Source organism: Argiope bruennichi, chromosome 8, assembly GCF_947563725.1.
Source record: "Argiope bruennichi chromosome 8, qqArgBrue1.1, whole genome shotgun sequence".
NCBI classification, from domain to species: Eukaryota; Metazoa; Arthropoda; class Arachnida; order Araneae; family Araneidae; genus Argiope; species Argiope bruennichi.
The window spans coordinates 108,884,967-108,945,914 of NC_079158.1; the positions used below are offsets into that span (position 1 = coordinate 108,884,967).

Here is a 60,948-nt window from a genome sequence, read left to right on the forward strand (position 1 = left end):
TGAAAGAAGTACCAAAAACTTCTTCTCCGAGATAAAAATTCCATATTATTAAATTTATCAGTGAAAATAGGTATCTCTTCTTGCCACAGTAGCTTCCAAGATTAAGTATCATGCACTCAAAGAACAAGGGGGAAAACACTGCGCCACACAGCGTTTCTTCACACTTGTGTGGGTCAATAAATGTTTTTTTTTCAGATTTTCTTTCTAACCATTAATCAAATTACTTTATATTAGATTTTTTTAACTCCATCTTCAGCTACTAAATATTCATCATCCCTAGGTAAGAAATGAAGTTCTATTCTTTCAGCACACATAGCTTCAAATGTTTTTAGCTTTAAGATCAATATTTTCGCATTTTTTCCCATTTCTTCCTCTTAGCATGGTTTTATGAGTTAAAGAAGAACACATACTTAAAATCTAGGGATGACGAATATTTTACGAATGGTTATTACGTAACCAATATCATAAAGTCACAAATACCAGTGATCAATACTTTTCAAAGAGGGGTGTGATTTAAATCATTGATACGATCTTACTGGTGATATTTCGATTACAGGTTTTGGATCACGATAGAAAGTAACAATCGTTATGATATGTCCAATGGAAGCTCTCGAACAAAACAGATAAGGAGAAATCTGTGAATGGATTAGAGATGCATAATCCAGGATTTTTTGAATAACAAATAATATTGCTATTGTTATTTTTAAATATGCGTTCCAAATATCTGTTATTTCAATCATATTATTAATTAAAAATTATTACTTAATATTAAATATAAAATTTATTAATTGTAATTAATACTTAATTTACTAATTTAAGTAACGTGTGATTGAATTAATTTATCTGTTTCAGCTTACTTCTTAAATTTTTTTTTCTCAAAACTATTTATTTAATTTATTTATTAGAGTGATCCATTTTCTGGAAAAGATGAATTAAAAATATATGTCATTTCTTTAAAATGTTTACTTTAGTCCTATTCTACCAATAGATGGCACCAGCAGTAAACAGAGTACATGTAATGAAAGTCAATCATGTCATGAGCAATTAAAAATGATCTGTTTGGAATAGTGCATTATCAAATACGAATATCGGTCACTCCCGTAAAGTGGAGCGGTGACTTCGCACTTTCCAGTGAAGCCTCACACTTTCCCGTGAAATCACCGCTCCGATAAATTTCAGTGATATGCAATTCAATGATATGATACGATAATTCCAATAACCGGTCCATTCACTTTTCAATCCAATTACAGATTTCTTTCGAGAGCTTCCATTGGACTGATCGTATCGATTTTTACTTTCCAGTGAAGTTACCGCTCCGGCAAATTTCAGTGATATCGTATCGGTTATTACTTTCTATCGTGATCCAAAACCTGTAATCGAAATATCATCAGTAAGATCGTATCAAGGATTTGAATCACACCCCTCTTTGAAAAGTATTGATCACTTGTATTTGTGACTTTTTGATATTGGTTACGTAATAACCGCTCTGAAAATATTCGTCATCCCTAGAATGGATTGAAAAGTGAACGGACCGGTTTTTCTTGGAATTATCGTATCATTGAATTGCATATCACTAAATTTATCGGAGCGGTGATTTCACTGGAAAATTTGAAGTCGCCGCTCCACTTCATGAGAGTGACCTTGACTTTCAGATATTCGTATTTAATGATGCACTATTCCATGCAAATCATTTTTAATGGCTTGTGACATGACTTTGCATATATTCTGTTTACTGCTGGCGTCATCTATTGGTAGAATATAGAACTAAAGTATACATTTTAAAGAAATGACATATATATTTAATTCAAATTTTTCAGAAAATGGTTTACTCCAATAAAAAAAATTAAATTTAAGAAATAAGTTGAAATAGATAAATTAATTCAATCACGTTACTTAAATTAGTAAATTAAGTATTAATTACAATTAACAAATTTTATATTTAATACTAAGTAATATTTTTAATTAATAATATGACAACAGATATTTGGAACAAATACTTAAAAATAACAATATTTGTTATTCAAAAATTTGTCCACAATTGTAATCCAATTTGTGGATGATGCATCTCTATTAAAATCCTGTATTTGGGATCAGTGATCAATGGTATAAGGTATGCTTGTCACCTGTATTTCACAAATGACAGTTTACAGTTCTGACATTGAAACAGTATTTTAGTTCCGACATTGACACTTCTTTTTACTTTTAAACAAAAGTTTTATAGATGAACTTGTAAACCACAGCTTAATAGTAAGCAACAACAGGTTTATACTAAGTCATGGTGTGCATTTCTTGAAATAATCTATTTCAAATTAAATATGATGTGTATACGAGCTAGGGTTTAATGATCTGCAGTACATTATGTCCAAAATATAATAGTAAGAGCTTCTAATGGCGAATCGATCTCAATGATATTAGTTCATTATGCTCTCACCCGGATATTTTATAAGAAAATAATAGTATACATGCAGTTTTTATCAGTATTTGTAAATGGTTTAGAATATGGATAATTTTAAAATGTTGGGGTCTCAATACCAATTTAACACGCTTTGTGTGAATTGAATTGGACACACGGAACAGATGTTCAATAACATGTGCTGAAACATGGCAGTACAATCACTGTGGTAATCATTTAGGCATCACCAAATTAAGTAAGTAATTATTACCTGGCCCTTTAATGTCTTTGTAAATGAATCTTCAATGTAAAGTGGGAGTTCAAAAATATATCTATGGGGTAGAAACTCGTGGAGAATTCATTAACATCTGTGAATACATACCCAAAAACGAATAAATCCAAAAGTGTCCGGACGTGTTTGTTCATATATAATGTGTAGCATTCGTTTAAACATCAATATGAGGCATTACAACTTCAGTTACGAAAATTTCCTATGGTTCCAAAAAGCATTCCATAAGTCAAAAGAGTACCAAGTGAAGTAATAAGAAGAGATTTGTCTATCTTGTAGAAATTCCATAAGGTCATCACAACACGTGGCTTGAATCTTTGGCTTAAATACATTTCGGAATCTCTGTAGGGTTGTGGAATCCAGCTTCCCATAAGTTTGATAGCGTCTTTCGCCATTTCTGCAGCTCTATTTGCAGCAGCTGCTGGCAGTATTAATGACGTCAGTTACAGCAAGTGGTGTATTATTGCAGAGAAAATGTAAATGTTAGAATAATAATCTTCATGCTCAAAAAATGCAAAAACATAAGAGACCCAGAAAAGAGAACAGAGATTAACTAGCACAAAATGAATACAAAAGGAGAGAGTAAATGGTTTGCGAAAGCCATGACTTCTGTTATTTCTTCGTAGTTATTCAATGTGATTTGATATTCATATAATAGGGCTGAATTTCGTTTTTTTAAAATAAGCGTAGACATAAATTTTTTTAAGCAAATACACACAAAAAAATAATAATTATAAAAACATATAGCTGAAAAGTAAAATGATACACTACATAATCTAACATAAATATCGAATATACAAGAAATATAAGATTTGAATCTTTCAGGTATGAGTTTAGAGTTTAACTGGGCAATTACACGAATAAAGTTCAAACCAACAATAATGAGACAGTATATAATGACCCAATACTTTAAATTTTCATCTGAAGGAACTTTTAGCGATATGTGTTTTAGCTTTATAACCAACAACTTCATTTTCTTTCGGAATCGTATCAATGCAACATGCGCTCAGATTTGTAGCATTGTAACAAAAAATACACCTAACTGCGATTTTATATCCCTGAGGCTTCCCAACAATACTGGTGTCATTAGCATTGCAAAGATTAGCGAAAGGATGAACATTGTACTTGGAATAATTCCTACTAGGCGACATAATTTATATCTACGGATATACTGTGAGCACTCCAATGTTTGAAATCCGGTGAGATGTAAAAGTAAAAGAACTGGCCAAGCAGCCTCTTCAAACCAATTTTTCGACATGTTGAAATTTCCCTTTTACCGATTCGACTGAAAACCTGTTAAGTTACAACAAAAGTGTTTGGTCAATAACAACCGGGAAGTTGCTGTTGCCAAAACGTTAGTAATCAATATTTCATTTTATTTTAATTCCAGTGAGATTTAAATGTATTATAAGTATACTATTCAAACCCTTAGCGATTTTTTTTATCAACTGTTATTTCTTATTGCGTAGTTATCTAATATTTTTTATTCAATAATACAAATTCATTTTCAGAATTGAAGAGTTAAAAGGTTTTACAGACATTTGATTTTTATTAGAATTATAGAATACAGATGTTTGTTATCTTTATTTTTCCATTCATAAAGTCAATAATCTTTTGCTTCGTATCACTCAAAGGAATTAAAATCGCTAGTAAAAAAAGCATATATGTTCTTTGATTGATAAACAAATTTATGAAATTGGAGCAGCATTAGAAAATTGACATTTTTTCATTTTTTTTAGGAAAACTATGCAATTGAACAAACAGAAATCCTTTTGGAATTGAATTCGGTAAAGAATTTTCTGCATTCATATCTTCAATACATGATTTTCGAGAATTAGAAATTGTTTGCTTCATCTTATGAAATATCTTAAGTAGCTTTTTTCATTCACATGTTAATTTATCTGTATATATTATTGCAAATTAATATACTTTTTGAAAATGCTTTTCCAGTATTTGCTGCATTAATGTTATTTTTTTTTTTAATTTTTGTGATATTAATATATTTTGACGAATCATGTAAATAAGTACTTTAACACACCGTTTCTCAACCTTTCAGTATTCGTGGCCCAGTTTTCAATCATAATTTTCATCTCCCCCCCCCCGCTTACAATAAAAAGTACACAACAATAATGTATATTGAGTATTTTGTATTCTGTTTTTAAATTATTTTTAACTGACTGCCAAAAAAAGAGTAAAAGCAAGTCAACATTGGAGAGAAACTACATCTGGCATTTTGCAAAGCGGGCAGTGAATGGCCGAAGCGAATGAAAGCGGGTACAATTTAAATATTATATTTGAAATGAAAGCCAAACAGGGAGATAACGTTAAAAGAATAAGAAAGTAATCGAGAATCTTTTCCTCACTTTGTAAAGACATGGGTTCAGTACATTCAGCTTTACTATTTGATTGCGAGTCAAGATGGTTATCACGTGGAAAATTTTTGCAACGTGTTTATGGATTAAGAGAAGAAATCGCCATTTTCCTAGAAGAAGAAAACAGACCGGAGGCCGAGAATTTTCGCGATGGTTTATTTGGGATGAAATTGAGCTACTTGGTCGACATACCAAATAGCTCAATTTTAATAAACTTGAATCTTCAACTCCATAGAGGAAATACACATATGTTGGATAAGAGTGATAAAGTTAATGCTTTTTGTGGAAAATTGGAATTGTGAGCAGAAATTTAAAGCAAAGAAATCTAACAATGTTTGCAAATGTAGATGATTGTACTAAAACTTACAAGGCTGAAGAAGAATATGTAAAAGTTGCTTTTGTAACCACTGAAAATCATTTAGCCATGCTGGCAAAAAATTTTAATAAGTATTTTCTTGCTAACGACAAACTGATAGCAAGTTACGAGTGAGTTAGGAATCCATTTCATAAGACTCCTGAAGGACTCTGAATTGATGAGGAAGAAAAATTCATAGACCTCACGACAAGTGGCGAAACTAGAAGACCATTTAGTAATAAATCACTATTTGAATTTTGGGCAGGAGTAGAGGATGATTTTAATTGCACTAAAAACAAGGGCATTTCGCATTCTATTACCATTTTCAACATCCTACCTTTGTGAAATTGGACTTTCTGCTGTGGCTACGTGAAGACAAAATATAAATTTCGGCAGAACTGAGAGTGGCTATTTCTAATATTAAGCCTTCCTTCGAAAAACTTTGCTCTGAAAGACAGGCCCCAGGAAGTCACTAATAATTATTAAATTTGTTTTAATTTAGTATGTTTTGATTAAGTAAGTTTTGATTTAGTAAGTTGTTTTACTTTCATAAGTTATTATATGTATTTATTATTAAATGCATTTTGTTTTCTATGTGTATGTGTGCTTTCCTTTCAGTCAGTTAATCAATTTTTTTAAATAATATTTTCTCTTGGATATTCTCGCGCTCCCCCTCAAGTGAGCTCGCGCCCCCATAGGGGGGCGCGCCCCATAGGTTGAGAATCGCTGCTTTAACATATTTGTATATCATTTCCTTTCTATAAATAAAATTGAAAATAAAAATATTGTTATAAGCCTGTAATGTTGTTTCCTGGTAGCGTTTGTTCAATCACTGGTAATACCGTTTTACGATCAGCTCTGTTGTGTGCTGATCGGGTGCCGCATCAGTGATTTCAGAGCTTGGCAACTTTGGCAACAAAATATTATTATTGGAAACTTCCAGAATTTTAGCGATTCATCCAATAGGAACCAAGATACGCCTGATTTGTCAAGAACCTTATCTGTCCGCCTCCCGGGAACTATAAAAGGCCGGCAGTCTCAAGCTGCAATCAATCGTAGTCAGTCGTTCGTGTATCGAGTCGTCGAGAGGATAGCGAAGCAACGACGGAAGAGTCCAGTGAAGAGCTCAAGCTGAATTTGATTGCTGAATTGAGCTGTGTGCCGAGTCCTGGTGATTATTGTGGAAGCAGCATCGAGTAGCCAATCGTGTAAAAATGAATAGGTAGTTGGATACAGCTAATGCAAGGAGACAGTGGAGAATTGGAGACATTTGGAGAGATCGTGGAGGGAAACTACGCAGATTCCCCCATTCTGCTGAATTCCGTCTGGCCACTTTGTGTGCTGTTTCTTTTTTAACTACCAATTACTACTTGTGGACTACTGTTTATTTTCCTGTGCTGCTATGCGTTTCCTGCATTTCTCTCGGCTGTATATTTATCGTCTTCGTGTTAATAAAAGTCTTCGTCTGTCACTAAAGGACTGTTTATTTCATCGATCGACAAATCGGAAAAGAACCCCAACGGGTGTAATCCATAACAATATATAATTTATAATATTACTTGAAGTAAAATGATCCAATAATCTAAAAAATCTGTTGAATTGTTCGCTCACATAAGAAAAGTAAGTAGCAGTAATTTTATAGGTTCATGTTCTTGAATTTGAAAACCAAACAAGCCTCTAAATTTGCATATAAATATGTTACAGGATAAAGAGAAGAGGATGGAAAATGAAACACTTGTTTTTCGTGTTTAAATAAAACACTATGAATATCAGGAAAAAAAAATTAAATAGAAAAAGTGTAGGAATTAAAAGAAACTATAAAATAACATAAAAAATGGTTCAATAGCTTAAGTAGTTTAGAGATTTAAAATAATACTCATTCCAAAATTGTTTACATAGTTTTTTTTTTGAAATTGTTAATTTTTTTTTAATATCAATTAATTACGTTAAATAAAAAGAAATAAAAAGTAAAAATTTCATTATTTTTAATTAATTCAATTTTTTTAATAAAGTTATGTCGTTAAGAACACCAATAAGTATTTTCTATGAATCAAAATTTGTAGATAAAGATCATTTCATAAAGATAATAAAGAAAAATAATTCTATATTAAAAGTATTTTCTTTATTTCCAATGATAATATTGTTATCTACTTTTAAAACAAATAGTGAACATACAGATTTTGATAAAAGTGGGTGATTTTACATATTGAATATGAACACATTTCACTGGCGAGGGCTATTGTTTAATGTTTTTTAGAAACCAATAGCAACACAGAATTAATTTTTCTTATTCAAATTTAATTTTCCCTTTTTTTCTGATTTCATTTCAAATAGGGGAGTATTAATTTAAAAAGGGAATTCTTTTTCTGTCTATGAATTGTAATTGAGAAAAAAATATTTATCATCAGGTCTTTTAAATGAATATATAAAAAGAGATCTATTGGAATGTTTTAAATACTTAATCTATACTTAATAAAATCTGTACTGAAATAACATTCTAAAAATTTATCTTAAATAAGAAAATGAAAAATTTGCATTATTTTTAAATTTATTCCTGCTTTTACTAAGCTAATGTAATATTCTATATTTCATTTTATACCATGAGGAATTTCTATCTCTTCTGTTCTTGCTTCGCGATGTAGACTGATGTATCTTTCATGATCGTTTGTCTCTTGTAAAAATTATGCCTCCTAGGAAGAAATAAATCGAAGTTAAATTTCAAAAGTTTCTTCTATTCGACTACTGAGTTGCTAAAATATGTTTACATATATATATATATATATATATATATATATATATATATATATATATATATATATATATATATATATATATATATATATTGGAGCAATCTAATGTAGTACAGATCACAGTAAAATATCGTTGTTATAGACTCTAATTCTGGAGTTATAGACTTTGTTATCGTTGTTATAGACTTTAATTCTGGAGTTAAATAAATACACTTACGTTTTAGTATGTTTTTACTTGTATGATTCTGCTTTAATTACTCTTAAGTTGAAGTATATTACTACGTCCGAGATGAATTATTTGAAAACGTTCAAAAATAATTATATTCTTAAATATTTTCATTAAAAAAATTGAAGAAAACATCTATGAAATTAAAATATTCCAGTTAAGTGGCAAACGCTTTAGAAAAACTAGAAAAAAATTATTTTTTCTTTGACTCAAATGAGGTATGATTCAAAAAAATTTCTAGTTTAGAGGTTTATCAAATGATATGCTTAAAACTTACAGATAATTTAAGAAATATGTTATTTAATTCCTGGACTAAGAAATAAGCTGTGTTTTCAATACATTCTTTAATTATTGTTGTTCTGATAAATAACAAGAAATTTTCATTTTTTTTCACATTGTGAAATACTAAACTATTCAATACTTATAAATGGATCGATTACTTATTCTCTAGTTCAGGAACTGTAAAGCATACAGAGTAATTATTATAACAAATTTGCACAATAAATGTGCTTCAGATTTTAATTTAGAAGGTTTCTTTGTCAGAACATTCTATCAAAGATTAGAATTTTAGAAAATAATACCTAAAGATGCAAAATAACATTAAAACGTGTGTAAAGGCAATGTGAATATAATAATTCATTAAACGTATATAAATGCAATGTAGATATAAAATAGCATTAAACGTATGTAAATGCAATGTACATATAAAATAGCATTAAACGTATGTAAATGCAGTGTAGATATAAAATAGCATTAAAGGTATGTAAATGCAATGTAGATATAAAATAGCATTAAACGTATGTAAATGCAGTGTAGATATAAAATAGCATTAAACGTATGTAAATGCAGTGTAGATATAAAATAGCATTAAACGTATGTAAATGCTTAAAAATTAGTGTAATCCCCCCCAAAAAAAAATAGACTCAGAAACAAAATTTTAACGGTTTTCTAAAGAAACCTGTTGAAACTTTAGGAATATTAAATCAAAGAAATTTCATAATTTGGCAAAAAATCAACTTTTTAACTTGGTCATCTAACTTAAGACTACTTTCTGAAATTTGACCCATGTTTAATGTGATTTGTCTGATGCCCTCCAACTCGGTTTCTTAAAATTTCATCTTTTATTTTAAAAAAATCTGCAAATATTTCTCTATCTGTAGGTACAAAGTTTAACCCGAAACTATTAAAAAGACTTCATCCTTCGAGTAAGGTTTTCTGTTAATTTGGAATTATTAATTGGTTAATTTGTTGGTCTAAATTATTTGGCGACTTTTAAATGCGCAAGGCTATCTTTATTCTCACTATTTTAAAGAATTATCACATTCAATTTTATCTATCATTTTTTATGAAAAATAAGCCTTTAAAATTTTTTCCGATTATCCGGGAACAAGCGACAGGTCACCAGTAATTTAGACCTGCGCCAAGAAAAAAATATCTCTAAGACCTGTGCCAACTTGCATACAAACCTAACGCTACAATTTTTTTTTGTAGCGACCTTTTCTTGGGCACAGATTTAAATTATTTAGGCAACTTTTCACTTCTGCCGGCTAACCCAAAAGTACCTCCTTCAATATTATAAAAGATAGGCATTGTTTTTAAATACTCTGATTGTTGAAAATTTCAGAGAAATGGGTTTTAAAAAATTCTGAAACACCCAAGTTTCCCTTTCAAGGATGAAATAAATTCCTTATATACTTCAAAAACTAAAATGGCAGTTCGTAAACCGTAGATCTTTCTCAATCAGTTAGAAGTTTCTTGATTATATTATCATATTATATCATATAATATATATTATTATATCATATCAGACTCTGCTTTCAACAGCACTATAATGATACGATTTGATAACATTTTACATTTTGATCAGACCGTCAGTTCTCCATCGCCAAATGGTCGTCAAGTTTGTCTCCAAGCTCTATTTTACCTCTTAATATTGTAATTCTTTCATATGTATATACATATTTATATTAATTGTAATTATTTAATAAAAAGTAACTATAATAAAAAATTTTGTTGACCTAAGTAGGAATTGACTTAAAAATTTTTTTCATATATTACTTGTTTATTTATCGATCGATTTTGAGATTGCTACAACAGTATAATACACATAATTTTTAAACTTTTAATTAAAATGAAATATAATTGTCCACAATCATAACACACTGCGCATGCTTGAATTTTCAACGCCAGTTGGTGTAACACAAATGCGTGAATTTTCTACGCCAGTTAGGGTAACGCAATGCAGATTAGAAATATTTTATTTCCTTTATTCTGTTTTATTTTAATTTAAAAGTACTTCAGAATGAATCCGAAAGTTCGGTGAATTAACAATTTTTAATTTTCAATGCATCAAACAATAAGAAAATGAATAGAATCATTTGAAATATTCGGTCGAAAACATATTAAGCTTAACCTGTTTAGCGTGGGAAAGAAACACAACTGAAGCCCTACTCATTTGGTGGTAGGGAAATGACGACTTTTGGCAGGGAAGTTAGTTTTTAATTAATAAAAAAATAACCACTCAATTAACTGTCATAAATTGTAGCCTATATATAAGTAACCAATCTAAAGTAAGAAATAGTTTGAAAACGAAACGAAAATGAAAACGAAACAAAACAGTTTCGAAATCGCAACTAAAATTTATTACCTATTTAAACTAAAACCAAAAAAGAACTTCATAGTATTTAGAGAGCGCAATTGCAGCTACTTCTAAAACACAGATGAATTGATACAAAAGTATTAGAATCAAGTTAATAGGAAAATCAAAAAATCAAATAAAAATTAAACCAAAAAAATTATTAAAAAAAATAAATAAAAAAGAATCCGGATTCTTTTTTATTTTTTTTATAATTTTTTTTCGTTTAATTTTTGTTTGATTTTCCTATTAACTTGATTCTAATACTTTTGTGTATATATATATATATATATATATATATATATATATATATATATATATATATATATATATATATATATATATATATATATATATATAACGAATATAAACCATTCTAACCAACAAAGCAAGTTCCTAAGATTTCAAATAAATGGCATTTTCGCAGCGACATTCGGACGTTCACTATTCTTTGTTTATACGGTTCAATTTTGGCGACTTTGTATTGAAATAATTAAATTAACCATTGATGATCCCTCCAAAGGAATGGTGTAACTTTACTCCATTCCAGGTTGAATCCATTTAGGGTTATCATTCACGATACTCAGTTCTCTTGGTAAAATTTGTTGGAATATATTCCAAATATTTTAACTACATGCCGATTTACAGTAAGTATTCAATCCAAATGGCACAATAAAAATAGATAGATAGGACGTTAACAAGGGTTATATATCCAATCTTTCAGTCTTCTAATTGTGATAGATTTTGAAGAGATGTGACTCTATTATCTTCTATTATCTTGTCGTGAAGAAAAGATAATGAATGTTCAACTTCATTCTGCGATTCACATTCAAAAAAGTATTGATTAAGGAAAAAATTCGTAGCATATAACATTCATAAATATGTTTCGTTAAAAAATTCATCTGTTGTAAAAAAAAATAACTTAAGACATACAGGTCTCTAGATGTATTTTATTTTATTGAGGCAAATGTAGTAACATCACAATGAATTATTTAATACAGACTGTAAAATAATGAAATAAGAGCCTTCTATCTTTGGGATATACAAATGAAATATAACAAAATATAGTAACATCACAATGAATTATTTAATACAGACGGTAAGATAATTAAATAAGAACCATCTATCTTTGGGATATACAAATGAAATATAGCATTCTTCTACGAACGAAAGCTCTTGAATGAAATGTTTGGAATAAACATTGATGCCCAATGGATATGAATCCAACATGAAAAATATTTCCTTATTTTGGTTGCATAAGGATTCATAAATGCTGAAGTGGCTGCATTTATTGATATGTCGCATTGTTCCTCTCTAAAGCCTGAGTTTTCCTGTCATAATGTCGGAATACAGTTCTTTTGTAAGAGGGATGTATGTTTTCTGTTTAGCATCCAAAAAGAACAGCGAATCATGAATTTCTTCTGGATTGAATCCTTCCTTTTGATAAGTTACCTTTTTCAACTTGTAAGTTCCTGTTACAAAGAAAAATAAATATATAATGTACAATAAAGCATTAACAGGGCGAAAAACTTTATACATGCCTACAGTGATGTAATGGTGACATGTACACTGACTTTGTGACTGTTATGAATGGCTTGAATACAGACATGATTATATTCAATTCTTATTTAAAATGTGAGGTTTTCTATTAAGTATTGCTACCTGCAATCAAGTCCTGATAAACTGAAAAACATTATTGACTGGTAATAATATTATCAGTTAATTAAATCAGTTTTTCACCCTTTTACGCTTGCTTAGAGAATAGATTCTATGCAAGAAATTTCTAAAATCATCTAGCAAGTTTTTTAAGTTGGCCAAACATAAAAAAAAATGTTCATCTACTTCTTTTTCTTAAACCACTAGAAAGGAGCATTATTTAAGGCGTTAACACACACCCTCTACGAAAGTGAAAGGATATGCTACAACCTCCTTTTACTTTGTATTAGCATGTTCTTTGTGAAAATGGACTGCTTCTTAAAAACATGATTTGCAACATAATTTCCATGTTACAACATTACAATTAACATTGATTTCCACGATTTAAGTAGCAACCTGTATTTCAACTATTGCTTGCATATATCTACAGTAGACTCCCGATTATCCACGCCTACCGCACTAAGTTTTTTTTTTTTTTTTGCTTCCAAGCAAAGAAAAAATGCTTTCAAAGCAAGAAGCAAACACAAATGACTGATTTCTTCAAAAAGGTGTAGTTTTACAGCCATGCTTTTGTAATTACATAATACATTACGGTATTAAAACAATACATATGTATTAATTTTTCTGTGTATCCTTGACGCCTCTCGTAAGTACAAAGCACTTTTCTGTTTTCATTAACAAAATGCATTTTAGGTTGGTTTTGAGTGATATACTAAAATATTAAGCATTAGTTAAACATTTCCTGCTGTTTATTTTACGTTTCATTGTACATAAAACGATTTTACAAAGTTGCAATGACTGTTTTCTCTTTTGCTATACCCGTTTTTAGCTTTTTTCGGATTATCCGCGATTTTTGTTATCCGCAGCGGCCACGCCACCCAATTCCGCGGATAATCGGGAGTATACTGTATTTTATTACTTTTACCGATGACTTCTTTTGAACTGGAAGATCAAAGAATCAAATCGATAGGCGGTAGTGTCAATCCATCTTTTTTTCACTTTTTGTCTAATGACGAAAGAAAAAAAAGATATCAATTGCACTTATCTCTTTCTGAAACTCGTCGGATTCGCTAAAATTAAATACTTCAAATCGATTTTTATATGTTTAGTACAAATATTCGGCTAATAATACTTACAGTTCATAAATTCGTTCAGATTCTTTCGGTCTCCCGTAGAGTTTATTGTTATTAAAGTCTATGCCACTCTTTTTCAATGTTTGCATCAGGTCTTTTTTCAAAATTTTTGACATAAAATTTCACACTCTTACATATACTTTTGTACGAATTAAAACTGCATAAATCTTGTACTTGTATATTTTGATACAAAATCATTATTTTTAAAGGCTTTAAAAGTTAAAGTATAATAATATCTTGACTTACGCAATCCTCAGAATTATTTTGGACTAGAATTTGTGCTGCTGTTTCAAATATTTCCCAATTTTTAAATGAGACATAAAGGCAAAATTCTGAAATGAAAGCAACTAAAACAAATTTTTAAAAATCCCGCTCCTTTCGAAAGTGAACAGAGAATAACAATTGAAACTGATCAAGATATGAGATCTTAACTAGGATCAACTGTATTAGAGATGAGATCTTACTAGGATCAACTGTATTAGAGATGAGATCTTTCTAGGATCAACTGTATTAGACATGAGATCTTACTAGGATCAACTGTATTAGAGATGAGATCTTACTAGGATCATCTGTATTAGAGATGAGATCTTACCAAGTTGTTAAATTAGGGTCAAAATTGGGGCACTTATCCACTGGATTTATGAAAAAAAGTATCGAGAACCTTATACAAATTCATGGACAAATCGCCTTTTAATGAATACAACAATTTAAACACAAATTCACAGGAAAAGTCAATGACACTTGCAAATTCGATTAAAAAATTCTCGAATCGATTTTTTTTTTTTTTTAAATTTTTGAGCCAACGGATTTTAATAAATATCAAATTCTAATTATATGGTAAAGAATAACAACATATTTATACTTGTTTCCCATGAAAAATTGTTGAAAATATAAGTTATTGGATCATCAGACAAATTTATTAAATTTTAAAAAGTCGTCTGTACAGACCATTTAGTGTATAACTTTTATTCTAATATTAATCATATTGAATTAATGTGTGCGAAAACTGTGTTTTTATAAAAAAATTTTTTGACTAAACAATTGTTTCTTGCCTCCGATTAATTCAAGTTTGAATAATGTTTAATGTGAAATTAAATCCGAACACGAAGACACTTTGCGTCGATCCTTTTATAACTGCATTTGAACCTTAATGAAATTCTACATTTAAAAGAATGTCACATTATTTTTTAATAACTTCATTATTATTGATTACATTCAAATAATAGTATCGAAGTTATCTTTTGAAAGTAGCAAATATCAACAACAATCTAATATGTATCACCATGGACATTCTGCAGCCAATCAGCTTATGCAGAAATTGTCTTTCTTATGTAGTTTATTTTTGAGAGGTCTTACAAATAACCATTTAATAGTGAAATTAAAAATCATCCCATAAAGTATTTAATTACCCATAAAGCCTTAATTACCCATTAAAGCATTTAATTACCCATAAAGCACTAATTACCCATTAAAGCATTTAATCACCAATAAAGCACTAATTACCCATAAAGCATTAATTACACATTAAAGCATTTAATTACTAATAAAGCACTTATTATTCATTAAAACATTTAATTATCCATAAAGCATTAATTACCCATTAAAGCATTTAATTACCAATAAAGCACTTATTATCCATTAAAGCATTTAATTATCCATAAAGCATTAATTACCCATTAAAGCATTTAATTACCAATGAAGCACTTATTACCCATTAAAGCATTTAATTACCCATAAAGCATTGATTACCCATTAAAGCATTTAATTACCAATAAAGCATTTAATTACCCATAAAGCATTTAATTACCAATAAAGCACTTATTATCCATTAAAGAATTTAATTATCCATAAAGAATTAATTACCCATTAAAGCATTTAATTACCTATAAAGCACTAATTACCCATAAAGCATTAATTACACATTAAAGCAATCAATTACTCATTACGCATTAATTAAGTCTCTTCTATTCCTCATTTTCATTCACTACAGAGCCAACCAGACATTTTAAAACTAAATTTTCAAATTCTGATTTTATAATGGCTGGCTTTCTGGCATCATCCCACGATGTTTTTACATTTCCTTCATTAGAATAGAACCAAAACTTTACCAGTTTCTTCTATTTCTTTAGAAAGTCTCAGAAACAATGGCACGGCATAAGGTGGTAATCTTTTGCTCAGATTCTGGTAAAATTCAGAGAAATTCACACTTTTCGGATCTACTTGAATGGCTGCCATACCAGCTCTGCCCTCAGCATCTGAAAAATAAAACCAAGGACAAATTGATATAAATTATGATAAAATTTGTGAAATTAAAGCGAAAGCAAAAAAATTTGTGTAAGCATAAACATTCTCATTGTAATAGAGATTGCTAAAAATAATCGTTGCTTGAAATGGATAATTTTGCTGGTAAAAAATAATTCGATGTAAATCTTATGTTAGGAGAAATTATTTATTAAGGGGTCATAATTAGTTATAATCAACTGTGTAATTAAACGCGTTATTTGCTTTATTTATAATAACTACTTTAAACACTCTAAATTATAGAGAAAAATATCTCATTGTTTTTTATTGTTGTTATAATAAGTGAAAATTCCGGGAATTGAAAAATATTTTCCAAATATAAATTAATTCTCTCTGAACCGGAAAAAGTATCATGTTATCTTCAAATTAAAACTGGTTCTTTTCGGTTTAAACATGTATGCGTGTATCGTGTATCTCGTGATTACAGGAACACGAATTCATTTGTTGCGGAAGGGGGGGGGGATGTAAAATTTGGACAAAAAAAGTAGTCAAAAGTCATATTCTGTGTTTTATTATGAAAATATTATTCCGAGATTTTTAAATGATTTATTAGTTTATATTTATGTAGCAAATATTCGAAGTAGAATTCATGAGGATCATCGACAGTTAAGAAGTCTTATAAAATATCGAAGGTGATGAAAAGTCAAGCTCAATCTCAGTATTCAAAATAGATAAAAAAAATCGCCATTATTAGAGAAATTGTTAAAAAATACCCGTCAAATAGTTAAAAATATTGCAAACAATGCGTTAAACATCTACATGATGTAGTGAGAAGCAAGGACCGAGTCATAGATGTTCCATTACCATAAATACCGACTCATAGGTCTATACGGTGCCAAAATACTTGCCGAACTGTGGTACTGCCACAAACAGTTTATTTCTCTAATCTCGCTCATGTCATTTTTCTCTTAGTTGAAGGACATGCTTAAAGGTAAGGATTCTCAGATTCTCTTGGAGTGAAACAATGAAGGTTTTGACAAGGGCGATGAAAAAAAAAGCTTTAAATCCACGTTTAATCATTTTAAATCCACGTTAATATGATATGTATCAACATATGTTAAAGTGTTCTGTTGTACAGGGTAATTATTCGAAGAATTTCTTTATTTAATTCTTAAGTTAAAAATGCCTATTTGTACACATTATAATAAAATACGTTCTGAAATATTTTTTAATATAATAGTATATAAAATAATTTTCTGTTTGGCATCCAAATAATCTATTTAAGACATAAAAACGACAGAATGCGTACTTGGAATTTCTACGCCGTAGACTACACAAGATACATGCCCCAGAGCCCTGCTAACGGTATTTTCAACCTCTCCTGTAGATACGTTCTCTCCACGCCAACGGAAAGTATCACCAGCACGATCTAAGAAATAAAGGTAGCCGTCTTCATCCATTATTAAGATATCACCTAAAAATATAAAAAAATACTATTATGACAGAAAGTGTGTATGCAACATCTCTCATTGTGTAAAAGATCGTATTGGATGTATGGTATGTGTCATATATCATTGTGCAAAAAATTGCATTGGATGTGTCATCTATTGGACATGTATCATCTATCATTGTGCAAAAAATCGCATTGGATGTGTCATCTATTGGACATGTGTCATCTATCATTGTGCAAAAAATCGCATTGGATGTGTCATCTATTATTGTGCAAAAAATCGCATTGGATGTGTCATCTATTATTGTGCAAAAAATCGCATTGGATGTGTCATCTATTGGACATGTATCATCTATCATTGTGCAAAAAATCGCATTGGATGTGTCATCTATTGGATATGTATCATCTATCATTGTGCAAAAAATCGCATTGGATGTGTCATCTATTGGACATGTGTCATCTATCATTGTGCAAAAATTCCCATCGTAAGTACGTTATCACTTCTCATAGTACAAAAGTTCTCATTGAAAGTACTCTACCAATGAGAATTACTACCTCTCAGAGGTAATTACTTCTCTACCAATGAATAGTAACTACCTCTCAGAAAGCAAAAATTTATATTGGAAATATGTACAGTATGTACCATCTCTCAAGCAACAAACATTCGTGTATCAAAGCTTCCATCTAATGGAAATTCATTGTTAGCCACATTATATTGTCAATAATTTTCATTATGCTAACGCCAAAAGGAAAGGTTATTTTGGAGGTTGGAAAATAAAAAATAAAAAACACATAAATTCACCGGTAAACATATTTTTTTTATAAGCATACTGATTTTATAATTATATATATTTCTATTTTGTATAAATTTCTTTCTTTTCGCTCATAATTTGCATGACTTTTTCATACGCTAACTATAAAAAATAGGCGTATTTCTACCATCAGCTTAACAGCAATTTCAAAACTAGGCAATTTATTTGTAAAATCAATAAATAGAGGAAGGAAATAAATAAAATAAATATTTTTAGAGAATATTTGTTCTTTTTCATTTATTTGAAAGTATACATTTCCTAATCCACTTGGTATTTTGTTAGAATATTTGTAGTTTAAGATAGTTCATGCAGTGAAAATCTCTTTATTTCAATTAACAAAGACGGTTAACTATTGAAATAGTTTGAGCAAAATGAGTTCTTAGGGCAATTCTAAAAAGAAATTGGCATTTTGAATCAGAAATAATAAAGGTTTTCAATTTTGGTTTTCAATTTTCATTTTCAAATTTTCACAAAATATGAGTTTTAATGTTGATTGTTCTACCATCAAAAGTGACTTAACAACTGTATATAATATTCAGAGTATAATATGTTGTTTTCACCATTCATCTCCGATGGAATTTATGATGAATGCATTCATAAGCAATTAAATAAAAACATACATAAGAATGCCTTCATAAACAATTAAATAAAAACATACATAAGAATGCATTCATAAGCAATTAAATAAAAACATACATAAGAATGCATTCATAAGCAATTAAATAAAAACATACATAAGAATGCCTTCATAAACAATTAAATAAAAACATACATAAGAATGCATTCATAAGCAATTAAATAAAAACATACATAAGAATGCATTCATAAGCAATTAAATAAAAACATACATAAGAATGCATTCATAAGCAATTAAATAAAAACATACATAAGAATGCATTCATAAGCAATTAAAAAAGGCATTCATAAGAATACATTCATAAGCAATAAAAAATCCATTGCTTTTGACCAATGTAGTAATAATTTTTTAAACTTGTAAAACCTTCAGTGGAGTATTGTGATATTTCTGCAATGTGTTATCAAAAACTACAAGCATCCGCTTGAATTTTTGATTATACCATTTTTATGTAATTCAGTTAAATCTGAAGGATTTCAAAAAGCGTTTTCTTAAACAGTAAAATTCAATATTCAATGTTCTTTCTCTGTTCGACAGCAAATATTTCAAATTCCGTGAAGTCCTGAAAGATCTGACTTATCTAAAAGATCTAATCTATAAAATATAAACGTTCAGTGACTTAAACTAACTTAAAGCTTAGTAACAAACCAACAAAAACAAATTTTCAGAATTAAGAAAGAGAAAATTTTGCCTATAGAAGTAACATTAAAGAAGTCCCTTCTTATATTTTAAGAGGATTTATATGAATACTTACCTGAAAGAAAGGCCACATCCCCTTTTTCAAAACAATTTCGTACGATTTTCTTTTTCGTTTCATTCTGATTAGCGTAACCATCAAAGGAATTTATTGGATTGCTGATAATTTTGCCGACCATTTCTCCGGGTTCACCTGTAAAAACACAAATGTACATTATCAAAAATAAGTTTGTTTAACGAAAATAAAATTAAAAAAAGAAACAGTTGTTTCTGTGACTTTAAAAAATGGAAAAGGTGATCACTTTTTACATTTCTCATGGGAATAAGAGAATTGTGGTATAAAGAATTCAGCTCGATAAACCTTTTACATATGCTGTTGGAATACGACGTAAACAATTCATATTTCCACATTAATTATATTATATTTCATTCTTATTCCTGATTCCTTTTCAAATAAATATTATTTCTAATGTATAAAAATTTTAGAAAATATTTCATCCTTTCATCCTCCTTTTGAGGTTATGAAAATACAAGAGACAGAATAAATGATTTTCAATCGAAAGAGAGTAATCAAACTCTTTTTGGAAATTTTGCATTGTTGTGATTGTTTAATAACTATTTGCTGATTATATGATGTTGTTTACTGTAAATGCTGCTCTTATTTAGGTTTTATATCTATTGTGACTTCGTTTAAAATATTGTTACGAATCTGTGATGCTGCTTCCCAGCATAGTTGGTTCCATTATCAGAAAGACTGTTTTACAGTCATCTGTATTCGACGGAGTCCGGGTGTCGCGTCGGAGGTCGCAGAGCTTGGCTACAAACTTGGCGATTTGGCGACTTTGGCGACAAAATAGATTATACCCGAAACAGACCCGAACAGAGATCTATAAAAGGAGGCAGTCTGCAGTAGTAGGGAGTAGTCAGAATCGACGGTAAACAACGGGTCTTCCAGAAATAGTTTCCTTAGCAGAGCAGCGAAGGAGTCAAGCTAGTGCTGAACTAAGCTGTGCGCTACTGTCTGCAGTAGAATCTTATTGTGTGCTGCTGTGTGCACGTCTCGGCTGAAGATGATTGTCTCCTCTATGCTGTATATAGTTGTCGTCTTTGTGCTGTCCTGTCTTCGTGAAAATAAACGTTGATGTTTTTTTCTACTGCCGGCTGCTAATTGAGCGTTCTCCACACCATATCACTTCCACTATCCAAACGAACCCGGAAATTTCGTAACAATATTTTTGTGACTACGTGTAAAATAATGCGCTGTTATCTTATTCTGACCATGTTGGTCTTTTCAGAGAACAACTGATTTGTCAATTTTTGATAATACTGTAACAATGTGAAATGTAAATTAATTAGTAATAATATTAAAGTAGTTAGTGCTCACATTTTAAATCTTTGTTATTAATTTATAATTCACTTATTACAGCCTGCTTTTCCTCTACCTATGAATCCGGGTCTTTCAATCTATGTTCGTTTCTAGTATGCATTATATATTCATTTTTGCAATAAAGATTTAATTTCAATCATCGATATTGCATTTACGATAATGGAAAACATTTGTACCAGAAAAATCCCGATTACTGGTTCTTTTAGAAACATAAAATGAAATTTCTGTCTTATCTTCGCATTTCTTATTTTTTATTTCTGTCCGTGTTAGTTATTAGAAGGAGAAGGGAAATGCTGAAGGTCGCCCTTGATTGCTTGATTTATGATTTGGTCATCACGATATGGGTACTCGAAATGTACCTAATTGATGGTCAAAGCGTCTTTATTTATCGATTTATTTTCAGCTGGAACAACCTGCCATTGTATAAATAGTGCCGAAAGCTTAAGTTTATGAATATAAATTTGGAAAAGCATATGAAATCTAAGTGAATCAGCAAAAATTATGAGTTAATGCTTTTTAAAAAATCCTGAAATAACTCTAGAAATGGTTTGTTAAAAAATACTGCCGCATTATAACAAGGCAGTCGACTCTCCATGGCCGAATGGTCATAGCACTGATCTCATAATCAAGAGATGGTAAGTTCGAATCCCTCTAAAGACAATGCGATTCTCAGTTTGTGTAAATATTTAATTCATTAATTTTATGTTTCCCTTTATTTCATGTTCTAGAAGATTCTGGGCATTTCTTTAGTTTACCAGAGAAGTATTCTGGACTTTTCTTACTGTCTCCAGAGAATTATTCTGGAACTTTACCTGCTACTATAAAAGCAGAAGATTTGTCACTGTGCTCTCAGTTCAGAGTTTAGTTAATAAATTGGTTTAGCTCTACTTCTTATGTGTGTTATTGCGTTCCACACTAAAGTATCTACGTGACAATATTTTAAAGTGGATCATTAAAAATGTTAATGATTGTTTCAAAAATCCAATTTCCATCACTAGTTGCAATAAAAATTACAAACGCTGACTTGAGCAATTGAAAGGCAATTATTCAAGTCAATTAACTCCAAGAATACCAGAAATAGGGTTTTTAAGGCAGAATCTAAGAAATAAGAATGTTGCAAGATAAATAAGCAAGTATTTGCTTTCTCTAAAGAGGGCAAATAAACTAGATTTGGATGTATTGGTAGCATCACAATGATGAGTCATATTACATGCGAGAAAGGATGGTACATTGGTAAGTAATGGCTATTTTGTAACTAAGTGTTTCTTTCATGACTATTGATCCTTGTATTCCCGGCAGCCACATACCAAAAAAAACGAGGGATTTTTATGTCTTATTTACATTATCAGTCTAACCCCCGGAGGGCACCTCGAAATGAGGATGAGATGCTTCCGGCATGGTGGTTGGATCTCGCCACCCTGGAGGGTACACAAGTAGGTGGGGGATCCGACTTCTCCCATCGATGACGGGACGTATTTCCTTCGGGGAGGGTTGTACCGTGGCCGGTGATGGCCCTTAGGACTCAACCACAGTTCCCGCCAGTGTTGCTGTTGCGGCGGTCCGGTCATTCAGTTTTATGGTTTAAATACGTGTGCCTTCGTGGCGGGTCGGAGAGTCAGATGGCTCACTTACATTGCCAGTTTCTATTGTTGCAAGAGTAATGCTGATTATTGGTCTTTTACAGTTCTAGTCCCAAACCTTTTTGATAAAAACACTTCGGTATATTCACAATCCTTTTCCTTACCTGGTTTGCATCGAATACAAAGACCTTTTTCATTTCTCACGATTTCGCGGGTTTCAGGATCCACTTTGACCAACGATACAGGATATAATCGTTCGCAGATTCTGGGTAAGAAACCCACAGCACCAATTTTTCCAAACATATTCACTAATAAAAGAAAAAAAGAAACGATATTTTACTTTCTGTTTCTGTATTTACTATTAAAAAATGAAAATTAAAAAATAAACTATATAAATGTTTTCTTGCGCGACACTCGGAAATGTTTGAAACATCATTCTGAGATAACACTAAATATTGTGAGTCTATAAATGTGTTTTTTCTTATCACATTCCAAACTTAGAAACGTTTTTTCTTAATGTTTAATGACAGTTATAAAAGCAAAAATTATCAGTAGTCTCAAATTACAAAGAAAAAATTCTTTCAACTTAAATGTATAAGACTAGATAACTTAGACAGCAGAGTTTAAAAATATAGAGATTGCTAATTAAAATGTTTAAAATCCAAAATAGGTGTAAATAAATTTCTCTGAGACTTCAAATTATACTTATCACCATAATTCATCTTAAATTAATTCATAAAATTCATGAAAGTATTTCGATAATTTGTTTCAAAAATGTTAGAGTCAATATCTTTGAATTGTTTGAATGAAAATAAATTTTGGTGAAAGAAAAAAAATGATTTTGGGGTAACTAGTAATTATATGCTTTTTAAAATCAACTCGCACAAAAATGTTGTATTATGATCAGTCGTTAAAAATGCTATCAAATTTTAGATAAATATATTAGTGTATATGTGTCATATATTTTCTCTAGATTTAACAATATTTAAAAAATAGTTTACAACCACAATCTAATTTGTTTTAATAATATACAAATCCTTTCAAATGTGGATATAAATATTTTATATCGGGTCTTCATTTATTGTCTTTTTAATTGAGTGTTTAAAACAAATTTTGAAATTCTTTAATTTTTTGGTGAATGCAGTTACAGTTTGATTTCAGAAGTAAACTACCTTTTTTTTTAGAATAATTGTTTTCTTGTGATATAATTAAATATGAAAACTATATTTTATCTCTTTTGGATATGATCATTTTCTCTTTTCTTAGAATATAGTGAATTTTCTAAAGAATCTGTTGGAAAATCTATACGATGTAACTTAAATTTTTAAACATATTAGGAAGCAGATAACATTGCTAGCAAAATAAAGGTATTGCCAAAGGTATCATCGTCGTACTGCATGCTTCCTTATTTCAATTGTAAATTTTGAAATAACTTTAATGTCCAACATGATATGCTGTAAAGTCTCGATCCAATAAAAGGTAGCGTTAGGATCAAATTCTTTATTTACAGCTTTATTTACATAAAATTACAGTTCATCATCTAGGTTAAATGAGTTCTAGGTTAAATGATTCTTATTCGACGCAATAAGGATAGTTCCTCGAATACTTTCGGAGAAACCTCCTAAGGAAACAGCTAGCCGACTCTTTAGCGTTCTCGCAAACAGGTCGTAGCTCCAGGGATCCACCGAATCTTTTCGGGTGGAATTCTAGTCGGACACTCCGCTCCCTGCCTCAGTGTCCACGATTCTCCTCTCTCTTCCAATCTCCTTGCACTTTTATTCTGTCCTCACCCTCATTCATATCGGACCATTTTCCCGGTTATCCAATAGTCGTTCAGCAACAATTTCACTGGTCTACTGTAGACCGTGGGAATCCGTTGGGGAGCCACCCTCCACAATGTAAAGAATGCAGGTTCAAATACAATGCAGGTGGGGTCCCTTATCTGGACTCGCACTAATTGCCCAGATGTCCTTACTTTAAAGGGGTTGACCACCTGGCACTTCTGGAAGCACTTACACGGCGGTAGGGCGTTGCCATTGCTGATACTGCTGTCTGGATGCTAATTATCGAGCGTGGGAAAAGAAACGTTACCATGGTCAAGCATGAAAGAAGCTGAATCATTACAATGCCAATGTGCATCTTGCGGGTTTCCAACATCTCTTCCAAATCCCACAAGGACTTAGAACTGCTTTACATTATTATGTAGAATCAATGGATATCACTTCCCATAATAGGACAACATCATGCATCGCCTGTGATATCGCGATCGCGCCTGTATTGCTGTTCCAAAATATCCAGAATAGAAACATTTCTTGTATTTAATTTACATGTCCATATTAAGAACACTTTTTTTGTTCCTTCTCATGTCAGTAAATGTAAATACTAAATTACATAGATTTTAAAGTCACACATGTTATAATAATTATTATGATCAAATATTTGTCGAAATTAATTGCATACTTTTTAAAGTTTTATCTGTTTTCAGATTATTGCTCAGAAATCAGTGTAATACCAAAGGAATTTCTTTAATATTTCAATAAAATTTTTCTCTAACTGACCCATTATTACCAAGTTGGATATAAAATACAGTACAATCCCGAGAATCAAGCCTAATATGGCGGAAGGGCAGGGCGGGTAGTAAAAAAAACCCGGATAAATCAGGGCTCTAGGAACTCATTTCTTTGCCCACCAATAACAGGGGCAAAATTTTTATATCAAAATTCATTGTTATAATACGTATTTTCTTACTTCTTATTATAGCACTAACCTCTCCATTTATCTCAAATCATGATGAATGTGAAAGTGGCCGTGGTCCGGCGAATCATAGAAGCCGTTGCAGGTAACTCGTCGAGTTAAAATAGAAGACTCCATATTGGTAGTTTACATGCTGTACTCTGCACTTTTCAAGAATTTATTAGAGAAAAAGTAAGTTAAAGGATATAAATGGTTCACATTTTAACATAAATTCTGTAATACCTAACTTGAATGCAGGAAACATAAACAAAGCATTAACGTAAATAGTAGGCCTAATTCTTAAAAAAATTGACCAAAACTGATTTTATTTTTGATTGATAAATAATACATAGATATGAAAAGGTACCCCTAAAGTAAGAGTAAATATTTACAGTTTTTAGTTTTTGAAAAACTAGGCCGGATAATCGTGAACCGGATACTCGGGAGTGCACTATATTTTAACTTTTAGAAATCAAAATCTTGGTAAATCTGAAGCGATATGCGATGCGCTAGGATATAACCTGGGACGTTGTGGTTAGCAGCCCAGTAACTAAACCATTTTACCAAAACGATCGTTCCGTAGAAGGGTTGTTAACTGGCTTATATGCTATTCACCACAGTACTCTCCCTCCAGTGAGTCAGAGGTGAGACGAACGATATGGATGTTGAGTGGTGATGTATTGAGTTATTAGCTGTTATCTAAATGGGCTGGTACCCAGTTGAATAGCGCCAATCGTTATGTCGAGCATGTGTGAGTGTCGATGCACCAAGTGTGTCTGACGGCTTTAGGTTGCTGCGTCAAGTGAGTCTGAAGACTTTGATTGCGGATAAATGACGCCACAGCATCTGTACGAAGGTTGAAGGTTCATTGTCCGGGTCACCAATGAAGCGGTATGCGATGCTCTAGGATAGAACCTGGGACCTTGTGGTTAGCAGTCCAGTAACTAAACCATTTTAAGAGTTAACTGGCTTATATGCTATTCACCACAAATCTATAAATTACCAAAGACGACTAATAATTAAGAATTCAATGAATTTCAAACAAGATTCCAACTTACCTAAGTTAGCATTTCCTTCTGTCGCCCCATAGATTTCAATGATATGATAGATTCCAAATCTTTCCTGAAATTCTTTCCATATATGCGGCCTGAGTCCATTTCCAAACATGCGTCGAATGCAGTGTTGTTTTTCTTCTTCCCTAACTGGTTGATTCAGAAGATAACGGCACATTTCGCCAATGTACTGAGCAATCTACAAAAATGAAATGAAAAAAAATTTAAGTATTCAAGTTCTTTTCAATAAAAAGGACCCATGAGCTTTCTTAGTATCAATAATTTCTAATTGGTAGCTAAAATTTTTAAAATAAGATAATTGAATATTTGTCCTTAAAAGGTGCATGTACACACTTGAAACTTCGAAAAGCGCTCAAAATATTGAAAAATTTTTTATTGCTTAATAATGTCCTCTGGTCCTTTAGCTTTGAAACGATACCAAGATGCTGTCAACATTCGAAATATTTCTCGAGTTATAATTATTTTTCTTGAGGTGCCTTCATTAAAAACTCTAGTTACGGTGTTTTGAAAACTCATTTGATGAAGAATGATATTTTTCCACTATGTTGCTTCATTCAAACAATCATAACTCAACAAGAAATGAACCAAATACAGTTATTTATATTTCAAAATAATCTGTCTGAAATAGCGGATGTTTTGTGCCTCAATCAAAGCTATATTTATAGAAATAAATTTTTAATAGCTGTTTAAAAGTTAAAATGACAGAAAAAATCTCGCTTTTTCTATTCATCGTTGATGAAAAAATTGTTTAAAAACAAATATACATTTTTATAACTTGATTGAGGCAGACAACATGAAGACTCATATTAGGCATCATTTCCAACTAGAATTGTGTGTCTGTAAAAATAAGAATTTAAAATATCATGTTTCAAAAAATAGGCTTATTAGCTCATTAAATATTATTTAATTAATTAATAATTAGTGTAATATGGTTTTTTCTCACTGAAATGAGTTTAAATATATATTAATAACCTACTGTGAAAAAACCGAATTTTTAAAGTTAAAATTTTTAAAAATATCTTCAAGTGTGTATGTACACTTTTAAAAAGTGTAAATGAAAACACTTGACTATCTCAGGCTCTTATGGTTTAAAAGTTTTTACCGTTCTTTTGTAAGATAAGGATGTATCTGCTAATAATTAAGAATAATGAATACATATTTGTACGTATCCTTGGCACTTTAAAAGGCAAACAGAATAAACTAAAGCTAAAAAATTTGGCATAAGCAAATTTGGAACCTAGAAATGCATACCCTGGATATATTCTTCAAAATTTTAACTAGAAATTTGTTTAAATAAAAATTAAGAATTAATTTGATATTTTTCTTGATAATTTCAGAAAATATAAAGGTTCAAAATAATTTTTGCATTTAAAAATTCAAACATTTTATTTTTCTTATCCAAGCACTTTATTTCATCTCGATTTTTTCTCCTATTTGAATGAATTTTTTCAATAAATAATACCTATTGTAATAAATTTCATCGCTACTAAAGTTGTTTTAACCTTCTTTTCCTTCAATTGTTGACAGTCTATCCTTAGGATTTAATTTTTTTTTAAGTTTTGTGATAATTACAGCAAAGTTTTAACTTCAGGGATAAGCATTTCTGAACTTTTTTTTTATTGTTTGTACAATACCAAGAAAAATGTCTCTCTTTGAACTTCAACTTTTACTCCCTTATTTTAGTGCATTAATCTTTTTATTGACATAAATAAATCATATTATATTACAACGATTATTTTGATTATTCAATCCATTTAGTTCGGTCTAATTTTTCTCCTATTTTGATGATTTTTTTCAAGAATATTGTGCTATAATATCTATTATAATTAATTTCATCATTATCATAATTATTTTAACCTTCTTTCTCTTCAATTGACGAAAATATGGAATTATAATTTAACATTTTTTTTAAAGTTTTGATGTAGCTTCAATAAAGCTTTAACTTCAATGATGAGAAATTATGAAATTTTTTTTATTGTTTATACATTACCAAGAACTATTTCTGTTTTCTAGTTTAAAATTCTATGAGTAAAAATGTACCTCGTTAAACTTCAAATTTTACTTCCTTTTTTAATGCATTAATACACTCATATCAAAAATTAAGGTCTCAAAAAAAATTTTCAAACTAATTCTAAATGGCTACTAGTAAATTTTAAACAAATTATATTTTATATATTGTGAAGGACCGGTAACATGATATTAACCTTTGTTGCGGGAAAAAATGTTGTTTAGCATTAGTTTTTAAGGAACTACTGAAATTAGACCGTTTAGGCATCTGAGAATTTTGCCTGCAATTTTGTGAATATTGCATTAAAACAAAAAAATTTAACCTGTTTCCAATGAGAATGAGTTCTCATAATCGTTTAGACGACTCCTTGAGATGGAGAACCGTTGGCAGGCTTGAAGCTGGGCAGTCTCAAGCAGAGGTGGCTCGATGGTTACAAGTAACACCGAAAGTGGTATCCAGGTTGTGGAATCAATTCCAAACAAATGGTACTGTAACCAGGAAGGCTGGCCAAGGCCGTCACAGAGCAACGACGCCTAAACAGGATCACTATTTGGCATTAAGCGCACGACGCCATAGGCTGATAACGGCTCTTCAGCTTGCTTGTGACCTTGCTGCTGCGTCTTGAATAAGAATTTCCTGACAAACAGTATACATACGTCTAGCAGAGAGGGCCCTTTATGCCCTCGACCGGTTGAGTGCGTCCCTTTGATTGCATCCAACAGAAAAGCCCGGTTGTTGTGGTGCCGAACACATCAGTCTTGGGCACAGCAAGAATGGGGATGTGTTCTTTTCAGTGATGAGTCCAGATTTACCACGCAGAGTGATACTTCAAATCTTCATCTGAAGAGAGCGAGGAGCTCACTATCATCCCTCCTACGTAAAAGAAATTGACAAATTTGGTGGCAGAGGAATTCTTGTCTGAGGTGGCATAATGTTGAGCAGTCGTACATCAATGCATGTCTTCGATGGTTGTACTGTCAATGCATATCGCTATAGGGATGAGATCCTTGAAGCCTATGTGAGTTTGTTCCGGGGTGCTTTTGGCCCAGACTTCATGTTTATGGACGATAACGTGCGTCCACACAGAGCTCAGATCTTTGTTGATTTTCTTGAGGAAGAGAATATTCGACGTATGGACTTGCTCTCGAGGTCTCCATATTTCAATCCTATTGAGCATGTTTGGGATGGTCTCGGAAGAGCCATTGCACAGCGTAACCCCCCTCCTAATACCCCCCAAGAGATAAAAGCCGCGCTTTTGGAAGAATGGGCTTTGTTGCCCCAAGCATTTATTGACACCCTCATAAACAGTATAAAAGCTCGTTATGAAGCCTGTATAGCAGTGCACGTTGGTCACACTCCATATTAGTCAAGTTTTTCCCGAGATAAATGCTTTATCTCTGATTCATAATGTAATACTTTTTGATATACCCTGTTTCTTAATTCCTAATTAAAATCATTTCCATGTTGTTATGTGTCAGTATTCTTTCTTCCATTGTAGTGTACCTCTGTGCCAAATTTTGTGGCAACACAATGAATAGTTTTTAATTTTTCGCAGATTTTATGTTTGTGACCTTAATTTTGGACATGAGTGTATTTTTTATGGAATAAGTAAACCAAAGTTATCTACGATATTATAAAAATTATGAATCTCATTTGGTATTACATAACGAGTTCAAAGGATGAAAGTTATTTTAAGGCCCTCTCTTAGAGAAATTACATTAATGACAAAATTGAAAAAAAAATGAATAATAAAAAATTTTATGCTTATTTTTTAATATTCTTTATTTAATTTTGGTAATTCATGCATTGTTATTTATCGACTTTATAAAATTTATTTTTCTCCCCTTTGTACACAGAATATTCTTTTTTTTTTCATGACAAAGTGCATATGTCAACCTTTTAAAATTATTCCATATTACTGAACTTTATATTTCATATATACATCAAATATGCGTAAAAAAGTTATCTTTCCTGAAATTTATATTCATTTTTTTACACTAAATAATTTTTTTATATAATAGAAAATATTAAAGTAATATTGGCTTCTTTATCGCTCTATGTGTGTGTCTAAATGGAATGGATATAATTGTTTACAAGTATTCAAATCTGTACTAAATAACAAAATTTGAAAATTTATTCTTCATAAATATATCATTTTAGTTTGCCTTTATTTAAATTTAAAAAAGGAAATATATTGTTACGAATCTGTGATGCTGCTTTTCATCATAGTTGGTTCCATCATCAGAAAGACTGTTTTACAGTCATCTGTATTGGACGGAGTGCGGGTGTCGCGTCGGAGGTTCCAGAGCTTGGCGATAAACTTGGCGATTATTTGGCGACTTGGCTACGAATTTGGCGACGTTGGCGCAAAAATAGATTATACCCGAAACTTCGAGAATTTTCCCGATCCGTCCATTGGGAACCGAGTTATGCCTCGAAAGTTCCTGATTGGTTGAGAGGCTTCTAGCCCCGCCTCCTGAGACCTATAAAAGGAGGCAGTCTGCAGCTGCCGGAGTAGTAGTCGGAATTGACGGTGAAGAACGAGTCTTCCAGAGATTAGCAGAGCAGCGACAGAGTCAAGCTAGTGCTGAACTAAGCTGTGCGCTACTGTCTGCAGTAGAGTCTTATTGTGTGCACGTCTCGGTTGCAGATAATTGTCTTCTCTGTGCTGTATATAGTTGTCGTCTTTGTGCTGTCCTGTGTGTCTTCGTGTAAATATACTTCGTTGTTTTATTTTCTACTGCTGATTGAGCGTTCTCCACACCATATAACTTCCACTATCCAAACGAACCCGGAAATTTCGTAGCAATATTAAGTTAAAAAATTATTGGAGTTTTATAAATCACTAAATTTTTATGAACTATAATTATTTTTGTTGCAAACAGAATAAAATAAAAGGCAAATTAAATATTCCTTCGTAAATTATCTTTGAATTAAATATTATTCTTTTTTCTAAGGTTTTTTTGTTATAAAGTTTATTTTTTTGTTGTTTATTTTCTAAGGACATCATGATATGTTTATTCACTTAACAATCCAGGCAAATGGAAACTTATACTGCTAAGATTTTATTAAAAACTATAGTACTTCAGAAAATTTAAATTAATTCTTAAAAAGTATCATTCAGTTAGTGATCTACAAATTAAATCACTAAAATATTTGTTCCTGTTAAAGTCCTTGTTTTTAAAAGCAAAATGATAAAATTATATACGTAATCTAACGATTATATTATGTAATATATATTACAAATCAAAATACTGAATTCCAATATGTTTAAATTGAAATGAATAATAAAATATATTTTTATCTTATATTCAGTTTGATAACATAATTTCTTATAAAGAAACATAAAATTAAATAAACATTTTTGTACGGTAATAACTGAAATTATAATGCTAAATAATAACAAAAATGAAATGAAATTTTAGAGGAAGCACCTAGTACAAGGGATGTTCAAACGAAGAGGTACAAAACGACACTAGGTATAAATAAAGACTTTATTCAAAGTTTACACCATAGACCTGGACACAACGATCCCATTGATTAACTAGCCGAAGGATTCCTTGTTCCCAGAATTCCTGTGACCGTGACAAGACCCAGTCTTTCATAGCGTCCTTGAGTTCGCCGTCTGAATTGAAGCGCTTTCATCTCAGACGGGGCCAAACACATGAAAATCGCAGGGCGACATATCCGGCTGTTGGGCGGATGGTCGAGCTGCTTCCTCTTGAACTTGGCCAGTTCCGCGCATGGGATTCTGGAGACGTGTGGACGCGTGTTATCATGGAGCAGAACCTCACCCTCCGAGAGTAGTCACGGTCTTTTGTTCTTGATGGACCCGCTTAGTGTTCGGAGTGTCTCACAGTACACATCGGAGTTAATAGTTCTTCTGTGCTTGAGGAATTTAACAAGTAGTGGACCTTGGTCGGCGAACTCAAGGATGCTTTGAAGGACTGGGTCTCATCATGGCCACAGGAATTCTGGGAACAAGGAATCCTTCGGCTCGTTAATCAATGGGATCGTTGCGCTCAAGCCTATGCTATATGCTTTAAATAAAGTCTTCATTTATACCCACGGTGTCGTTTCGTACCTTTTCATTTGAACACCCCTTGTATATATATAAAGTAGCATTATACAGTTTTGAAATGTCAATAAATGAAATAAAACCAAACAAAGAAAAAGAATGGAAATAAAACTTAACGAACAAAGAAACAGAATACATCAAAATAATAAAATATTGAAACTGCATCACAAGTAGTTATTATGATTTGGATACCTACAGTCACTTTATACTTTACTGCATCTTTCCAATAATTTGAGGCTGAAAACTTCTTCCTTATAATCATTTTTCCACCAAACATTAATACCACTGTTACAAATAGAATACCACCAGCTGTATGATACATAGGAAGTGGATTATAAATGACATCATCGTCAGTGAGCTGCGGAATGAATTTAGCCGCAGCAGATATCCATAAACTCCTATGAAATAAAATGAGTAATCGCAAATTAAAAGTCTAAAAAAGTCAAAAAATACTTTATATTTTTCGTATATGAATGTAAAAGTATTTGTTTAGACCAAGATAGTAGTGCCATGGACGTAACAGATTTTATTCTTCTTTCTTGTCATTTCTATATTAAGACTAGAGAGCCGGCATCCTGGCCTCGGAGTAGCGCTTTTTACCCATGATCTCGGCGTCCCGGGCTCGAGTCCTGGTTTGGGCATGGTTGTTCTTTACCCTGTGTTCTATCTGTAAGGTAGTGAAAGAGCCCCCCCCCCTGTAAAAAGGGGTTGTGCAAGCGAGTATGTGAGTGTCATCTTCATATGAGCTAGTCAGACTTCTGTCATCTGGCGCTCAGGAATCTTTACTTCAGCAGATACTGCACCCCTCTTTCTCAGATCTCTAGGACTTGGTTTGAATTTGTGTTCTATCCAAGGGGGATAAGCAACGAAAACAACATATTAAGACTAGAAAAAATATCCTGTGTTTTGTTTCCGCAGAACCCTCAATTATTATTTCAGTAACATCCCTAGCTCCCAACGGCAATTATCATATACTCAAGAACCAAAGGGGAGAGAAAATCAGCGCCACAGATTCTTCACATTCATATATATCCATAAATATCTTTTTATTTTAGAGGTTCTTTGTAGCCATTTACCAGGTCATTTTATATTAGATTTTTTTAACTGCATCTTCATCTACTCTGTTGTGATAACAAGTACAATAATCACAGAACTCATGTGTTTTTTAAGTACATTAAAGAAAACTATGTTTTCTATGTTACTATTACTATGTTTACTATTAATATGTTACTATTACCAGGTTTACTATTAATATGTTACTATTACTATGTTACTATGTTTTCTATGTTACCATTTAATATTAAAGAAAACTATGATTTAACGGAATTAATTTCTATAAACAAGTAAAGGGAATTCCAATGGGAACAGCCCTTTCAAGTGCGTTAGCCAATATTTTCCTACATTATTATGAAAAAGAAATAATTAAACACAACTTAATAATAGGCTGGAGATATATTGATGACTTAATTTTGTTAAATTTGGATAATCCTAATAATGTTATTAATTGTTACCCAAAAGATCTAGTTTTGACTCAAACAAACGAAAATCAACTTAAGGCTAATTATTTAGATTTAAATATAGAAAATGATAATGGAAAAACTTTAATAGGTATTTTTGATTAAAGGGATGAATTTAACTTTAAAATAATTAAACTTAGCAACTACCATTCTAATATAAACTCTAAAATTTTCAAAAATTTGATATTTTCACAATTTAACAAGATTAAAAAAATTTGCAATAATAAAAGCTCTTATATTTTGGCATCAGTCAATCTCATTAAAAACGTAACTATTAACGAATTTCCCAAAAACTTTTGTAATATAGAAGTTTTGATAAGAGAAGGACTGTCTGATTTCTGACTTCCTCCGGTTTTTTAGCTTTGAGTTTTGACTCAACAGATGGCGCTTCAACTTTGAGAACGATGCATTATGACGAAACGTGGTAGGCATATATAGCTGTAAACGTGGAAAAATTAAATTTAGTTCAGTTTAACGAAGTGCCTTTGCACTAACAAGTTTTTAACTCAGATTGTCTTTTGGAATTATACTTTCAATTGGTAAGTTTTTTGCTTTCTTGTTGAAATAATTTTGGTTCCATTTTCATGGTATTTTGTGGTTTGATTTGCTGTGTTTTTATCTGGATGGTTTTTGGAAATGATTTTATTTGTTTTGGTATAATTATTTACTCTTGTGATACTAATTTTGTCTCCAAAACCTCAATTTTCTGGGATTTTCGGGTCACGAGGGGTCAGTTTGTTGGATGAGAGTCAAACCCCCACAGAAAAAAATCCCTGGTTTGAATCCTTGCCTGAGGGTGACCCTTGAGAAAGTCTTCAGGCCGGATTCATTTTATCTTTCTTTTTGATTTTTGACTGTAAACTTAATATTTATTTCTAATTCTATTTTGGTTAAGCTCATTTGTGTTTTAGTTGTAGCAGCATCAGCGCTCTCTAAATACAATGTATATTTTATTATATAGATTCAGGAAATTTTATATAGATAATTTTCATATTGTTTATTTCTGGATTGATAGTTGTTTATGTCAATTATGGTTGATAGAAACCCATCATTTCAAACCGATAAAGAGAAATATTACTCAAGATTATAGAGTTCATCTATGTTAGTTCAACTTTTTGAAACAAATCACCCTTGTAGTCATTTGAATTAAATTTTTCGAAGGAATGAACTTTAAACTATATTAAATTAAATGTCTTAGAACCGAGAAAAGAATTATTCAATAAAAGGAATTGAATAGTAACTAAATTCTAAAACTCCATTTCGTCTAATTCAAATAACCATTCCTCCAACACTAACCACTGTATCAATTTCACAAATTTTTATTTCATATAAAAGTTTATGCTCTTAGATATGTCATCGTTTGTCACTTACCGCCTACCATTCTTCATTATCAAGATAAATATTAAAAACACTATATCACTGCTTATATTGAATGAAAAAAAAAAAAAACGTAAATGTTGAAAGTGTCCTCCATGAAAATCACTGAACATTTTTTGCCAATTTTTTTTTCATATGAAACCTCTTGAGTTTAGATGCAATGTCCTTTTGCTTATCTAGCAGATGGTTCTGTATTTATATAGCAAGTATAACTTAAACTAATACTCTGTCTCATTCTAAAAATGTCCTTCATCGAAATTGGTTGAAATGCCCATATTGAAACTCTTAATATAATGGACGAATAGCTGGTTGAAAATGGCTAGTAAAGATTAATATAAAATTATAAAATACTACTCACCTGCTGTGTCTGATTATGGCTGCCTTAGGTAATCCTGTTGTTCCAGAAGTGTAAATATATATCAGTTTATCTACATAAATGTGAAAGGAAACAAATCAATACATATTTCTTATGGAATTGCTTAGAAAAGAATAATACGTAAATGAAATTTACTTTTCTTGATATTTTTTAATCATAGCTGAGATTAAATTTATATTTTTCGTAGCATTTTATAAGTATAAAAAGCCAATGGCGAGGTCTTTGGTTCTAATACGAATAAATATAATTATATATTTTCTAAAGCTTAGTTTAAGGATATGATTAAGTAAAAATATTTTCATATTTTTTTATTGCTTAGATTAAAGATGTGATCGATTAAAAAAATCATTTATTTTCTAATTCCTATTTTAAGGATGTGATTGAATCCATATAGTAATCCATTCTCTAATGCTTAATTTAAGAATGTGATCGAATCAATATAATCGTATATTTTCTAATGCTTAATTTAAGGTGATCGAATCAAGATGATCATATATTTTCAAATATTTAGTTTAAGGATGTGATCGAATCAATATAATCATACATTTTCTAATGCTTAGTTTAAGGATGGGATCAAATAACTATAATCTTATATTTTCTAATGCTTAGCTTAAGTATGTGATCGAATCAAGATACTCTTATATTTTCGAATGCTAAATTTAATGATATGATCAAATAAAGAAAATCATGTACTTTCTAATACTTAATTGAAAAATATGATTGAATAAAAATATTTATATATTTTCTAAAGCTTGCTTCAAGGATAAGATGATATTTAGACTTTGTTCTTGACTACTGGAGGAATTTCACGGATATTACGATATTATATCTGCTAATAAAATATACAAAGTACCAACTCTAGTTGAAACCTAATACATTACATATAGACATACATTTCTATAATAATATTTATATGGGTTAGAAGTGTTCACAAGAGAGAAAATATTGCGTACAATTGAAGGTCACTCCTACCTAAGGAACATCATTTGACCCCAATGGCAAATGGTTGTCTCATCGCGGCAACTATCTGCCACTATCCCATTGCAAATCATGTGATTTGATTGAGGTAAGCGTGACCTATTGCGCGCAATATTATCCTTCCTGTGGAAGCTGCTTTATGAGTAACACTATTCATTTCGCAACACTCATTAAGGTGTATGTACACACTTGAAACTTCGAAAATCGTTCAAAATATCGAATATTTTTTTATTGCTTAATAATGTTCTCTGATCCTTTAGCTTTCAAACGATACCAAGATGTTGTCAATATTCGAAATATTTCTCGAGTTATAACTATTTTTCTTCAGGTGCTTTCATTAAAAACTCTAGTTACGGTGTTTTTAAAACTCATTTTATGAAGAATGATATTTTTCTACTATGTTGCTTCATTCAAACAATCATAACTCAACAAGAAATGTACCAAATGCAGTTATTTATATATCAAAATAATCTGTATAAAATAGCGGGTGTTTTTTGCCTCAATCAAAGTTATATTTATAGAAATAAATTTTTAATAGCTGTTTAAAAGTTAAAATTACAGAAAAAATCTCGCTTTTTCTATTCATCGTTGATGAAAAAATTGTTTAAAAACAACTATACATTTTTATAACTTGTTTGAGGCAGACAACATGAAGACTCATATTAGGCATCATTTCCAACTAGAATTGTGTGTCTGTAAGAATTAGAATTTAAGATATCATGTTTCAAAAAATAGGCTAATTAGTTCATTAAATATTATTTTATTAATTAATAATTAGTGTAATATGTTTTTTTCTCACTGAAATGAGTTTAAACATATAATAATAACCTACTGTAAAAAAACTGGAATTTTAAAGTTAAAATTAAAAAAAAAATCTTCAAGTGTGTACGTACACCTTAATCTAAGTACTGAATTATCTATTACATATGGTAACATCAGGCTAAATGCGTTATCAATAAAGTAGCTCTGCTCCTGCTTAATGGCAGGAAATAAATGCTCAATTCAGTTAAATACAATCCTATTCCACCACTGGAAATGGGCAAAAATCTCATGGAATGACATTTAACAATTCATCATCTGCCTAATCTGATAAATTTCTGTTGAACAAAAAGTTTCACAAGTAAATTCTTCAACTGTAAAATGTCATTATTACAGTTGAAAAATAAAAAGTAAGTAATCAAAGTAAAAAGTAAGTAATGAAAAAAATTACCATGGAAGGGAATTTAAATGAAACAATTATTAAAATTTTAATTTGTCATAAAGGGATTTATTAAATACAATCCTATTCAATCGTTGGAATTGGACAACAATCTCATGGAATGACCTTTAACAATTCATCATCTGCCTAATCTGATGAATTTCTGTTGAGCGAAAAATCTCACAAGTAAATACTTGCGATGACTTGTATGTCAGTATTACAATTAAAAGAAAAAAGTTAAGTAATCAAAATTTTAAAAAATACCATTGAAGTGAATTTTATGCTTTTTGGGATCAATAGGACTCGGAGAAGCTTCTTCTAGAAGAGCGTTGAGGGATTTTCCTGGGAACGAGATTATTTCATCAGTGGAAGCTCCTTTCTCAGTGAAGCAAAAATATTCCATCGAATCTTTATTATTGAAGAATGATGTAGCCTCTTTCACAGCTAAATGATGGATAAAAAGGAAACTTTCAGCTGAAAGCTACAATTTTAACTTTTTTCTATACTTAAAATGATGTTATTGTGCGGCTATGATAAATATGTAAGCTACTTTGAAGAAACATCGCTTTCTTCAATGCTTTCAAGAATTGCTTTCAGTGCTTCTAAGAATGGTGATCGTGGCTTCAAAGTTTCCCTTCAGAAAATAAAATCCGGACTTGTAAATGTCTTCTTCTTCATTTTTTTACAGATTTATCAATGTATGTAAATAAGAAAAACCACCTTTAGATAGCGTAATATATATGAATTAATATTATTAAAAACCACCTTTATTTATATTAATAAATATAGAAAAACCACCAATGTATGAAAATAAATATAAACCACCTTAATTTTTTAAAAAAAATAACTCAAAAATGCTTTTGATTTTTTTTTAATAAATTAGTTTAAAAAGGCTTTAAAAATCACATTTTATTTAAGTACTAGTCAAGCAGGATGAATATAAGTATAACAAATTTAATTCATTTCAGTTTAAACTTTGCACAAAGAATTTTTTGCATTTATAAGAAAATGCTTAGTATCAGAAAGACTTAATATAGTTTTAAAATATAAAAAATAAATTTAAAAATGACAATAGTATAAAAAAACAGACTTAAATTTAAAATTTTGGAATATTTATTAAAAATATCGACAAAAATAATATTTCATTTCATGCTAAAGATTGTTTTTCAATCTAATATTTTAGAATGTTTATCGAAAATATTGAAAAAATAGTTTTACATTTATCTCTAACGATAAATTTTCAATTCAATTATCGTTTTGCTAAATCCATTTATAATTTTAAAAAATATATGTAAATAAAGAAATGATTTGCTAAAAAGGTAATAATGCAAATCTTTTGACCTGGATATATATATATCCCACTTTATAAGTTATAGAAGCATTTTTCCAAGAAAGGACTAAAAGGTCAGATTCAGGTAGATTATTTGCAAGAACTATGCAGACGATTTTAATCCTCCATATTCAGATAATCTAATGCTAAGAAATAATTTGTTGCCACTCGCTGACATTTAATTTAAGAAGGGCGAAAAAATATGAGCAGTAATAAATGTAAACTTAAGCGCCATACTTTTCAAGTGTTAGATTGTAATTCAATACTTCAGAATAAACTATGGCATTTTCAGTCGTACAAAAAAAATATCAAGTAATTTATTTTTTCATTAACAATTATATTGATATGTACATGCTGTAATTTAATTTAATAGCATTTTCGGTACTCACTATCCAGTTGGCAACAGCATGGCAGATACATTAGAGCTTCAATTTTAAGAAATCCTTTTATTCTATTGAATTTTATTTAAATTTTTGAAAAACATATTGGTTTTTTTCATTTATTTTTATCAAATTAAGGAGTTACCATTTAAGTAGATAGGCTCTTCGTTTTTAGGAAACAAAATGAAGTAAACATGCATTCGTTGCGTGTATTATTTGAATTTTCTGAAATTATTATTTTTTCGTGTGTTTCAAATTCATTGGATTCACTCTTCCATTGCAATTAATAAACTAAAGAATGCTTCACATAATGATGAAATTAAAGATCTCACAGATGTTGTTTTTTAGCCAAAAGAAATCACATAGAATGAATCCCCACTTCATACTCCTTTATATGTAACATTTATGGCTAATGATTGGTTAAATGATCAAAATATCGTCTTGAATCACAAAAATATTACAGGTTTTCTTATTATATTCCTTTGGAAAATCAAATAGAGTATTTATTACTTACAGAAATAAAACTTTAAACACTTTTCTGCGTTATGTCTAAACTTTTTTTATTGTTGTGTTTTTTCTAACCTGCATATATTAAAGACTAAGGCAAATGTAGGCGCTCCACATCAAGGACAAGTGCAAGTGAATAGGTAATGATAGACAGCGTCACGTTCTCGAGTCTCAGCTGAGAAACAAAGCAATGGAAATGTATCCAGATCTTTAAGACAGAAATTCTGCTAATGATAAAATTATTATCTAATATTTACTTTTTTTAATTGCTCAGCGTTTATATTTTATGAGCATTTATTTGCAATGTAATAATTATCAATATATATATTCTATTAAACGCTACATTGTATTCTTGCACTATTTAGCTGATCGACATGTTAAGCATGCAGAAATCTTGCAATTTCTGTATGAATTGCATTGCTACATTTTTTGAAAATGCATTTTATTTGTTATAAATACTGAGAAATAAAATACACGATTTGGGTAATTGATTTAAATTCAATACATAATAAAATGAATGAAATTTAGTTCATACTTTCAGAATAGTTGCGCCCAAATATGATAGCCTTAGAGTCAATGCAACTAACCGAATGTCCCAATGAATCTCTTTTTAAATTTGTGTTAATCAGCGCTGTAACGACGCCAATTTTGGCCAATCCTAGCCAAATGCAGGGATATTCCGGACAATTATCCAACAGTAATGCAACTTCGTCACCTTTGGAGTACCCAAGTGAAATGAAACAATTGGCGACTTTATTGCTGAATTCGTCTACCTGCAATAATAGGTGTTAATATTACAATTACAGAAATATCACTAGAAATTTTAAACTAAAAAAATAAACATTTTAAAATCTGACTTTACAGATGAAATAAATGATATTAATTTTTAATTATGAAAATAATTATTTTTATATGTTACAACCTGATTATAATTACTCAGAAACTGTGCCGATATTTTTCTTTTACCCCTATAGTTGTAAATCTAAAATAGTCAAGACAATTCGTAAGATAGATGAATTGCAGATTATCATCTTACAGTTATGAATTTAACTATAAGTTATGAATTTAACTATACTTTGACAGTGATTATAAAACATCTCTGAGTAAAAATAATTTGATTTGATTTAACTTCAATCAAGTATTTGCTTTCCAAGATACTTTACATAATTTAATCTCGATTTAAAAATTATCAGCTGAATTCCGATTACTTATAGCATAATTTCTAACACAGCTCCATTCGACCTTACATTATTTAGGATTAAAATACAATTTTCATCGAAAGAATAATTTTTACAGTAATATAAGTTAACCCCCCCCCCTTTTTTTTTCATTGTATCTTGGGGAACACAGCTTGCATTTCATTCCAATTTCCAGGAGAGTTTGGAGATTCATTTGGTATCATTTTGATAAAGAAAAATCACGATATAAATTAGCAATTCCATCTTCGAACAATCTCATCATTATTATAAATAAATGTAGTTATAATTTCATGGTAATTTAACTTAAAAACAAAGTCACAGTTTGCATTACACCTGTAAATAGTTTGCTACAATATTTGGTGATTCAGTCAGATAGACAAAAACAACAGGATCCGATCATGAGATAGACAATGTAAGCACCTGCTTAATGGTTCAGAAATTTTCGTGGATCTTGATATTTATTTCCGAATATTTTCAGAATTATTCAATTTTGTGTTTTCATTTTACTTTATTAAAAACCATACATCAGAACTCATTCAGATTAAAATAGAGAACCTTTTAAATTTAAGAACGTTATTCTTACGATCGCTTCATATTTTTATGCTTAACAAAAATAGGACAAAACAAGTACAAACACTTCCCACCTAGTCGATCCAATCACCTATGATCAAACGGTAATTATAGTTATAGTAACTAAATTTGATTAATGTTTTCCTTGCTAGCCTTTCTAGCTAACTGTTCGCAACACACTTCTCATTTCTATCATTTTCAGTGATAAATTTAAAAGAATCATCTACACCAAAATATATGTCAAATTTGAACGAAGTAACTTTATATTTCTTAAATGTCTACTGATGTATACAAAATGTTAACTGAAATTATGTTTACATAATAATATAAAATGCCATATACCTTTTCTGGACAACGTTTACAGTATTTTGATAAATTATATCATAGTTTAAACAAAGTGTTCTTTAGAAACAATTATTTTTCTTGCTATTTTGATACTATGTTTAATTACTTTATAGTTTTTGCTGCACTGATAACTTTTTAATATTACATGTATAACTGACTGTAGAAAATATTAAAATCGTTTGCTAGCTAGATGGCGAATATTTGCTTCAAATATTTGCTGTTATTAAAAATATTGTTTTAATTCTATTAAATTTGTTACATAAACTGTAATTATAATTTTTTCAAGTTATATTTAACATTGTAAATAAGAAAACATGTATAAATACATTACGAGAAAGATGAATAGGTATTATGGTGTATTATGCATTCAGATAAGAATTTTTTTTCAAATATAAGATTAACAAAACTTTTTAATGGGAACGCATTTGCCAAGAAATATAGTTGCTTTAAATTACTCTTTATTTTTACATCACAACATGTATTGTGACTTTATAAAATAAACGTTACCATTTGGTAAGTCCATTTCTCGTCCTGAAAAATGAAACATGTCCTATGTCTGTTTTTTTGAGCAGTTGATCGGAAATTGTCGATTAATGTTCTATCATATCGATGACATTTTTTGACGTAAGAGTGAGTCTTAAAAAACAGATAAGAGGCTCTGTAAAACAGAAAAATGATATATATTAAAATAAGTTGTACGAAAAATTCTATATAAATAATTTTTTATATAACAAAAACAGAAATTAAGATAAACAATATCCAATATTGATTGATAATTTTTTCGATGCAATTAGATATTTTTCCCTCTCTAAATAAACATTTTTGTTTAAGGGGATAATGGGACAGAATATTAGACACCTTTGGGAATTATTCAGTTAGGTTTATGAAATTTTTTATACATGTACTAAAATATAAATACGTCAACATTCTTTAAAAAAACATTTTAAAACAAAATAGATTATATTTTTAAAAAATTTAAAAGGTATATAAGTTTTAAAAATTTCGAAATATTCCAGGCGACTTAATTTTTAATTTTTTTCTGTTATTTTTTTTTATTATAAAGTGTAAATTGATTTCGAACAAAACTACTTATGACTTTGTAATTCCAATTAAATGCTAAATTTTTAGAAGTATTTTTAAGAATTTCTATAGGAATTTTATATTTTTCTGAGCTAAAAATTAACTTTTAACTAGCTAAAAAAAACTCAAAAAATAAAATGCATATCCCATTTTCTTTTAATGTTTGACCGAAATCTTTATTACCATTTCATTTAATTTCTTCAAAAAATTAAGACACCTGCAACATTAAAAAGATATTTAAATCTAATTACAATATCATTTTGAGAAACGTCATTAAGATGTACTTTTTTTCCTCTTAACCCTTCAAATATTTATTTTATTGAACGATACACTTTATAACACTATTTTAGTTAAGTATAAACATATGTTTTGGTAATGAAACGATATGAGTAAAATCGCACTTTTTCGTCCAATTTTGCTTAGTCCACTGTCCCTTAAATTTGCTTTTCAGAAATAGTTAAAGAGATTATTTGATTACAATAGATTACTAACTTCACAATTAAAATCTTAAAGACCGCAAACGGAAACGAAGATAATGAAGATGATCTGTACGAAAATTGCACATGAATAAATCTTAATATATCAAGTGCAAAAAATGAAAATTCTCAATTTCCAACAATCATCTTTTTAATCTTAAGAACTCGAAAATGGTCTTTATTATCTTTATGTCTATTTTGAGTTAAAGATTTTGATTGTGAATTATCTAATCTTTATTAATCAAATAATCTCTTAAAAAATTTCTTATAAGCAAGTTTAAATAAAAATACGTGAGCTAGGGGGGGGGGGGCAATGAATATCTCATTGAATGGCAAATTGTCAATGAAGGCTCTCTTACTCGTGTCATTTTTGGATGTAAGATAGAATCTTAAAGTACCGATAGAATAAAAAAAAAGAAAAAAAATCGAAATAGGAAAAAAGAAATGTGCTAAAATTTGCAGCAAAGAAACTCACCATAAGCAAACTTTAATACGTCAAGTTGCAGAAATTAAGATTCCCAATTTCAAATAAACTGCAATTTCATTGAAATCAAGGAAATAATCTTCATTATCTTCAATTCAGTTTCCAGTTAAGGAATTTAGTTGTGAAATTATCTGATCTTTGATAGTAAAATGATGCCTTAAGAGATTTCCGGGAGATAAATTTAAATAAAAATAAGCATTTTTAAAAGGGGAAAATATCTTATTGCAGCGGGAAATCATTAGTGCTTTTGGATCAAAGATAGTCTTAAAATATAAATATAATGCTCTGTAAAAAAGGGAAAAAGAAATAAATATATTGTACTTTTTATACACTGGATAACCACTCTAATAGTAACCAGCAGAAAATTTTTCAATCGCTATATACGGGTATAATTTATTTAGAGAAATATTCCGGCTGATGTGAAAAATTATGTTTTTCTAGCTGGTAACCCAGTGTTGGTCACAATTAAATTGATTTCATGTCTAATATTTTTAATTTAGAAACTATGTTATGTAAAATATAGCAATATGCAAAAGTCTTTTATAATCTGAAATGATTTTTATTAAATAAGAATATTAATTAAAGTAAACGATTTTTAAAAGCCATCGAATGGCTAATTTTCTTAATTAAGCTATGAATATTTTTATATATTTATAATTCACATTTGTTCGCAAGTACTGAAATGTTAAAAGGCTTTTAATAAACATTTTGAAAAAATTAATTAAATAGCTAAATTTTTTACTATTAAAAAGAATGAAAATAAACTAAATCAATACTTTTTTCAGATTTAAGTTGTTAATTTTTGCTTTTAAACTTCTAGTATTCTTCCAGAACTCTTACCAGTTATGTTTGTCAATAAGTCTCTTTATATATTCTTGTTATTTAACATTAAAAAATATTGTTACAAATTTTATATAAAATGATTATAAAAACTATATTAAAATGAGTGAAACAAATTGTGGTCGAATAAAATTTGTGTCTGGAAAAGATAAGGTTTTCTTTTATTTTAATATGGAATAAATAGCTTAGGCTTAACGTGTATAGCTTAACACAATATTGTTTAATATCTTTTTCTATGCGATTATGATTTGTTTATAATAAAAATAATGTTCCCAAAATATTTAAAAAAATAAAATATAAACATCGAAAAATGAAGGGAAAGGTAGAAAGTCTGACTTTTTCCTAACAGCGAATTATCTATAAATTTCTTAATTTCAATTTAATATTCTTTAACATTAGTGATTTTAGCATTTTTGATGAATCTACTGTGTGATTTTTTTTGGTGAATAACCTCTCACACTTAAGAATAAGTAAAATCGTATTTGAGTCTTAAATATGTTGTTCCCAACTGATTAAAAGAAAAATTTGCCTCTAGACTGCAGTAGCAGTCATAAACCAACATACTGTTACGAATCTGTGATGTTGCTTCCCAGCATAGTTGGTTCCATCATCAGAAAGACTGTTTTACAGTCATCTGTATTGGACGGAGTGCGGGTGTCGCGTCGGAGGTTCCAGAGCTTGGCGATAAACTTGGCGATCATTTGGCAACTTGGCGACGAATTTGGCGGCTTTGGCGCCAAAATAGATTATACCCGAAACATCGAGAATTGTCCCGATCCGTCCATTGGGAACCGAGATACGCCTCGAACGTCCCCGATTGGTTGAGAGGCTTCTAGCCCCGCCTCCTGAGACGTATAAAAGGAGGCAGTCTACAGCTGCCTGTAGTGGTCGGAATCGACGGTAAAGACCGAGTCTTCCAGAGATTAGCGGAGCAGCGACGGAGTCAAGCTAGAGCTGAACTAAGCTGTGCGCTACTGTCTGCAGTAGATTCTTGTTGCGTGCACGTCTCGGCTGAAGATAATTGTCCTCTCTGGGCTGTATATAGTTGTTGTCGTCTTTGTGCTGTCCTGTGTGTCTTCGTGTAAATAAACGTCGTTGTTTCTTTTCTACTGCCGCCTGCTGATTGAGCGTTCTCCACACCATATCACTTCCACTATCCAAACGAACCCGGAAATTTCGTAACAATACTAAATTTCATATGTTTAAACTATCGTGTTTTTGAGTCTTGTGAAAGCACAGTTCGACAGAAAGTGAAACCCTAGACGGATTTGGTTCCAAATTTTAAAGACAACTATATTTTAGATATTAAATTTGAATACCAAATTTTATTTATCTATTTCATTATCATATTAACTTATATTCTTATATAACTTATATTAATATTATCATATTAACTTATATTAACAAACATATCTCCTCTTAATGGACTTCCTTCAAAATTTGATGGAAAACCATAAATTTAGTCTAAAGATTCTTCGGAAAATTTTATCAGTCTAACTCAAACCTTTTTTTGAGTTATCTTTGTTTCAGACTGACAGACATAATGCAAAAAAATTTATTTTTCGATTAGTGGGAGGTCGAAAACGTGGAAGTCTCGAATTTGAATTGAAAATAAAGGAGTAGCAAGAGTTATTGGCAACATTATGTAAAAAAAATGCTAAAATCACTATTTAATATTCTTTAACATTAGTGATTTTAGCATTTTTGATGAATCTACTGTGTGATTTTTTTTGGTGAATAACCTCTCACACTTAAGAATAAGTAAAATCGTATTTGAGTCTTAAATATGTTGTTCCCAACTGATTAAAAGAAAAATTTGCCTCTAGACTGCAGTAGCAGTCATAAACCAACATACTGTTACGAATCTGTGATGTTGCTTCCCAGCATAGTTGGTTCCATCATCAGAAAGACTGTTTTACAGTCATCTGTATTGGACGGAGTGCGGGTGTCGCGTCGGAGGTTCCAGAGCTTGGCGATAAACTTGGCGATCATTTGGCAACTTGGCGACGAATTTGGCGGCTTTGGCGCCAAAATAGATTATACCCGAAACATCGAGAATTGTCCCGATCCGTCCATTGGGAACCGAGATACGCCTCGAACGTCCCCGATTGGTTGAGAGGCTTCTAGCCCCGCCTCCTGAGACGTATAAAAGGAGGCAGTCTACAGCTGCCTGTAGTGGTCGGAATCGACGGTAAAGACCGAGTCTTCCAGAGATTAGCGGAGCAGCGACGGAGTCAAGCTAGAGCTGAACTAAGCTGTGCGCTACTGTCTGCAGTAGATTCTTGTTGCGTGCACGTCTCGGCTGAAGATAATTGTCCTCTCTGGGCTGTATATAGTTGTTGTCGTCTTTGTGCTGTCCTGTGTGTCTTCGTGTAAATAAACGTCGTTGTTTCTTTTCTACTGCCGCCTGCTGATTGAGCGTTCTCCACACCATATCACTTCCACTATCCAAACGAACCCGGAAATTTCGTAACAATACTAAATTTCATATGTTTAAACTATCGTGTTTTTGAGTCTTGTGAAAGCACAGTTCGACAGAAAGTGAAACCCTAGACGGATTTGGTTCCAAATTTTAAAGACAACTATATTTTAGATATTAAATTTGAATACCAAATTTTATTTATCTATTTCATTATCATATTAACTTATATTCTTATATAACTTATATTAATATTATCATATTAACTTATATTAACAAACATATCTCCTCTTAATGGACTTCCTTCAAAATTTGATGGAAAACCATAAATTTAGTCTAAAGATTCTTCGGAAAATTTTATCAGTCTAACTCAAACCTTTTTTTGAGTTATCTTTGTTTCAGACTGACAGACATAATGCAAAAAAATTTATTTTTCGATTAGTGGGAGGTCGAAAACGTGGAAGTCTCGAATTTGAATTGAAAATAAAGGAGTAGCAAGAGTTATTGGCAACATTATGTAAAAAAAATGCTAAAATCACTATTTAATATTCTTTAACATTAGTGATTTTAGCATTTTTGATGAATCTACTGTGTGATTTTTTTTGGTGAATAACCTCTCACACTTAAGAATAAGTAAAATCGTATTTGAGTCTTAAATATGTTGTTCCCAACTGATTAAAAGAAAAATTTGCCTCTAGACTGCAGTAGCAGTCATAAACCAACATACTGTTACGAATCTGTGATGTTGCTTCCCAGCATAGTTGGTTCCATCATCAGAAAGACTGTTTTACAGTCATCTGTATTGGACGGAGTGCGGGTGTCGCGTCGGAGGTTCCAGAGCTTGGCGATAAACTTGGCGATCATTTGGCAACTTGGCGACGAATTTGGCGGCTTTGGCGCCAAAATAGATTATACCCGAAACATCGAGAATTGTCCCGATCCGTCCATTGGGAACCGAGATACGCCTCGAACGTCCCCGATTGGTTGAGAGGCTTCTAGCCCCGCCTCCTGAGACGTATAAAAGGAGGCAGTCTACAGCTGCCTGTAGTGGTCGGAATCGACGGTAAAGACCGAGTCTTCCAGAGATTAGCGGAGCAGCGACGGAGTCAAGCTAGAGCTGAACTAAGCTGTGCGCTACTGTCTGCAGTAGATTCTTGTTGCGTGCACGTCTCGGCTGAAGATAATTGTCCTCTCTGGGCTGTATATAGTTGTTGTCGTCTTTGTGCTGTCCTGTGTGTCTTCGTGTAAATAAACGTCGTTGTTTCTTTTCTACTGCCGCCTGCTGATTGAGCGTTCTCCACACCATATCACTTCCACTATCCAAACGAACCCGGAAATTTCGTAACAATACTAAATTTCATATGTTTAAACTATCGTGTTTTTGAGTCTTGTGAAAGCACAGTTCGACAGAAAGTGAAACCCTAGACGGATTTGGTTCCAAATTTTAAAGACAACTATATTTTAGATATTAAATTTGAATACCAAATTTTATTTATCTATTTCATTATCATATTAACTTATATTCTTATATAACTTATATTAATATTATCATATTAACTTATATTAACAAACATATCTCCTCTTAATGGACTTCCTTCAAAATTTGATGGAAAACCATAAATTTAGTCTAAAGATTCTTCGGAAAATTTTATCAGTCTAACTCAAACCTTTTTTTGAGTTATCTTTGTTTCAGACTGACAGACATAATGCAAAAAAATTTATTTTTCGATTAGTGGGAGGTCGAAAACGTGGAAGTCTCGAATTTGAATTGAAAATAAAGGAGTAGCAAGAGTTATTGGCAACATTATGTAAAAAAAAAAATATCAAAAAATTATCATTATGTAAAAAAAAAAATATCAAAAAATTATCATTATGTAAAAAAAATTATTAAAATATTCCAGAAGCTGTGTATTAGTTACTTTTGATTTTATTTTATTATAATTCTTATCTTGGAAAGGACATTGTGACCATGTTTGTTTGGCTTCATTTCATCTTTTAAAATAATACGTTATTTTCTGAAATATATTTTAAGACAATTTACATAAAAGCGTAGATTTTCTTAGTCATTAGTCATTATACAAAATTGTTTCAGTATGTCATAGTTTTTGTCTAAGGGTTAAAAGAAATTCCAAAATATTAACTTAGATGACTAAGGGGTTTTTTCCTCTTCTCGCTTTCGCTCGCCAACCCTGATGTTGTCCGATACTGTACGCATTGTTCGTCAATTCCAGTTCGCAAGTTTTTAACTCCACTGGTCATTCGTTCAATGTTGGAAGTTTAATCTTTTTATGATAACAACATACATTTTCTGATTGACCTACTTTCGATTCAAAACTCAAATACCTACAATGAGAATTTTCTTTGCTTATATCTGCAATATTTAAATATTTAATCAAATTTTCACATTTTTTCCGCCTATTTAGCTGCTCGACAGTCAAATTTTCAATCTAAATCGTCAGATTTTCACTCAAAATTTCCTCACATTTTTTCTTCATCTGATATGCCTTGACTCCCCATTATTATTTCAAAAAACAATGCAGTATTACTACATGTGTTTCTAGGTATTCAGAACTACTGCTAGCAGAGAGACGAAAAAGGTAAATAAACTGGAAAGTTATTCATTAATATTGCCACAAAAGGTGTATAAAGGTGGCAACAAGTAGTAGTAGACGAATAATATTATTTTAAACTGATTTCTTGTTAATTAAAGCTCTACTTTACCTTTTTTTTGTCATCATTTCACTGTCAAGTGCAATATAAATACTTACTACGACACAATAAAAATTTCCATTAAATATTTCAAGCAATACTCAGAAAATAAACCTCAAATGTCATGAGACAGTTGACTCACTATCTACCAATCACAAATCGAATAAAACGCAATGTTTACATAAAAAAATTTTATATAACAGATAGATAAGGACCTGCCTTTCTATCTATTATATAAAAATTGCTTCTTAGTTTGCCAAGAGGAAATGTTTTTACGTAACAGAAAACTTTACAACTATCTTCAAATTTAAGATAGATTTTTCAATATCAATAACTGAAAATAAGCCTAATTTAAATATCTATCTTTCCTTAATTTTAGTCATTTTAATTTTGGTTTGCTAAACAAATATTAAGCATCACCATATTGTTATTTCAAAGAAACTATATTCAACAATTTGAATTTCTGCAACAAACGAAAAATCAAAAAATGGGCTTCCAGTATTGTTTATTTAGGTGAAACTACGCGATTCGAAAAAATTGCGTAGTTTCCTTTTTTTCTTCTTCATTCATTCTTTTGTAATCAGTTACAGACATGCTGGTCGTAAGATACGAAATGAAATTCACACTGATAACCTGAGTTTGTTATTGCCACCGTTCACATGCACTCAAATTTCATTTATTTACATAACTGTCTAAACCTTTATTCTGTTGCAAAATAAAACGTGAGACGTATTTTCCAGACTCCAGATATTTTCATACGAATTTTCTAGAATAATTCAAGATGCTTTTTCTCAAAAACTAGGTTAGTAAAGAGTGCAATTGTTTAAAAAAATCATAAATGGCTTGAAAGTTGTTGTCATTTTGAACACACAGATTCCCTAAATCATTTGAAATATTCTCCGATTATACCTCTCTCTCTCTCTCTCTCTCTCTCTCTCTCTCTATATATATATATATATATATATATATATATATATATATATATATATATATATATATATATATATATATATATATGTATGTATATATATATATATATGTATATATAACGCTAACGAGCATGGGACAAAAATCGCTCTTATATTTGCTGTCTAATGACAACAATCAAATACAAACAAACCATAGTATGAATTTTAGACTGTCTCTTTGAATCTTCTTACTGTGCCACTGAATCCATCGCTTCGCTTAGCTAATAATTGGAACTGAAAATGTTCTTAAAAACGTTATGGAGAAGGTTCACAGCATTAGTCTATTCAGTCAAAGGATAGAAGATACAAGAGAAATAAAAAATAGACTTCAAACAGAAAGTTTAATCGAATGCAGAAATAGCCGTCAGCATGTGGGTAATCGCTATGACTTCATAATGGAAATTGCTGTTTATATCTCATAAAATGATGTTTTATCAGCATTATCTTACAAAAATCATCTTTACATTATCTTAAGACTCAAAAAATTACCTTTTTAATGATATCAAGCATTTCAGTATAATGTTTTCTTAATTTAAAATTATTTTTGAAATTCGATTTGATACAGAATTCAAACTTATCCATCAAAATATTCAATAGTGTGCTTTTGCCCATCATCAATTCCGTAATAAGAGATCCAATTCCCGCTTATATAAACTTTTCAATTTGCTGTAGAATTATTCAACTGAATTCATGTTTTGCAGTCATATGAAATCAGAAAATATTTTTTTTAACTACCTTCCATCTAAATCATATTCTGGGAATTGTATCACTAACCACTATGCAATCTGACCGGCAAGAATTTAATTTTTATTTCCCAACTAGAAAGAGCTACTTCTATTTGTTCTGTTAATTTTTCTTCTTTTGTTTCTTTCTGCATAAAATAATCTACTCTTATTCTTGTTAAAAGACCGTAGCATTTCTTGAAGCTATGATCATTTAAGTGGAATAATCAATCCATATCCCCCAAAATATAACAACTTAAAAAACAATCTAATAATAATAAAAATACAAAAAATATAATTATAAAAATTTAAAGAATAAAACTGTGTTTTTTATTTAATTCAATTCGCGTTTTAACTTGCTGTTCTATCAAGTAACGCTCCATTTTTATTAACCCTAAATTATCAACAGTCAAGTAGTTTATCTCAATAATGTTGCCAACACTTTACTGCACAAAGGGTGGCGAATTTAAATCGTGCGTTCACTTTTGGAGACCCTTTATAAAGATTTTTATCTAAATCAAACAAATAAATCCTAAATATTTCAATATTTTTTTATCCATAACATTTAGAATTTTTAATTAAATAGTACAAAAATGATAGAATATTTGCAATATACCAGAATATTATCATATTAAAATTTTATGTAAATATTTGGACTCTTCTATGAAATATGAACATCGGTAGAAAATAATTGTTGACTGTGCATGTATGAAACATATTTTTTTTTTCTTTCATTGTCTCAATGGCAAACATATGGAGCAGCCCAAATAAAAATTCCAAACAGAATAAAACTACATTAAGATTCAAAAAAGTATCACGTTTTTTTTTTGTTTTTTTTTATCTGACTAAATTTTAAGAGCAGTTCCTCTATTTTTTTGGGTGGATATTTTCAAAAAAGTGTGTTAATTTAAAATAACTAGATACGTTTAAAATAACTAATATCAATTTTTATTAATATAAAAATTGAGGTGTGACTGACAATTCTTCTTACATTACCAGCGTACTCTAAACGACGCCATTGATATCGTAAGAGATAAAAAAAAAACGAGACGTGTAGTCTGTAATCTTATCTTAAGCAAATGTTTGATTCTATAGATAACTTTCCTTTTTCTTTAGCTTTTTTTATTTCGATAAAATATAATTTTCTTTCTTCGACTGAGATGAACTTGAGTAGCAATTGTTTGTAGGAGAATTACATTGTTCAATCGTATTGTTGTTTTTAAGCAAATACTCTTGTTCAACCCTTCAGATATAACTTAGGTTATTTTCTCACTCGTTCTCTCTTTCTTTTTACTCGTGTAAAAAGTTCGAAACGAAAGAATTGGACATTTAAAGAAGAAGTAAACCCTCATCAATTATGAAATATCGCCACCAGAAAAATAAATTTTTAATTAAAACGCGAAAAGATTCGAAAAAGTTTCGAATTTCTAATCAAAAGTCTTGTAGTGTGATAATATTTTCTAACTGATTGCAATCGATTTGCAAAGCATTACATTCTGTGTATAATATTTTGTCATCGTAGTATCGAAATGGAAATTCTGCTGTGTGTCAAACGAACATTTGAAGTGAAAAAAAAAGCAATCATTAGTCTTGTAATATTGTCAAGAGTAAAAAAGTGTTTACTAAAAAAACAAAGAAAGAAATTCGAATACCTGACCTGAAAAATTGTAACATAATAATATTTTAGGTTTGATTCATCTAGTTTTACAAGTATTCTCCTGGCAAAGCATTAAATTCTTTGTGTAACATTTTGTAATCACACTATATTTTGTCATCATATAACATTTTGTCGTCACACAATGTTTTGTCATCATACAACATTTTGTCATCACATGGTGTTTTGTCATCATACAGTCAAAATGGGAGTTCTGCTTATATTAATCGAATATAGAAATATTCCAACAAGAAAATTAAGTTTTTATTTTTTTAAAAATAAAGGAAATCTGAATCTCTGGCCTTAAACATAGTTGCATGGTAATATTTTAGTCTTGATTCACTTGCTTGATTGCATTTGTCTGGCAAAGCATTACATTTTTTGTAGAACGTTTTGTCATTATCCATTTTGTTAAATATCGTTACTAATTTTTATCGTCTGCATCTTTTGCCGCCTCTCTAATCTACAACTTCACAAATTCTCAAAATTACACCAGAATGACTAAACATGCGAGAAATGTCTATTAAATTTAAATTAATCGAAATCAAACATTTGAAAAATATTTCTAATTCCTCAATTAAAATATTTATATTTTTAATTTCTTGATTAAAAGCCGACTCCGTAATTAAACGAATAGAAAAAAATAAATGACAGAAATCTGCTGCTTGACTTTTGCATAATCATATTAAAGTAAAAAATTGGATCGAAATAAAATTGCTAATTTCCTGACTTTTAAAAAGGGAAAATAACAGCTTTTTCGGTAACATATTCTGAAGTTATTGAGAAAAAAACTTCAAAATTTCAGCTATTTTTAAACTAAATAAAAATTTAATTATAATATTGAAAACTTTTCCTTACTGAGTAAGAAACTGCTTCTCGAGAAATAAATACATAACAAATTTGAAGCTCTAAGCTCCCTAGATAACTTTTTAGAACATTTTAAATAACCTTTTACATCACTCACCATACAATTTACATAAATTATAATAGTATAAAGCATTATAATATGAACAATTATATTTATTTGCAAAAGAAAGACAAAAACGAAGTTCACATTCAAGCATGAAATTAAAAATAAATGATTTCCGAAGAAATGAAAAATTACTGTTTGTATATCACATTAAAGCTTCTCAAAATGTTTAAATATATGGATTTATATAACGTTAAAGTAAATTTCAAATATCTTTAGAAAAATTGATTAAATAATGAAATATAAAATCCGTTACATGTATATTTCACTCTCCAATATCAATAAGTTAAGTTGCACATGCATAAAATTTTGATTTATTAACGTATCATCTATTCCCTTAGACTTTCTGTTATTTGAAAAATCAATCTTCAGATGTTTTTTGCATAAGGGTAATTGTTAAGATGATAACTTTTACTTTCGAGGCATAAGAATTTATTTTTATCGAATTACAAGAATAATTTCCTTGAAGAGAAAATAATTATTAAGGTAATTGAAAAGTTAAAAATAATTGTTACAATAAAAATTTATTTTAGAAAAATACAGAATAACTGCAAAATTTATTATTTAAAAAAAAAAAAAAAAGACTTTTTTTTTTTACAAGAGTTTCTTTAAATAATTTTTGTATAGATATTTAAAGCTCTCTATAAATTCGTAGTAACTATTCTGTAGTTTTAAATTGCTTGTAACAATAAAATGAAAGGACCACTTATTATTAATTGTATCTACCTTTCATAGTCCTGCTAATTTAAAATCAAAATGCACGTGTGTTAAAAATATTAATTTATTACTGTGTTATTTATAAAATAATTCTATAATGAATTTTAACAAACAAAATAAATTATATTAATTCAAGTTTTTAATATGAAAAAGATTACTGATTACTCCTATATAAGATAATATACTATCCATTTGTTATACTAATAATATGTTTGACAGTACAAATGACAAATGTAAAAAAAAAATTCTTTTCAAATTGATTATTTTATTCATTACAAGTTTAAATAATTATAAATGTATTGAATAAATAAATAATCAATTTTAAGACAATTTTTGATGTAAATAAATAAACTATGAAAAAAAAACTACAACTGTTTTACTAAAATTTGTACATAGATAAGAAATGACCAGTCTTTTAACCCTTTCTAGGGCCGTGGGAAGTATGCTTCTCATTAAATTTATCAATCTTTGTATGAAATTATGTAGGTTGGCATAAGTTTTGACAATTTTTTTTAGAAAGACAGAAACTTAGATGCTTCAGTTCTTTAAGTTAAACAAAATGATGCGTCTTTATTTGTTACTTAATTATTAATTTACCAAATTAATTAAGGAATCAAATTAAATTTATCTAATAATCTAAATGAATACCTTTCTTATTCTAATTTCAAGCCTAAAAATATTTTAACATAATATGACTAGAAAAAAATGGCCCTTTAAAGGGTTGAAATATTAATCCGAACGGCAGTTGATATTTTTTTAAGACGAGACATTTTTAAATCAGGGTGTAGAAAAAGAATATCTGAAGATATTTTTACTATTTCGGCAAATGAATTTGCTTTAATATGTATGAATTAGTTATTTCGAATGTAAATTGATGAAATTAGATTGAGTAGGTAAAAAATGATAATTGTTTGTTTCACAGATATTTCAAGCAAAAAGAGGAGTTTTAGGTCTCTATTCAAATCACAAAATTCAATTAAAATGAAATTTCAAATATTCATTTACTTACTTTACGTCTCTTCCTAATGTTCGATATAGAGTTCTTAAGCTTGGCATCTCTATAGAGAGAGCATATATCAAGCCCAGTAGCAGTGCCACGAGCAGACATGGTATCAAACATAGTATATAAATTATGGGAGCCACGGTGGATAATAAATAAATAACACGATTAAATAAATAAATATATTACAGAACTGTGTTTAAAAACAGTACAATCCAAAACTTATTTCCAAAAGTTCAAAAAAAAAAAAAAAAGCGTTTTTGATTGACTAGAGAAAAAACTTTTTTGAACTGAAAATGAAAATCAACTTGAAATATCAGCACATGTGGGCGTCACTTATGCGTTTGGGCTCACCGGCTTGAATAACAATGGAGAGCGTGTACATATTGATTCGAGCAGGCGGTACAGACGCCGGTTTTTCACTTTGTGAATTTCGAAGGCATTCAGTCCAAAGGTCAGGAAAGTATAAAATAGAGAGATCAGGTGACATTTTAGTTCTTCTTATCTAGGTGATATTGATATACGTGAAAGAGATACGAATGTTTACGGAAAAATGCTGATGCTACGGAAAAATGCTCAATGACTTAAAGACTTTTCGTTTGTCCACAAGTGAAGTGTTTTAGGAAAAGAAAATGATTTTCATGCAGTACATAATTTATTCGATAAAATAGATTAATTTTCAGTATTGAATGAAAATTAAATGAATAATAATTTGTTTTTCTTATAAACGCCATCAGAGACGAGCTGTTCATATTAATAGAAAACACTATGCTTCAAAATAACGAAATTAATAAATGAATAAAATTGGAGACATCATTCCCTTTGTTGAGAATTAGGGTTTAACCCAAGTTCTGTTTTGAGATATATCTTGTAACTAGAAGATGGAACAGAGCATGTGCATTGATGACTTCCCAAAGACCTCTTAATTGACGATGAGAAGCTTCCGAGGTAGTAGTTGGTTCACGCCACTTCTGTGGGTATACGAAAAGCTTCTCTTCTTAACTTCGTCTGGAAATCTCCACGGGGGGTAATTGAGGGTGAGATGCATCCAGATGGTGGTTGGTTGTCGCCACTCTAGTGAGTGCATGAAAAGAGGGGGGAGGGTCTGGCTCCTCCCATCGATGATGGGACGTACTTCTTTAAGTAAGGGTTGTACCGGGCTGGTGATCACCCTTAGGACTCAACCATAGTTCCAGTCAGGTGGCGGTTGTGGTGGTCCGGTCATTCCAGTTTTTCCGTGTACCTTCCAAAGGATCGGAGTAGTCAGTTGGTGTGATGACATATTTAGAGTTCACAGATTTTCGTATGAAATTAAAATTTTCGAAAGCAGTCCAGTGGTTGGGGCTGGGGAACACTGTCGTGGTTTTCCCCACAGACAATGTCCAATATGTTTGCCTTTCTTTTGTTGTGAAAAAATATTGAGAATTTTGACATGAATTTCTAAAAGTGGTGGTCTGTTCCTTATTTAATAGGATGATATGTGTATGGAAATATGAAGACCAGATTGACCACTATGTGATTGAAGGCCAGCCGCCTCGAAAAGAATGTCAATTCGGTCAATGGACGGGTTATGTCAAAGACAGCAGACCATAGAGCAAAGCAGTATCAACAATCGACCTCAGACCTGTCGATATTGCTTCGTACTGTTGGTGGGGTAGTTGGCTGTACACAAGAAAAGGAAAACAATATTCAGCGATGGAATGTTTCTTCGATAGAAATTGGAGGTGGACGAAAGCAGGGAATCTGTTATGTCATATCTGCAGGTCAGAAAGTTTTATATGAGATAAAATTTGGCAAAATTGGTTCATTTTTTGTGGCTTGATTTGTGCTTCCTTGTTTTGTTAAATATTTTAAACTTATAAATAATTTGTGGATTTCGATTTTTAAAGTCTATAGATAATTAATACCATGATTGCTTGATTTCTAGTTTTCGAAAAATCTTTTCACGCAATGCCATTTTCAAAATAAGGAGAACATTTTAAAGAGTAAAGAGAATTTAAAAAGATACAATAGTGGCAAAAATTGCGGATACCTTTGGAAAAAGTGCATTTTGGAGAATTAATAGCTCATAAGAATAACAGTATTTGCAGTAAAATACTTTCTATGATATATATCATAAAGATGTAAATTATTTTAGAGGTAATTTCACCAAGGATGCAATTTATTAAATTATTATCACTCATCCTTATTTCTTTATAGTTATTGTGAAATAAACGGAAGAAAGAAACATATTTTGATTCAGTTGATAAGAGACAGCTTTATTTATTTGAATTTGAATGAGTATGAGTGTTTACGCAGCATATAAAGTGTTATCTGAATTTTATTAGAATTAAGCAATTCATGCTATGCTGTGGAATTGAGAGCAGGTCGTTTATCCGTGTTGTTTGTTATTGCTATCATGTTTGCCATTCTTTTCTTTTTCTTTTTTTTTTTTTTTTCATTCTTCCTTTTTGTGAGTAATCAAAACTTAAAAGAGTTGACTTGTGAAACAAAAACACAATGAAACTCTTTTACGATTGCATGAACAAGGATATAAACATTGTATGAAAGGCTATAAAAACGAATATTAGTGGAAATCTAACTAAAGAATGGCATTTCTAAATTTTTTAAAGGAAACTCAATCATTATGAAACCAAATGATAAAGGCAGAAAAAATTGTACAATACGAAGGGATGATAGAAAAATTAAAAGACCGTCGCACGTATAAAAGAAAATCATGTAGCAGCATAGAACGTGAAATGGTGCAATGCAGTGTGAACTGTTGTCAGAAAATTTCACAAATTTAAAGTCATTGCGCTTTTAAACTAACGCTTTTAATGCTTGTAAAAGAACAAAACGATCGAAGGTAAACTTCTTGAGGATATGATTTCACATTTTAAACGTATCTATAGATATTAAAAAAAGTTCATCCATCTAGCTTTCTGCGTTTTGCGGTTTTCATGCTCACATGCATTTGGACATACCTCTGAATGGATTTCATTCAAAATATGATGGAAATCTACAGATTTGATGCACAGCCCATGTGCCGAATTTCATTACCCAGCTCAAAGCGTTTTTGTTCTATCAAATTCACAGACAGAAATTATTCTAAAATTATCTTTTTCCTATTCGAAGAGGTCTAAAAGGTAGAGATTTGTTAAAATATCGAGTTTAAATTTTTTGACAATACTTTCTATTTGTGTATTATTTGTAATAGAAGGTAAGAAGAAGCCTTGTGAAATCTTCAGAAATTTAGTTAAATTACATTTTTAGTCTGACTAAAGAATGCTTAGAATATAGTTTTGCTGTGAGTTGGGAAAACATTTCACTGATTTTGAAGTTACAGTGAAAGCATTCAGATCAAACTCTTCTCAAATTAGAGTGATTTAAATGAAAGGCGATACTTAATAGTGGCATATGAGTATGCATCTTTGTCTTCAGAATGAGCAAAGAAACCCGATATTTGAATTAGGGTGTCTTTATTTTGTTAAAGAAATTCCTAGACAGTCTCTGAATGTAATTTTAAACTTTATAATGTAGTTTCCTGAAAGTATGTCAGTTGCAAAATATTTTCATGCTAACATGTTTACTTTCTTAAAAATAAGGGGATAAAACAGATATTTCATAATTTTAAAGTGGAGTTTTTCAATGTGATTTAGATACTATTAAGAAATATTTATACGTTTTTGTTCATTATATAGTTTTGTTAGAGCGGTCTGAAGCTGGTTGAATGGCTGGAAAATTTGTTATTATGTGCCCAAACTTCTCGTCAAAATTCAACAGAAAATTTCATAAAATGTGAAAGTAGTTGAGCAGTCTTGGAACATCTGCATTCTTTACATAACTGGAAAAACATAAGATAAAATCAAGCCATTTGGTGAAAATTTTGATCAAAATGTAGTTTTATGCTTGTAATTAAACAAAGAAAAATTTCGTAAAGAAAATTTTTAACTATGAACTAATGATAAAATGAAATTAAATATATCTATTTTAGAAATTTTCAAGTAGTATTGAAAAATGAATTTGATTGAAAAATTTCATTTGGAAAAGATGGTGCTTAAAGTGGAAGGGGGAAGGCACAAAAGATAGAAAAAACTGATAGATAGACAGATAGAAAAACGGTTTATATGATGGAAGTAGTTACTGTAAAATGTAAAATTTTTACCTTCAACAACAAAAAAAAAAAAAAAAAAAAAAAAAACTGCAAACATTTTCTTTGAAAAAATATACAAAGGCGTTCTACCACAAATTTACACTTTGAACAATCCATTATTCAAATTTCTATTACGTATTGCTACTTTGATTAAATCAAAGTGCAAAACTACTAAGTTTTATCGCTTAACTACAATCAAAATATTTTTTTATTTTTTTTATTTTTAACGAAATGAAATCAGCATAGATAAAATAACTTCCGTTTTCGATAAATTTGGATTGAAGAGTTTTTTATGCTTACGAAAGTCTACTTATTTTTAGTGTTATCCTTTCTTTGAGCATCTATCTTTTATCTATCATTTCATTTGTAAGTAGAGCAACGAAAGATAAACAATGATAAGAAATCGCGCGTTGGGGTCGAACTCAGAGCTTCCAAATAAAACCATTCTTTGAATGTTTTATTCAATGATAAAGAAGCAAAAAAAAAAAAATGGTATTCAA

General features: G+C 30.2%; 1 protein-coding gene across 1 annotated transcript; it reads right to left on the bottom strand.

Moving 5' to 3' along the window:
• Positions 1 to 11,957: 11,957 nt before the first annotated feature.
• LOC129981131 (long-chain fatty acid transport protein 4-like) lies at positions 11,958 to 56,731 on the bottom strand. Its single transcript, XM_056091826.1, has 12 exons — positions 56,326 to 56,731; positions 42,785 to 42,935; positions 40,699 to 40,936; positions 38,211 to 38,390; positions 35,753 to 35,822; positions 32,697 to 32,898; positions 26,400 to 26,592; positions 22,773 to 22,916; positions 19,700 to 19,834; positions 17,359 to 17,523; positions 15,917 to 16,063; positions 11,958 to 12,491 (listed from the first exon to the last, which is right to left on the bottom strand). Exons 1-12 carry the CDS (start codon positions 56,370 to 56,372, stop codon positions 12,334 to 12,336), a joined length of 1,830 nt encoding a protein of 609 aa, XP_055947801.1. The 5' UTR covers positions 56,373 to 56,731; the 3' UTR covers positions 11,958 to 12,333.
• Between the last annotated feature and the right edge of the window lie 4,217 nt (positions 56,732 to 60,948).

What these genes read in the sequence shown, in the direction of transcription:
- LOC129981131 (XM_056091826.1), bottom strand. Translation starts at nt 56,372, where the DNA reads ATGCCAAGCTTAAGAACTCTATATCGAACATTAGGAAGAGACGTAAA. An exon ending in AGAAGGAAATGCTAACTTAG is followed by an intron (nt 22,917 to 26,399) that starts GTAAGTTGGAAT and finishes TTCTTTTATTAG; the next exon opens with TGAATATGTTTGGAAAAATT. An exon ending in GGATGTGGCCTTTCTTTCAG is followed by an intron (nt 17,524 to 19,699) that starts GTAAGTATTCAT and finishes TTATATTTTTAG; the next exon opens with GTGATATCTTAATAATGGAT.